This window comes from Arachis hypogaea, chromosome 10, assembly GCF_003086295.3.
Source record: "Arachis hypogaea cultivar Tifrunner chromosome 10, arahy.Tifrunner.gnm2.J5K5, whole genome shotgun sequence".
NCBI lineage: Eukaryota > Viridiplantae > Streptophyta > Magnoliopsida > Fabales > Fabaceae > Arachis > Arachis hypogaea.
In genome coordinates, this window is record NC_092045.1 from 45,769,872 (window position 1) to 45,841,960 (window position 72,089).

General features: G+C 39.0%; 1 non-coding gene across 1 annotated transcript; it reads left to right on the plus strand.

Annotated features, from left to right (window-relative positions):
- Positions 1–19,723: 19,723 nt before the first annotated feature.
- LOC112718954 (small nucleolar RNA R71) lies at positions 19,724–19,831 on the plus strand. The gene has a single exon (XR_003161279.1). It is a non-coding gene; the product is annotated as a small nucleolar RNA R71 (small nucleolar RNA).
- Positions 19,832–72,089: the final 52,258 nt, after the last annotated feature.

Below are 72,089 nucleotides of genomic sequence, written 5' to 3' on the forward strand. Positions count from 1 at the left end.
CAGTAGTACTTTTATTAATTCATAGGACTAAGCAGGGCTGCTCCCGTCAACCTAGGAGGTTTAGATACTCATACTGGAATAAAATGACATTGTAAAACTCGAAAACATCATAAACTCTTAGATGATTTCTACGTGATTATGTAAAAATACACTTTAAGTACTAAACAGATGACTAGTAAGGGTAAAATAGTCTTTTTAGTGCTAAAATCCACTTTGGGGCCCACTTAGTGAGTGTTTGGGCTGAGCTTTGATGAGATCCACATGCTATGAGGTCTCTTGGGCGTAGAACGCCAGCTAAGGGGTCCTCATTGGGCGTTTGGATGCTGGTATCTGCTTTTGAGCACTGGACGCCAGGAAGAGGGCAGGAAGCTGGCATTAGATGCTAGTTTTGGGCCTTTTAATCCAAAGCAAAGTATAGAGTACTATATATTGCTGGAAATCTCTAGATGTCAGCTTTCCATAGCCATTGAGAGTGCTCCATTTGGACTTTTGTAGCTCCATAAAAGCTCTATCGAGTGCAAGGAGGTCAGATTCGGACAACATCTATAGTGCTTTCAATGTCTCTGAATCAGACTTCTCCTCCAGCTCCTCAATTTCAGCCCGAAATTACCTGAAATTGTACGAAAACATAAAAACTCATAGTAGAATCCAAAAATGTGAATTTAACACTAAAACCTATAAAAACTTAAAAAAACTAAACAAAAACTACTAAAAACTATATGAAAATGATGCCAAAAAGCGTATAAAATATCCGCTCATCACCCATCTTCTTGTTGACTACCATAGTTCACTCCAGGTGACAAGACTTGTGAATTCTCATTTAGGCACCCAAACACCTTCCTAAACCCATCCAATGTAGCACTACACCAATCCTTGCTCCTAAACTTTGAGCTTCCAACCATAATGAACCATGAATCATGATACCTACCACTAACCAAGCCTTTCTTACTTTTCATTCCACAAAGAGCTCTAAGTTGACCATCCGTTTCAAGCAAACCATATTCAAATGGAATAGGAAATCTAAGGGATATGAATTTTACCCACTTGAATGGTGTAAAGGATGATGGTGACTTAGGAAGAGAGGTGATGCACGGAATTGTGATTCACACTTTTCAGAACTCCAGTGCCACTAACTAGCAAGTGCACTGGGTCGTCCAAGTAATACCTTACGTGAGTAAGGGTCGATCCCACGGAGATTTGTCGGCATGATGCAATCTATGGTTATCTTGTAGACCTTAGTCAGGAGGATAATAATGAAAAGAGTTTTGTTTGCAAAAAGTAAAAGAACATGAAATAAAGAGTACTTGTTATGCAGTAATGCAGAATAGGTTGAGGTTTTGGAGATGCTCTGTCTTCTGGATCTCTGCTTTCCTGCTGTTGTCTTCTTCACGCACGCAAGGCTCCTTCCATGGCAAGCTGTATGTTGGGGGATCAAAGTTGTCAATGGCTACCATTCGTCCTCTTAGTGAAAATGGTCCAACTACAGGTTCCGTAGGGCTAATCATCTGTCGGTTCTCACTCGTGCTGGAATAGGATCCATTGATCCTTTTGCACACTGTCATTGCGCCCAACATTTGTGAGTTTGAAGCTCGTCACAGTCACCCCTTCCCAGATCCTTCTCGGAATACCACAGACAAGGTTTAGACTTTCCAGATCTCATAAGTGCCGCCAATTGATTCTAGCTTATACCACGAAGGCTCTGGTTGCACAGATTTGAACACTCTGTAGTCAGGAGAGGCAATCAAACTAGTGAACCAGGAATCCAAGAGATACAAACTCTATCTAAGGTAGAACGGGAGTGGTTGTTAGGCACGCGTTCATAAGTTGAGAATGGTGATGAGTGTCACGAATCATCACATTCATCATGTTAAGGTGCGAATGAATATCTTAGAATAGAAACAAGCATGATTGAATAGAAAATAGAAATAATTGCATTAATCCATCGAGACACAGCAGAGCTCCTCACCCCCAACCATGGGGTTTAGAGACTCATGCCGTAGAGGATACAAATTCAGATGTAAAATGTCATGAGCTACAAAATAAATCTCTAAAGGTAGTTTATATACTAAACTAGTAACCTAGGTTTACAGAGAATGAGTAAACTAAGATAGATAGTGCAGAAATCTACTTTCGGGGCCCACTTGGTATGTGTTTGGGCTGAGCATTGAAGCTTTCACGTGCATGGGCTATTCCTTGAGTTAAACGCCATCTTTGGTGCCAGTTTGGGCATTTAACTCCAACTTTTATGCCAGTTCTGGCGTTTAACGCCAGAAAATGGTAAAGAGCTGGAATTTAAATATTCGTTCATCACACACCAAACTTAAATTGTTGCTTGTCCCCAAGCAACTAGATAAATAAAATAGGATAGAAAGAAAATCAAGAGGTAATACATCTCAGAGTTTTAAGTGAAGCTCAAATTCTAATTAAATGAGCGGGGCTAGTAGCTTTTTGCTCTTGAATATTTTTGGCATCTCAATTTATCCTTTGAAGCTCAGAATGATTGGCATCCATAGAAACTCAGAATTTAGATAGTGTTATTGATTCTCATAGTTTAATATGCTGATTCTTGAGCACAAGTACTTTATGAGTCTTGGCTATGACCCTAAGCATCTTGTTTTCCAGTAATATTACAGGATATATAAATGCCACAGGCACATAACTGGGTGAATCTTTCATATTGTGACTCAGCTTTGCTAGAGTCCCCAGTTAGAGGTGCCCAGATTTCTTAGGCACACTCTTTTGCTTTGGATCACGACTTTAACCACTCAGTCTCAAGCGTTTCACTTGGACCTTGATGACACAAGCACATGATTAGGGACAGCTTAATTTAGCTGCTTAGGCCAGGATTTTATTCCTTTGCACCCTCCTATCCATTAATGCTCAAAGCCTTGGATCCTTTTTACCCTTGCCTTTTGGTTTAAAGGGTTATTGGCTTTTCTGCTTGCTTTTTCTTTATTTTCATTTTTTTATTTTTTTTAATATTGTGTACTTTTCACTGCTTTTTCTTGCTTCAAGAATCAATTTTATGATTTTTCAAATTATCAATAACACTTCTCTTTCTTTTCATCATTCTTTCAAGAGCCAACAATTTTAACATTCATAAACTTCACTATAAAAGATATGCACTGTTCAAGCATTCATTCTGAAGACAAAAAGTGTTGCCACCACATAAAAATAATTAGAATTTTTCTTATTGAAAACATGAAACAATTGCCTCCTTATTCTAAAAAAAACTACTATTTTATTTATATTTAGTGATGATGAGAAGAATAAATTATAGCTAACTTGGAGATAAAAATAAAAATAAAGACCCTAATTACTAATACTCATGTAATTCTTAAGATAGGTTTCTAATAATAAATGTTATCACAGGTTTAAGATTAGGACTCAACAACCTCTATCTTGGGAGGTGGATGCTCCTTCAATCTGTGGGATGTCTTGTCCCTCAAGGGAGAGCTTTTGGTGCTTCAGCTCCTGTAGCTCACGCCCTTGCTTTTCTTGTTCCTTAAGCAGTTTGTAAAGCATGCTATTTTGATTTTGCTATTCTTCTTTAAGTTGATCCATAGCTTCTTGCAGCTTGGTTACGGATGCTTCTAGGCGGGTCCAGTAGTCAATTTGAGGGATTTCTGAGAGGAATTCCTGTGCCCTCCTCTTGATGGAGTTGGCATGCACTTGTTGTCCCTCCATTGACTTTTTGGTGATTGGTTGCTCGACTGAGATAAACTTATCCACTCTCATCTTTACCCCAGCATCTTTACATAGCAGAGAGATTAAGCTTGGGTAAGCCAATTTGGCTTCAGTGGAGTTCTTATTTGCAATTGTGTAAATCTCACAAGAAATCAAATGATGAATTTCCACTTCGTTTCCCAGCATAATGCAATGAATCATCACTGCTCTTTTGACAGTAACCTCAGAGCGGTTGCTAGTGGGCAGTATAAAATGCCCAATGAAGTCCAATCAGCCCCTAGCGACTGGTTTAAGATCTCCACTCTTGAGTTGGTTTGGGACACCTTTTGAGTTGGTTATCCACTTAGTTCCAAGGAGGCATATGTTCTCTAAAACTTGGTCCAAATGCTTATCTACTCTCACCATTCTCATATTAAAAGATTCTAGATCATCTTGTAGTTGAGGCAGTTTGAAGACCTCTCTTATTTTGTCAATGTGGAAGTAAATAGTCTTCCTTCTGACCATAGTTTGAAAGGTATGGAATGCATTTTCCATCATTCTCTGTTTATCTGTTAGCCACAGATTTGAGTAGAATTCCTGGACCATGTTTCTTCCAACCTTTGTCTCAGAATTAGCTAGGATTTCCAAACCTCTATTTCGAATCTATTCTTTGATCTCTGGATATTCGTCTTCTTTCAGATGGAACTTAACTTCTGGATCACTGACCTCAAACCCATAATTTTATGGTAATGGTTTGCATGTTCATTGGTTAAGAACCTCTCTTGATTCCAAAGTGGTTTTGGATTATTCTCTTTTTTTTCCTCTTAAAGTGGTTTCTTTTTCTTTAGGGGCATGATCTTGGTGAGGTTTTGCTCAGCGATCACGGAAAAACACACCAAACTTAGAGGTTTGCTTGTCCTCAAGCAAAAGAAAGGAAAAGAGAGGAAAAAAAGGCGGAGACGAATTCGAATGGTGGAGGTATAGGGATGGCTGAACTTGTATTTAAAAGGGAGGGGATGGTTTTTCGAAAATTTTGAAAAAGATATGATAGAAATATATGATTTAGAAAAGATGAATCATGATATGAAAAATATGAGATTTTAAAATTCAAAAGATATGGAAAAGATATAAAGAAGTTAAATTTGAATTTTTGTTGATGTATCTAAGAATTAAAAGATGATACGATGAGTTGGAAAAGATTCGGAAAGAAATTGAAAAGATAAATGAGTTTTTGAAAAAGATTTGAAAGAGATTTTGAAAGAAAATTAAGAAGAATTTAGAAGATTATTAAATTTTTGAAAATTGAAATTGAGAGATGAAAATTTGTAACATGTTTATGCAGAAAATTATGAATTAAAACATGAAAATTTGAAAAAAATTAAAGTGGAAACAAAATCACCTCCCCCTGTCTTTTCTGGCGTTAAACGCCCAGAATGGTATCCATTTTGGCGTTTAACGCCCATATGTTGGCCATTTTGGGCGTTTAACACCTAGCCAGGTACCCTGGCTGGCGTTAAACGCCAGAAATCTTTTATCACTGGGCATTTTTCTAAACACCCAAGATGCTGCAACTCTGGCGTTAAACGCCCAGAATGGTGCCCATTCTGGCGTTTACCACCCAAAAAGGTATCTTTACTAGCGTTAAACGCCCAGAATGATACCCATTCTGGCGTTTAACGCCCAAAATACCTCTTACTTGTATTTTCGAACTAGTAAGCTCTTTTTCTCTGCTTTGTGCTCTGAATCCTTCTGTAACTCTGTGAACTTCTACATTTGGACAATTAACCTTAAAGATAATTTATATCAAACTCCTATAATTATTATTTAAATAACGAGAACCCTTGCTAATGACTGGGTTGCCTCCCAGCAAGCGCTTCTTTATTGTCTTTAGCTGGACCTTTACTGAGCTTTAGTCTAGTCTCAGTTTTGAGCATTCTTGCTCAACATTGCTTTCAAGATAATGTTTGACTCTCTGTCTATTAACAATGAACTTTTTGTCATAGTCAACATCCTGAAGCTCTACATATCCATATGGTGACACACTTGTGATCACATATGGTCTCCTCCACCGGGATTTTAATTTCCCAGGGAACAATCTGAGCCTAGAGTTAAACAGCAGAACCTTCTGTCCTGGCTCAAAGACTATGGATGACAGTTTCTTGTCATGCCACATTTTTGCTTTCTCTGTGTAAATTTTTGCATTTTCGAAAGCATTGAGTCTGAATTCCTCTAGCTAATTCAACTGGAGCAATTTTTTATCTCTAGCTAACTTGGCATCAAGGTTTAGGAATCTGGTTGCCCAGTATGCCTTGTGGTCCAGTTCCACTGGCAGGTGACAGGCTTTTCCATACAAAAGCTGGTATGGATAGGCCCCTATAGGAGTTTTGAATGTAGTTCTATTTGCCCATAGAACATCATCCAGACTCCTTGCCCAATCCTTTCTACGAGTATTCACAGTCCGTTCTAGAATTCGTTTTAGTTCTCTATTTGAGACTTTAGCCTGCCCATTTATCTGTGGATGATATGGAGTTGCCACTTTATGGTTAATTCCATATCGGATTAGAGCAGAGTCAAGCTGTTTATTGCTAAAATGAGTTCCACCATCACCGATTAGTATTATGGGGACACCAAATCTGCTAAAGATATGCTTCTGAATGAACTTCAGCACTGTCTTAGTATCATTAGCGGGTGTTGCAATTGCCTCTACCCATTTAGATACAAAGTCTATTGCCACTATAACATAAGTGTTTGAGTATGATGGTGGGAAAGGCCCTATGAAGTCAATACCCCGCACATCAAACAACTCAATCTCTAAGATCCCTTGCTGAGGCATGGCATAACCGTGAGGCAGATTACCAGCTCTTTGGCAACTGTCACAGCTACGTACAAACTCTCGAGAGTCTCTATAGAGAGTAGGCCAGTAGAAACCACATTGGATGACTCTTGTGGCTGTCCGCTCACTTCCGAAATGTCCTCCATATTGTTATCCATGGCAATGCCATAGGATCTTTTGTGCCTCTTCTCTGGGCACACACCTACGGATTATTCCGTCTGCACATCTCTTAAAGAGATATGGTTCATCCCACAAGTAGTACTTTGCATCAGTAACTAATATTTTTGTTTGTTGGCTGCTGTACTCTTTGGGCAACGGCGCAAAAAACTTGATACACGGAATTGTGATTCACACTTTTCACAAATTCGGTGCCACTAACCAGCAAGTGCACTGGGTCGTCCAAGTAATACCTTACGTGAGTAAGGGTCGATCCCACGGAGATTGTCAGCTTGAAGCAATCTATGGTTATCTTGTAGACCTTAGTAAGGATGATAATAATGAAAAGCGTTTTGTTTGAAAAAAGTAAAAGAACATGAAATAAAGAATACTTGTTATGCAGTAATGGAGAACAGGTTAAGGTTTTGGAAATGCTTTGTCTTCTGGATCTCTGCTTTTCTGCTGTTGTCTTCTTTACACACGCAAGGCTCCTTCCATGGCAAGCTGTATGTTGGTGGATCACCGTTGTCAATGGCTACCATCCGTCCTCTCAGTGAAAATGGTCTAACTACGGGTTCCGTAGGGCTAATCATCTGTCGGTTCTCACTCGTGCTGGAATAGGATCCATTGATACTTTTGCACACTGTCACTGTGCCCAACATTTGTGACTTTGAAGCTCGTCATAGTCACCCCTTCCCAGATCCTACTCAAAATACCACAGACAAGGTTTAGACTTTTCGGATCTCAGAAGTGATGCCAATTGATTCTAGCTTATACCACGAAGACTCTGGTTGCACATATTTGAACACACTGTTGTCAGGAGAGGCAATCAAACTCGTGAACCAGGAATCCAAGAGATACACACTCTATCTAAGGTAGAACGAGATTTTTTGTCAGACACACGTTCATAAGGTGAGAATGGTGATGAGTGTCATGGATCATCACATTTATCATGTTAAAGTGCGAATGAATATCTTAGAATAGAAACAAGCATGATTGAATAGAAAACAAAAATAATTGCATTAATCCATCGAGACACAGCAGAGGTCCTCACCCCCAACCATGGGGTTTAGAGACTCATGCCGTAGAAAATGAATCTCTAAAGGTATTGTTTATACTAAACTAGTAACGTGGGTTTATAGAGAATGAGTAAACTAAGATAGATAGTGCAGAAATCCACTTCCGAGGCCCACTTGGTAGGTGTTTGGGCTGAGCATTGATGCTTTCACGTGCATAGGTGGTGGACGAAATTGTGATCCTCAAAGGTGGTCCCTTTGTACTTGTATGAAATTTAAATATTGGCTCTATCAAAAATACCCCAAAGAGATCATGGTATGATGAATTGGGATCTTAATAATCCCTGGTAATGGCACGCGTGATCACAACTCCGTTCAACTTAACCAGCAAGTGTACTGGGTCATCCAAGTAATACCTTACGTGAGTAAGGATCGATCCCACAGAGATTGTTGGTATGAAGCAAGCTATGGTCATCTTGTAAATCTCAGTCAGGCGGATTAAGTTGATTTATGATAAGTTCAAAAATTAATAATAAACAGAAAATAAAATAGGATAGAAATACTTATTTAAATCAATAGTGGGAATTTCAGATAGGCGTATGGAGATGCTGTGCTCCTCTTGAATCTCTACTTTCTTATTACATTCATCCAATCCTTCTTACTCCTTTCCATGGCAAGCTGTATGTAGGGCATCACCGTTGTCAATGGCTACATCCCATCCTCTCAGTGAAAGTGGTCCTATGCTCTGTCACAGCACGGCTAATCATCTGTCGGTTCTCAATCAGGTTGGAGTAGAATCCTTTGATTCTTTTGCGTCTGTCACTAACGCCTACACTTTAGGAGTTTGAAGCTCGTCACAGTCATTCAATCCCGGAATCCTACTCGGAATACCACAGATAAGGTTAGACTTTCCGGATTCCCATGAATGCCGCCATCTATCTAGCTTATACCACGAAGATTCTGTTGGGGAATCTAAGAGATATCCGCCCGGCCTAAGGTAGAACGGAAGTGGTTGTCAGTCACGCGCGTTCATAGGTGAGAATGATGATGAGTGTCACGGATCATCACATTCATCAAGTTGAAGTGCAACGAATATCTTAGAATAGGAATAAAAGAGAATTGAATAGAAAATAATAGTAATTGTATCGAAACTTGAGGTACAGCAGAGCTCCACACCCTTAATCTATGGTGTGTAGAAACTCCACCGTTGAAAATACATAAGTGAAAGGTTCAGGCATGGCCGAATGGCCAGCCCCCAAAACTTGATCAATGGCCTCCCAAGATGAAGAATAAAATGAAACTAAGACCAAGATGAAACGTGGTCAAAAGACGACTAATACACTAGTAAAAAGTCTTATTTATACTAAACTAGCTACTAGGGTTTATAGAGGTAAGTAATTGATGCATAAATTCACTTCCGGGGCCCACTTGGTGTGTGTTTGGGCTGAGCCTAATCTATCCACAAGCTGAGGCTTCGTTTGGAGTTGAATGCCGAGTTATAGCGTGTTTCTGGAATTAAAATCCGGGTCGTGACGTGTTTCTGGCGTTTTACGCTAGACAGCAACATGTACTTGGCGTTGAGCGCCACATTACGTCATCAATTCCCGAATAAAGTATGAACTATTATATAATGCTGGAAAGCGCTGGATGTCTACTTTCCAACGTCGTTAAGAGCGCACCATTTGGAGTTTTGTAGCTCCAGAAAATCCCTTTCGAGTGCAGGGAGGTCAGATTCCAACAGCATCAGCAGTCCTTTGTCAGCCTCCTATCAGAGTTTTGCTCAAGTCCCTCAATTTCAGCCAGAAATTACCTGAAATCACAGAAAAACACACAAACTCATAGTAAAGTCCAGAAATGTGAATTTAACATAAAAACTAATGAAAACATCCCTAAAAGTAGCTTGAACTTACTAAAAACTACCTAAAAACAATGCCAAAAAGCGTATAAATTATCCGCTCATCACAACACCAAACTTAAATTGTTACTTGTCCCCAAGCAACTGAAAATCAAATAGGATAAAAAGAAGATAATATACTATAAATTCCAAAATATCAATGAATATTAGTTCTAATTAGATGAGCGGGACTTGTAACTTTTTGCTTATGAACAGTTTTGGCATCTCACTTTTTCCCTTGAAGTTTAGAATGATTGGCTTCTCTAGGAACTTAGAATTTCGGATAGTGTTATTGATTCTCCTAGTTAAGTATGTTGATTCTTGAACACAGCTACTTTTATGAGTCTTGGCCGTGGCCCTAAGCACTTTGTTTTCCAGTATTACCACCGGATACATAAATGCCACAGACACATAACTGGGTGAACCTTTTCAGATTGTGACTCAGCTTTGCTAGAGTCTCCAGTTAGTGGTGTCCAGAGCTCTTAAGCACACTCTTTTGCTTTGGATCACGACTTTAACCACTCAGTCTCAAGCTTTTCACTTGGACCTTCATGACACAAGCACATGGTTAGGGATAGGTTGATTTAGCGCTTAGGCCTGGATTTTATTTCCTTGGGCCCTCCTATCCATTGATGCTCAAAGCCTTGGATCCTTTTTACCCTTGCCTTTTGGTTTTAAGGGCTATTGGCTTTTTCTGCTTGCTTTTTCTTTTTCTTTCTCTTTTTTTTTTCGCCACCTTTTTTTTCACAAGCTTTTGCTTTTTCACTGCTTTTTCTTGCTTCAAGAATCAATTTCATGACTTTTCAGATTGTCAATAACATTTCTCTTTGTTCATCATTCTTTCAAGAGCCAACAGTTTTAACATTCATAAACAACAAGATAAAAAATATGCACTGTTCAAGCATTCATTCAGAAAAAAAAAAGTATTATCACCACATCAATATAATTTAACTAAATTCAAGGATAAATTCGAAGTTCATGTACTTCTTGTTCTGTTGAATTAAAACATTTTTCATTTAAGAAAGGTGAAGGATTAATGGACTTATTCATAGGTTTAAGACATAGTTACTAAACACTAATGATCATGAAGTAAAGACACAAAACATAGATGAACATATAACATAAATAAAAACGAAAAACAGAAAAATAAGAATAAGGAATGAGTCCACCTTAGTGAGGGTGGCGCCTTCTTGAAGAACCAATGGTGCTCTTTGAGCTCCTTTATGTCTCTTCCTTGCTTCTGTTGGATGATCTCTAGTAATTTTGGTGCTCCTATCCTTAGTTGCTCCCAATAATTGTGTGGAGGACAATTTATCCCCTGAGGTATCTTAGGGATGTCTTGATTTGCAGTCAAATATTCTACCACTGAGCTATAAACCCTTTAGATGAGTCTTTCCATCTCCCATGACTCAGAGGTGGAAGCTTTTGTCTTCCCTTTTCTCTCTTTTTTTTTCTTGAGGTTTCTCTGGCCTTAGGTGCCATCAATGGTTATGGAAAAACAAAAATCTATGCTTTTACCACACCAAACTTAGAAAATTGCTCGCCCTCGAGCAAGAGAAGAAAGAAAAGATGAAGAATAAGAAGAAGATATGGAGGAGATAGAGGGATGTGTGTATTCGGCTATATGGGTGGGATTGGGTGGGAAAGAGATTTTGAATTTTGAAGGTAGGTGGGGTGTATAGGGAAGAGTGGATGGATGTGAGTGGTGAATGGAAAACAGAAGGGACGACCATGAATGAAGAGAGAGAGGGCGAGGTAGGTGGGGATCCTGTGAGGTCCACAGATCATAAGGTGTCAAGGATTTACATCCCTGCACCAATTAGGCATGTGAAATGCCTTTGCATACCATTCTGGCATTTAAACGCCGAGGTGATGCACGTTCTGGGCGTTCAACGCCCAGATGCAGCATGTTTCTGGCGTTGAACACCAGTTCCATGCTTGTTTCTGGCATTCAGTGCCAGATTCATGCTCTGTTCTGGCGTTGAACACCAGCCAGATGCTCCTTACTGGCGTTGAACGCCAGTATGTCTTCCCTCTAGGGTGTGATTTTTCTTCTGCTGTTTTTGATTCTGTTTTTAATTTTTATATTTTTTTCGTGACTCCACATGATCATGTACCTAATAAAACACAAAATAACAATAAAATAAAATAAAAATTAGATAAATAAAATTGGGTTGCCTCCCAACAAGCGCTTCTTTAATGTCAATAGCTTGACAGTGGGCTCTCATGGAGCCACAAAGGTGATCAGGTCAATGTTGTAAAACTCCCAACACCAAACTTACAGTTTGGATATGGGGTCTTAATACCAAACTTAGTGTTTGGTTGTGGCCTCCGAACACCAAACTTAGAGTTTGACTGTGGGGGCTCTGTTTGACTCTGTACTGAGAGAAGCTCTTCATGCTTACTCTCCTTTGTCACAGAGGGATGGCCATGTGCTTTAAACACAAGGTAGTCCCCATTCAATTGAAGGACTAATTCACCTCTGTTAACATCTATCACAGCTCCTGCTGTGGCTAGGAAAGGTCTTCCAAGGATGATGCATTCATCTCCTTCCTTCCTAGTGTCTAAGATTATGAAATCAGCAGGGATGTAAAGGCCTTCAACCTTTACTAACACGTCCTCTACTAATCCATAAGCTTGTCTTAATGACTTGTCTACCAATTGTAATGAGAACAAGGCAGGTTGTACCTCAATAATCCCCAGCTTCTCCATTACAGAGAGTGGCATAAGATTTATTCCTGACCCCAGATCACACAGAGCTTTTTCAAAGGTCATGGTGCCTATGGTACAAGGTATTAAGAACTTGCCAGGATCTTGTCTCTTTTGAGGTAAAATTTGCTGAATCCAGGTATCTAGTTCACTAATGAGCAAGGGAGGTTCACTTTCCCAAGTCTCATTACCAAACAACTTGGCATTCAGCTTCATGATAGCTCCTAAATATTGAGCAACTTGCTCTCCAATCACATCTTCATCCTCTTCAGATGAAGAATAGTCTTCAGAGCTCATGAATGGCAGAAGAAGATTTAATAGAATCTCTATGGTCTCTATATGAGCCTCATATTCCTTTGGATCCTTAATAGGAAACTCCCTCTTGCTTGAGAGATGTCCCAGGAGGTCTTCCTCACTAGGATTTTCATCCTCCTCCTCCCTTGTGCATTCAGCCATATTGATTACATCAATGGCCTTGCACTCTCCTTTTGGATTATCTTCTGTATTGCTTGGGAGAATACTGGGAGGAGTTTCAATGACTTTCTTACTCAGCTGGCCCACTTGTGCCTCCAGATTTCTGATGGAGGATCTTGTTTCACACATGAAACTGAAAGTGGCTTTTGACAGATTAGAGACTAAATTTGCTAAATTAGAGGAGCTTTGTTCAGAATTCTCTGTCTGTTGCTAAGAAGATGATGGAAAAGGCTTGTTATTACTGAGCCTATTTCTTCCACCATTATTAAAGCCTTGTTGAGGCTTTTGTTGATCCTTCCATGAGAAATTTGGGTGATTTCTCCATGATGAGTTATAGGTGTTTCCATATGGTTCACCCATGTAATTAACCTCTGCTATTGCAGGGTTCTTAGGATCATAAGCTTCTTCAGAAGCTGCCTCTTTAGTACTGTTGGATGCATTTTGCCATCCATTCAGACTTTGAGAGATCATGTTGACTTGCTGAGTCAACACTTTGTTCTGAGCCAATATGGCATTCAGAGCATCAATTTCAAGAACTCCCTTCCTCTGAGGTGTCCCATTATTCACGAAATTCCTCTCAGAAGTGTACATGAATTGGTTATTTGCAACCATGTCAATGAGTTCTTGAGCTTCTGCAGGTGTTTTCTTTAGGTGAATGGATCCACCTGCAGAATGGTCCAATGACATTTTCGAAAACTCAGATAGACCATAATAGAATATATCTAATATGGTTGGTGCTGCGAAATTGTGAACAATACTTTTTCACAACTCTCATAATCCCCGGTAATGGCTCCAAGAACGTGGTAGCTCAATACCATGGCATTACACAACTTCGCACAACTAACCAGCAAGTGCACTGGGTCGTCCAAGTAATAAACCTTACGTGAGTAAGGGTCGATCCCACGGAGATTGTTAGTATTGAAGCAAGCTATGCTCATCTTGTAAATCTTAGTCAGGCAAACTCAAATGATAATGGTGATGAACGAAAATAACACAAGGATAAAGATAGAGATACTTATGTAATTCATTGGTAGGAACTTCAGATAAGCGCATGAAGATGCCTTCCCTTCCGTCTCTCTGCTTTCCTACTGCCTTCATCCAATCCTTCTTCCTCCTTTCCATGGCAAGCTCGTGTAGGGTTTCACTGTTGTCAGCAGCTACCTCCCATCCTCGCAGTGAAAGCTAATGCACACACTCTGTCACAGTGCTGCCAATCACCGGTGTGGTTCCCTCCCCTACCGGAATAGAATCCAGTGATTCTTTTGCGTCTGTCACTAACGCCCAGTAGGTTACAGGTTTGAAGCACGTCACAATCATTCAGTCATTGAATCCTACTCAGAATACCACAGACAAGGTTTAGACCTTCCGGATTCTCTTGAATGCCGCCATCAGGTCCTGCCTATACCACGAAGATTCCGATTAAAGAATCCAAGAGATATTCACTAGAGCCTTGGTTGCTTGTAGAACAAGAATGGTTGACAGTCACCTTATTCATAGGTGAGAATGATGATGAGTGTCACGGATCATCACATTCATCAAGTTGAAGAACAAGTGATATCTTAGAACAAGAACAAGCGGAATTGAATGGAAGAACAATAGTAATTGCATTAATACTCGAGGTACAGCAGAGCTCCACACCTTAATCTATGGTGTGTAGAAACTCCACCGTTGAAAATACATAAGCATAAGGTCTAGGCATGGCCGAATGGCCAGCCTCCCAATGATCTAAGAACACAATGTCCAAAGATATAAAGATCCCTAGACTTAAAGATCCAAAAACTTCTAATACAATAGCAAAAGGTCCTACTTATAAGAAACTAGTAGCCTAAGGTGTACAGAAATGAGTAAATGACATAAAAATCCTCTTCCGGGCCCACTTGGTGTGTGCTTGGGCTGAGCAATGAAGCAAATTTCGTGTAGAGACTTCTTGGAGTTAAACGCCAGCTTTGGTGCCAGTTTGGGCGTTTAACTCCCATTTGGGTGCCAGTTCCAGCGTTTAACGCTGGGATTTCTTGAGGTGACTTTGAACGCCGGTTTGGGCCATCAAATCTTGGGCAACGTATGGACTATCATATATTGTTGGAAAGCCCAGGACGTCGACTTTCCAACGCCGTTGAGAGCGCGCCAATTGGGCTTCTGTAGCTCCAGAAAATCCACTTCGAGTGTAGGGAGGTCAGAATCCAACAGCATCTGCAGTCCTTTTTGGTCTCTGAATCAGATTTTTGCTCAGGTCCCTCAATTTCAGCCAGAAAATACCTGAAATCACAGAAAAACACACAAACTCATAGTAAAGTCCAGAAAAGTGAATTTTAACTAAAAACTAATAAAAATATACTAAAAACTAACTATATCATACTAAAAACATACTAAAAACAATGCCAAAAAGTATACAAATTACCCGCTCATCACAACACCAAACTTAAATTGTTGCTTGTCCTCAAGCAACTGAAAATCAAATAAGATAAAAAGAAGAGAATATGCAATGAATTCCAAAAACATCTGTGAAGATCAGTATTAATTAGATGAGCGGGGTTTTTAACTTTTTGCCTCTGAACAGTTTTGGCATCTCAATCTATCCCTTGAAATTCAGAATGGTTGGCTTCTTTAGGAACTCAGAGTCCAGATAGTGTTAATGATTCTCTTAGTAAGGTATGATGATTCTTGAACATAGCTATTTATTGAGTCTTGGCTGTGGCCCAAAGCACTCTGTCTTCCAGTATTACCACCGGATACATACATGCCACAGACACATAATTGGGTGAACCTTTTCAGATTGTGACTCAGCTTTGCTAAAGTCCCCAATTAGAGGTGTCCAGGGTTCTTAAGCACACTCTTATTTGCCTTGGATCACAACTCTTATTTCTCTAAAAAAAATTTTTTTCGGTTTTTTTTTTTTTTTTTGAATAGCTTTTTCTTGCTTCAAGAATCATTTTATTGATTTTTCAGATCCTCAGTAACATGTCTCCTTTTTCATCATTCTTTCAAGAGCCAACATTCATGAACCACAAATTCAAGATACATATGCACTGTTTACACATACATTCAGAGAACAACAATATTACCACCACATCAAAATAATTAAACTATTATAAAATTCAAAATTCATGCAATTCTTTCTTTTATCAATTAGGCACGTTTTTATTGAAGAAAGGTGATGGATTCATAGGACATTCATAACTTTAAGGCATAGACACTAAGACACTAATGATCACAAGACACAAACATGGATAAACACAAGCATAAATTTTCGAAAAACAGAAGAACAAATAACAAGGAAATCAAAGAACGGGTCCACCTTAGTGATGGCGGCTCTTTCTTGCTCTTGAAGATCCTATGGAGTGCTTGAGCTCCTCAATGTCTCTTCCTTGTCTTTGTTGCTCCTCCCTCATGATTCTTTGATCTTCTCTAATCTCATGAAGGATGATGGAGTGTTCTTGATGCTCCACCCTTAGTTGTCCCATGTTGGAACTCAACTCTCCTAGGGAGGTGTGTAGTTGCTCCCAATAGTTTTGTGGAGGGAAATTCATCCCTTGAGGAATTTCAGGGATCTCATGATGAGTGGGATCTCTTGTGTACTCCATCCTTTTCTTGGTGATGGGTTTGTCCTCATCAATGGGGATGTCACCCTCTATGTCAACTCCAACTGAATAACAGAGGTGACAAATGAGATGAGGGAAGGCTAACCTTGCCAAGGTGGAGGTCTTGTCCGCCACCTTATAGAGTTCTTGGGCTATAACCTCATGAACCTCTATTTCTTCTCCAATCATGATGCTATGGATCATGATAGCCCGGTCTATGGTAACTTCGGACCGGTTGCTAGTGGGGATGATTGAGCGTTGTATGAACTCTAACCATCCTTTAGCCACGGGCTTGAGGTCATGCCTTCTCAATTGGACCGGCTTTCCTCTTGAATCTTGCTTCCATTGTGCGCCCTCTTCACATATGACTGTGAGGACTTGGTCCAACCTTTGATCAAAGTTGACCCTTCTAGTGTAAGGATGTTCATCTCCTTGCATCATAGGCAAGTTGAACGCCACCCTTACACTCTCCGGACTAAAATCCAAGTATTTCCCCCGAACCATAGTAAGATAATTCTTTGGATTCGGGTTCACACTTTGGTCATGGTTCTTGGTGATCCATGCATTGGCATAGAACTCTTGAACCATCAAGATTCCGACTTGTTGAATGGGGTTGGTAAGAACTTCCCAACCTCTTCTTCGGATCTCATGTCGGATTTCCGGATATTCACCCTTTTTGAGTGAAAAGGGGACCTCGGGGATCACCCTTTTCAAGGCCACAACTTCATAGAAGTGGTCTTGATGCACCTTTGAGAGGAATCTATCCATCTCCCATGACTCGGAGGTGGAAGCCTTTGCCTTCCCTTTCCTCTTTCTAGAGGTTTCTCTGGCCTTGGATGCCATAATGGTTATGGAAAAACGAAAAAGCAACGCTTTTACCACACCAAACTTAAAATGTTTGCTCGTCCTCGAGCAAATGAAGAAAGAAGAGAGTAGAAGAAGAAGAAATGAGGAGGAGGGAGATGGTGGTGAATTCGGCCAAATAGGGGGAGAAGTGGTGTGTAGGTTGTGAAAATGAAGGGTTGAAGAAGGGTATATATAGGAGAGAGGGGGGTAAAGGTTCGGCCATTATGGGTGGGTTTGGGAGGGAAAGTGGTTTGAATTTGAAGGGTGAGGTTGGTGGGGATTTATGGATGGATGTGAGTGGTGAAGAGGAAGGTAGGATTTGATAGGTGAGGGGTTTTTGGGGAAGAGGTGTTGAGGTGATTGGTGAATGGGGGAAGAAGAGAGAGAGTGATGGTAGGGTCCTGTGGGGTCCACAGATCCTGTAGTGTCAAGGAAAAGGCATCCTTGCACCAAATGGCATCAAAATCCACGTTTTGAGCCATTTCTGGCGTTAAACGCCGGGCTGGTGCCCATTCCTGGCGTTTAACGCCAGGTTCTTGCCCTTTACTGGCGTTTAACGCCAGCCTGGTGCCCCTTTCTGGCGTTAAACGCCCAGATGGGTGCCAGACTGGGCGTTAAACGCCCAACTGCTAGGCTGACTGGCGTTTAAACGCCAGCAGCATCTTCCTCCAGGGTGTGCTGTTTTTCTTCCTGTTTTTCATTCTGTTTTTGCTTTTTTCATTGTTTTTGTGACTTCTTATGATCATCAACCTACAAAAAAGATAAAATAACAAAAGAAAATAATTAATTATAAAACATTGGGTTGCCTCCCAACAAGCGCTTCTTTAATGTCATTAGCTTGACAGAGGACTCTCATGGAGCCTCAGAAGTGCTCAGAACCGTGTTGGACCCTCCCAACACCAAACTTAGAGTTTGAATGTGGGGGTTCAACACCAAACTTAGAGTTTGGTTGTGGCCTCCCAACACCAAACTTAGAGTTTGACTGTGGGGGCTCAGTTTGGCTCTGTTTTGAGAGAAGCTCTTCATGCTTCCTCTCCATGAAGACAGAGGGATATCCTTGGGCCTTAAACACCAAGGATTCTTCATTCACTTGAATGATCAACTCTCCTCTATCAACATCAATCACAGCCTTTGCTGTGGCTAGGAAGGGTCTGCCAAGGATGATGGATTCATCCATGCATTTCCCAGTCTCTAGGACTATGAAATCAGTAGGAATGTAATGGTCTTCAACTTTAACCAGAACATCCTCTACAAGTCCATAGGCTTGTTTTCTTGAGTTGTCTGCCATCTCTAGTGAGATTTTTGCAGCTTGCACCTCAAAGATCCCTGATTTCTCCATTATAGAGAGGGGCATGAGGTTCACACTTGACCCTAAGTCACACAAGGCCTTCTTGAAGGTCATGGTGCCTATGGTACAAGGTATAGAAAACTTCCCAGGATCCTGCCTCTTTTGAGGCAATTGCTGCCTAGACAAGTTATCCAGTCCCTTGGTGAGCAGAGGGGGTTCATCCTCCCAAGTCTCATTTCCAAATAACTTGTCATTCAGCTTCATGATTGCTCCAAGGTATTTAGCAACTTGCTCTTCAGAGACATACTCATCCTCTTCAGAGGAAGAATACTCATCAGAGCTCATGAATGGCAGAAGTAAGTCCAATAGGATCTCTATGGTCTCAGTTTGAGCCTCAGATTCCCAAGATTCCTCATTGGGGAACTCAGTGGAGGTCAGTGGACGTCCATTGAGGTCTTCCTTAGTGGCGTTCACTGCCTCTTCTTCCTCCCAGAATTCGGCCATATTGATGGCCTTGCATTCCCCTTTTCGATTTTCTTCAGTATTACTTGGGAGAGTGCTTGGAGGAAGTTCAGTAATTTTCTTGCTCAGCTGACCCACTTGTCCTTCCAAATTCCTAATGGAGGATCTAGTTTCAGTCATGAAACTTTGAGTGGTCTTAATTAGATCAGAGACCATAGTTGCTAAGTCAGAGGTATTCTGCTTAGAACTCTCTGTCTGTTGCTGAGAAGATGATGGGAAAGGCTTGCTATTGCTAAACCTGTTTCTCCCACCATTATTGTTATTGAAACCTTGTTGAGGTCTCTGTTGATCCTTCCATGAAAGATTTGGATGATTCCTCCCTGAAGGGTTGTAGGTGTTTCCATAGGGTTCTCCCATGTAATTCACCTCTTCCATTGAAGGGTTCTCAGGATCATAAGCTTCTTCCTCAGATGAAGCTTCCTTAGTACTGCTTGGTGCATTTTGCATTCCAGACAGACTTTGAGAAATCATATTGACTTGTTGGGTCAATATTTTATTCTGAGCCAAAATGGCATTCAGAGTGTCAATCTCAAGAACTCCTTTCTTCTGACTAGTCCCATTGTTCACAGGATTTCTTTCAGAAGTGTACATGAATTGGTTATTTGCAACCATTTCAATCAGTTCTTGAGCCTCAGTAGGCGTCTTCTTCAGATGAAGAGATCCTCCAGAAGAGCTATCCAAGGACATCTTGGACAGTTCAGAGAGACCATCATAGAAAATGCCTATGATGCTCCAGTCAGAAAGCATATCAGTGGGACACTTTCTGATCAATTGTTTGTATCTTTCCCAAGCTTCATAGAGGGATTCTCCTTCCTTCTGTCTGAAGGTTTGGACTTCCACTCTAAGCTTACTCAATTTTTGAGGTGGAAAGAACTTTGCCAATAAGGCATTGACTAGCTTTTCCCAAGCGTCCAGGCTTTCTTTAGGTTGAGAGTCCAACCATGTTCTAGCTCTGTCTCTTACAGCAAAAGGGAATAGCATCAGTCTGTAGACCTCAGGGTTAACCCCATTAGTCTTGACTGTGTCACAGATTTGCAAGAACTCAGCTAAAAACTGATGAGGATCTTCCATTGGAAGTCCATGGAACTTGCAATTCTGTTGCATTAGAGAAACTAATTGAGGCTTAAGCTCAAAGTTGTTTGCTCCAATGGCAGGGATAGAGATGCTTCTCCCATAGAAGTCGGGAGTAGGTGCAGTAAAGTCACCCAGCACCTTCCTTGCATTGTTGGCATTGTTGTTGTTTTCGGCTGCCATGTGTTCTTCTTCCTTGAAGAATTCGGTCAGGTGCTCTAAATAGAGTTGTGCTTTGGCTTCTCTTAGCTTTCTCTTCAAGGTCCTTTCAGGTTCAGGATCAGCCTCAACAAGAATGCCTTTGTCTTTGCTCCTGCTCATAAGAAAGAGAAGGGAGCAAGAAGATGTGGAATCCTCTATGTCACAGTATAGAGATTCCTTTAGGTGTCAGAGGAAAAGAAGAGTAGAAGACAGAAGTGGAAAATTCGAACTTATCAGAGAGAATGGAGTTCGAATTTTGCATTAAAGGATAGTGTTAGTCCATAAATAGAAGGATGTGAGAAGGAGGGAATTGATTTTTCGAAAATTAAGTGGGAAATTTGAAAACATTTTTGAAAAACATTACTTAATTTTCGAAAATGAAAATGGAAAAAGAAATCAAGTGATTTTTGAAAAAGACTTTGAAATTAGAAATCAAAAAGATTTGATTGAAAGCTTAATTAAAAAAAAGATGTGATTTGAAAACATTTTAAAAAGATTTGATTTGAAAATTAAAAACTTGACTAACAAGAAAAGATATGATTCAATCATTAAACCTTTCTCAACAGAAAAGGCAACATACTTGAAATGTTGAATCAAATCATTAATTGATAGTAAGTATCTTTGAAAAAGGAAAGGAGTTAATTTTGAAAAAGATTTGATTGGAAAATTGATTTGAAAAAGATTTGATTTTGAAAAGATTTTGAAAACTTAGAAAAAAATCTGATTTGAAAACAAAATCTTCCTCCCTTAGCCATCCTGGCGTTAAACGCCCAGAATGGTATACATTCTGGCGTTTAACGCCCAAAATGCTACCTTTTTGGGCGTTAAACGCCCAACCAGGTACCCTGGCTGGCGTTTAAACGCCAGTCTGTCCTTCTTCACTGGGCGTTTTGAACGCCCAGCTTTTTCTGTGCAATTCCTCTGCTGTATGTTCTGAATCTTCAATTCTCTGTATTATTGACTTGAAAAGACACAAATTAAAAATATTTTTGGATTTTTAGTAATAAGGACAAACCAAAATGCAACAAGAATCAAATAACAATGCATGCAAGACACCAAACTTAGCAGTTTGTAAACTACTGACACTAACAAAATGAAAATGCATATGAGACAGACAAAACAATCAAGTCAAATTGAATTCAAAGATCAGAGTAAGTAAATCATCAAGAACATCTTGAAGATCACCAAGATACATGAATGCATGCAATTGACACCAAACTTATGATGAGACTCTAGACTCAAGCAAGAAATATTTTTGGATTTTATGATTTTGTAAAATTTTTTTTTTGTTTTTTTTTTTGTGTTTTTCGAAAATGAAATGGAAAAGGTATCAAAATTCTTAATGAGAATTCCAGGAATCAGTGCAATGTTAGTCTAAGACTCCGGTCCAGGAATTAGACATGGCTTTACAGCCAGCCAAGCTTTCAAAGAATGCTTCGGTCCAAAACACTAGACATGGCCAGAGGCCAGCCAAGCCTTAGCAAATCACTGCTCCAAAAGCAAGATTGATACAAAATCAACAAGCTCTTGTGGTGATGAGTTGAAACCTCGGTCCAATGAAATTAGACATGACTTCTCAGCCAGCCAGATTTCAACAAATCATCATGAAACTCTAGAATTCATCTTCAAGAATTTCGAAAAAATAAATACCTAATCTAAGCAACAAGATGAACCGTCAGTTGTCCAGCCTAAACAATCCCGGGCAATAACACCAAAAACTTGATGTTGTTGCCGGATCTTGGCACTGATGTTACCAAAGCTTGCTCAAAACTTGAACAATCCCCGGCAACGGCGCCAAAAACTTGGTGCGGCGAAATTGTGAACAATACTTTTTCACAACTCTCATAATCCCCGGTAATGGCTCCAAGAACGTGGTAGCTCAATACCATGGCATTACACAACTTCGCACAACTAACCAGCAAGTGCACTGGGTCGTCCAAGTAATAAACCTTACGTGAGTAAGGGTCGATCCCACGGAGATTGTTAGTATTGAAGCAAGCTATGCTCATCTTGTAAATCTTAGTCAGGCAAACTCAAATGATAATGGTGATGAACGAAAATAACACAAGGATAAAGATAGAGATACTTATGTAATTCATTGGTAGGAACTTCAGATAAGCGCATGAAGATGCCTTCCCTTCCGTCTCTCTGCTTTCCTACTGCCTTCATCCAATCCTTCTTCCTCCTTTCCATGGCAAGCTCGTGTAGGGTTTCACTGTTGTCAGCAGCTACCTCCCATCCTCGCAGTGAAAGCTAATGCACACACTCTGTCACAGTGCTGCCAATCACCGGTGTGGTTCCCTCCCCTACCGGAATAGAATCCAGTGATTCTTTTGCGTCTGTCACTAACGCCCAGTAGGTTACAGGTTTGAAGCACGTCACAATCATTCAGTCATTGAATCCTACTCAGAATACCACAGACAAGGTTTAGACCTTCCGGATTCTCTTGAATGCCGCCATCAGGTCCTGCCTATACCACGAAGATTCCGATTAAAGAATCCAAGAGATATTCACTAGAGCCTTGGTTGCTTGTAGAACAAGAATGGTTGACAGTCACCTTATTCATAGGTGAGAATGATGATGAGTGTCACGGATCATCACATTCATCAAGTTGAAGAACAAGTGATATCTTAGAACAAGAACAAGCGGAATTGAATGGAAGAACAATAGTAATTGCATTAATACTCGAGGTACAGCAGAGCTCCACACCTTAATCTATGGTGTGTAGAAACTCCACCGTTGAAAATACATAAGCATAAGGTCTAGGCATGGCCGAATGGCCAGCCTCCCAATGATCTAAGAACACAATGTCCAAAGATCCTACTTATAAGAAACTAGTAGCCTACCTTCCTCTTCACCAATCTGACCTCACCTATCAAATTGGGCTTCTGTACCTCCAGAAAATCCACTTCGAGTGCAGGGAGGTCAGAATCCAACAGCATCTGCAGTCCTTTTTGGTCTCTGAATCAGATTTTTGCTCAGGTCCCTCAATTTCAGCCAGAAAATACCTGAAATCACAGAAAAACACACAAACTCATAGTAAAGTCCAGAAAAGTGAATTTTAACTAAAAACTAATAAAAATATACTAAAAACTAACTATATCATACTAAAAACATACTAAAAACAATGCCAAAAAGTATACAAATTATCCGCTCATCAATGGTTCATTCTGAAAACATGTCAGATGGACACCTTTTGGTCAACTGCTTGTATCTTTCCCAAGCTTCATAGAGGGATTCACCATCTTTTTGTTTGAAGGTCTGAACATCCACTATAAGCTTGCTCAGCTTTTGAGGAGGAAAGAATTTATCCAAGAAGGCCGTGACCAGCTTATCCCAGGAGTCCAGGCTATCTTTAGGTTGTGAGTCTAACCATGTTCTAGCTCTGTCTCTTACAGCAAAAGGAAAAAGCATGAGCCTGTAGACTTCAGGATCTACTCTATTTGTCTTAACAGTCTCACAAATCTGCAGAAACTCAGTTAAAAACTGGTAAGGATCTTCAGATGGAAGTCCATAAAACTTGCAGTTCTGTTGCATTAAAGCAACTAGTTGAGGTTTAAGCTCAAAATCGTTGGCTCCAATGGCAGGAATGGAGATGCTTCTTCCGTCAAATTTGGACATTGGTTTTGTGAAGTCACCAAGCATCCTCCTTGCATTATTATTATTTTCGGCTGCCATCTCCTTCTCTTGCTTTAATATTTCTGAAAGGTTACCTTTAGATTGTTGTAATATAGCTTCTCTTATTTTTCTCTTCAGAGTTTTTTCAGGTTCAGGATCAATTTCAACAAGAGTGCCTTTTTCCTTGTTCCTGCTCATATGAAAGGGAAGAAAACAAGAAAAGAAGAGGAATCCTCTATGTCACAGTAAAGAGGTTCCTTATTGTTAGTAGAAGAAGAAAGGGGAGAAGAGTGAAGAAGAATGGGTTTGGATTTTTTTAGATGAAGATAGGTGAAGACAAGTGTTAGTAAATAAATAAATAGAAGAGAAGAGAGGGAGAATTCGAAAATTAATTTTTGAAAAGGGGTTAGTAATTTCGAAAATTAAAGATAAGATATAATTAAAATTAAAAATTAAAACAAAAATAATTTTTGAAAAAGAGATGAGATATTTTCTAAAATTAGAGAAGGAAAAGTAGTTAGGTGGTTTTGAAAAAGATAAGAAACAAACACAAAGTCAAAAAGTTAGTTGAAAAAGATATTAAAATCAAATTTGAAAAGATAAGAAGATAAGAAGTTAGATAAGATATTTTAAAATCAAATTTGTGAAAAAGATAAAATTTTGGAAAAGATATGATAAAAAGATAAGGTAAGAAGATGTGATAAAAAGATATGTTTGAAAAAGATTTAATTTTTAAAATTAAAATTAATTACTTAACTAACAAGTAACTACAAGATATGATTCTAGAATTTAAAGATTGAATCTTTCTTAACAAGAAAGTAACAAACTTCAAATTTTTGAATCAATCACAATAATTGTTAGCTAATTTTTGAAAATTTGATATAAAGATAAGAAAAAGATTTTGAAAATATTTTGAAAAAGATTTTTGAAATTTTCGAAAAAGAGGAAGAATTGGAAAAGATATGATTTTTGAAAAAGATTTTGAAAAGATAAGTTTTTTAAATTTTGAAAATTTGAATTGACTTGTAAGAAATAACTAATTTTAAAAATTTTTGACTAAGTCAACTCAAATTTTCGAAAATTATGAGAAAAATAAGGAAAAGATATTTTTTTGATTTTTTGAATTTTTAATGATGAGAGAGAAAAACACAATTATGACCCAAAACATAAAAATTTTGGATCAAAACACATGATGCATGCAAGAACACTATGAATGTCAAGATGAATACCAAGAATACCTTGAAGATCATCATGAACATCAAGAACATATTTTTGAAAAATTTTTGATGCAAAGAAAACATGCAAGACACTACACTTAGAAATCTTTAATGCATGGACTCTAACAAACAAAAAATGCATATGAAAAACAACAAACAACACAAAACAAGAAATCATCAAGATCAAACAATAGGATTTACCAAGAACATCTTGAAGATCATGAAGAACACTATGAATGCATGAAATTCTCAAAAAATGCAAGAAAAAATTTTTAAAGCATGCAATTGACACCAAACTTAAAAATTGACTCATGACTCAAACAAGAAACACAAAATATTTTTGGTTTTAATGATTTTTTAATTTTTTTGGATTTTTATTAATTTTTTTCGAAAATATTTTTGAAAAAAACGAAAAAGAAAAGAAAAATTTTGAAAAAGATTTTTGAAAAGAAAATTACCTAATCTGAGCAACAAGATGATCCGTCAGTTGTCCAAACTCAAACAATCCCCGGCAACGGCGCCAAAAACTTGGTGGACGAAATTGTGATCCTCAAAGTTGGTCCCTTTGTACTTGTATGAAATTTAAATATTGGCTCTATCAAAAATACCCCAAAGAGATCATGGTATGATGAATTGGGATCTTAATAATCCCTGGTAATGGCACGCGTGATCACAACTCCGTTCAACTTAACCAGCAAGTGTACCGGGTCACAGTAAGGATCGATCCCACAGAGATTGTTGGTATGAAGCAAGCTATGGTCATCTTGTAAATCTCAGTCAGGTGGATTAAGTTGATTTATGATAAGTTCGAAAATTAATAGTAAAGAGAAAATAAAATAGGATAGAAATACTTATGTAAATCAATAGTGGGAATTTCAGATAGGCGTATGGAGATGCTGTGCTCCTCTTGAATCTCTACTTTCTTATTACATTCATCCAATCCTTCTTACTCCTTTCCATGGCAAGCTGCATGTAGGGCATCACCGTTGTCAATGGCTACATCCCATCCTCTCAGTGAAAATGGTCCTATGCTCTGTCACAGCACGGCTAATCATCTGTCGGTTCTCAATCAAGTTGGAATAGAATCCCTTGATTCTTTTGCATCTGTCACTAATGCCCAGCCTTCAGGAGTTTCAAGCTCGTCACAGTCATTCAATCCCGGAATCCTACTCGGAATACCACAGACAAGGTTAGACTTTCCGGATTCTCAGAATCCTACTCGGAATACCACAGACAAGGTTAGACTTTTCGGATTCCCATGAATGCCGCCATCTATCTAGCTTATACCATGAAGATTCTGTTGGGGAATCTAAGAGATATGCGTCCGGCCTAAGGTAGAACGGAAGTGGTTGTCAGTCACGCGCGTTCATAGGTGAGAATGATGATGAGTGTCACGTATCATCACATTCATCAAGTTGAAGTGCAACGAATATCTTAGAATAGGAATAAAAGATAATTGAATAGAAAATAATAGTAATTGTATCGAAACTTGAGGTACAGTAGAGCTCCACACCCTTAATCTATAGTGTGTAAAAACTCCTCCATTGAAAATACATAAGTGAAAGGTTCAGGCATGGCCGAATGGCCAGCCCCCAAAACTTGATCAATGGCCTCCTAAGATGAAGAATAAAACAAAACTGAGACCAAAGATGAAATGTGGTCAAAAGACGACTAATACACTAGTAAAAAGTCTTATTTATACTAAACTAGCTACTAGGGTTTACAGAGGTAAGTAATTGATGCATAAATTCACTTCCGGGGCCCACTTGGTTTGTGTTTGGGCTGAGCTTGATCTATCCACGAGCTGAGGCTTCTTTTGGAGTTGAACGCCGAGTTATAGCGTGTTTCTGGCGTTCAACTCCGGGTCGTGACGTGTTTCTGGCGTTTTACGCCAGACAGCAACATGTACTTGGCGTTCAGCGCCACTTTACGTCATTAATTCCCGAATAAAGTATGGACTATTATATATTTCTGGAAATTTCTGGATGTCTACTTTCCAACGCCGTTGAGAGTGCACCATTTGGAGTTCTATAGCTCCTGAAAATTCATTTCGAGTGCAGGGAGGTCAGATTCCAACAGCATCAGCAGTCCTTTGTCAGCCTCCTATCAGAGTTTTGCTCAAGTCCCTCAATTTCAGCCAGAAATTACCTGAAATTACAAAAAAATACACAAACTCATAGTAAAGTCCAGAAATGTGAATTTAACATAAAAACTAACGAAAACATTCCTAAAAGTAGCTTGAACTTACTAAAAACTACCTAAAAACAATGCCAAAAAGCGTATAAATTATCCGCTCATCAATAGGCTATTCCTGGAGTTAAACGCCAGCTTTGGTGCCAGTTTGGGTGTTTAACTCCAACTTTTATGCTAGTTCTAGCGTTTAACGCCAGAAAATGGTAAAGAGCTGGCGTTTAAACGCCAGTTTGTGCTATCAAATCTCGGGAAAAGTATAGACGATTATACATTTATGGAAAGCCCAAGATGTCTACTTTCCAACGCAATTTAGAAAGTGCCAATTGGGCTTCTGTAGCTCCAGAAAATCCATTTCGCGTGCAGGAGGGTCAGAATCCAACAGCATATGTAGTCCTTTTTCAGCCTCTGAATCAGATTTTTGCTCAGGTCCCTCAATTTTAGCCAGAAAATACCTGAAATCACAGAAAAACACCCAAACTCATAGTAAAGTCCAGAAATGTGATTTTTGCATAAAAAATAATAAAAATATACTAAAAAGTAACTAAAGCATACTAAAAACTACACGAAAATACCACCAAAAGCATATAAAATATCCACTCATCAAGAGGCCTCCCCACAATTTGACAATGTGAGGTCCACTCCCTCATGCTCTTCTTTGGTTACCTTTACCTCTTGACAAGCATCTTCCATATTCACCCCTTGACAAGGCTCTTCATATTCAATCACTTCCTTACCAACCTCTTCTAGCTCTTCTCCATCCTTTATTTCACAACTTAGAGATAATGTGGAACTTGTCATAACATCAACCTCAATTTTAATGGAAGAAGATTCCTCAAACTCAAGAGGATCATGTGTTGGTGTGGAATCATCATTAAGATGCACATTTGTTGCTTGCTTCACTTCTTCCAATTCTTCATCATTCACCGTATACTTTGGAGGTTGTGCACCCTCCTTGACGTTACTTTCAAGATCAATGGAAGAAGAGTCAATAGGATCATCGAGGTGATTTGCTAGTGAGGACAAGAACTCAGCAATAATTGAGTCCAATTCTTGATCACCATCTCTTAATTCTTCAACCACTCCTTCCGGCTTAATTATCTCAACTTCCTCCCTTGGTTGCGATTCTTGCTTCAACTCCTCTTCACCTTGAAGCTCCAAATTCACTCCCTCATTATGGTCCTTGGTTGATCCTCCATATTCATCAATGGGAGTGTCTTGAATATATGAGCTTAGGTAAGAGGCCATGTGGTTAGCGGCTTCGGTCATGGTAGCCAACATGGTTTCTAACCCCTTATGCTCTTCTTTTCGCTTTTGAAGACGTGAGTAAAGATCTCTTTGTTCTTGCATGAAGGGTTGGAAAACTTCATCCATTAAAGGAGGTGGTGGAAGAATGGGTTCATTGTTTGGAGGAAAGGGTTCATAATCAGAAGGTGGTTCATCTTGGTAAGGGTATGGAGGTGACGTGTATAGAGTTGATGGTTCTTGATAATATCGATGTTGGAATGGTGGTGGCTCTAAGTATGGCTCATATAGTTGTTGGTATGGTGGATATGGGTTAGGATCATATGGAGGTGAATGAGGGTATGGGGCTTGTGAGTAAGGTTGTTGGGGACTATGTTGAGGGAAGGGGTCATATGTATGTGGTGATTGTAGTTGACAGCCACAATGAGGGTTACCATATCTATTAGATTATAAGCATTAGGAGTTGGATTATACCTATAAGAAACCAAAGGAGGTTGTTGCCAAGAAGATTGTCCATATACTTGAGGTTCCTCCTATCTTTGATTCATAAATCCTTGATGCAAACCTCCATTGAAGTTCTCATTTCCATTTCCTACAACATAGTTTGAACCAAACTCATAGCTGAAGTGATGAAAATTCATAGTAGCAAGAGAAAATGAAAACAAAAAATAACAAGAAACAAAGAAAACCAAATTCTAAAACTAGCAAAAGCTAGCAAACAGACCAAAAAATCAAGCTATTCATAATATCAACATATATACAATAACCAATAACAAGCACACATTACAACTCCCCGGCAATGGCACCAAAAACATAAAAGAGTAATACCGTCGATTAGGAATTTCTTCTCGGTAAGAGGAAATAACTTCGTTGCTAGTATGCTTTCGAACCAACAAGTAATGCTCAATCAGAGTTTAGATTTTGGTTATCACGAGTGCAAACCAATAAAAATATCAAGAGTATTAGTCTCAGGTTGTCTCTCGAAGGAATTACGGTGAGGTATGCATATTATTGGTCACAGTATCCAAGGTGTGGTTTGCATATAAGAAGACAAGAATTTAAATGGCAAGAAATTAAATCAAATAACTAAAGATAACAAATAATAAAGAGAGACATTCATGTAAAAGATTGAGAATATAGACTTTCTGTCCTAGTCATTAATGATCATACAATAGGTAACAAGAGCTAATCATATTTCATCATCTCCAGCATCTTAAGAAGGTACAATGTTATCTTCAACATAGGGGGAAAGTCAAATAAGACTAGTTAATCTCAATCCAAAAGTCCCAATCAACCCACTAATTGAATTAGCAAGAGATTAGAGTCAATGGAAGCAATATTAACTAACAACTCTAGATCACCAACATAAGTTAGGTATCAATGACTCAAGATTGCCTACTTTCACTTTTCAAGCCAAGAATGCTCAAAAAGCTACTTGACGGAGGCAGAAATTGACCGATTAAGAATTTAATGGAATAAATATGTTGCAAGTACAGTTCTTAACTAGTGAAAATCCGCTTATCAATTTAAAAGGGTTGTCACAAAATTAGAATAAAAATACTGGGAGTATAAATCCCAGGTCATCTCCCAACGAGTTGACAAAAGAGTGCAGCTTATTGGTCAGAGGTTTTTGAAGAAATTTTGAGTTTGAGAAATAGAAAAATAAATAAGAGAATTTATATAATTTAAATAAAGATCTTAATCAGAAGAAGATTAATTGGAAGTTCTATCATTGTTGGATTTCTCTCAAGATCAACTGATAATTGGTAGTTGTTTCCACTTAGTTATCCTTTACTAAATAAAGGAAGGTCAAGTAAGTTGGAAGTCAACTTCTATTCACAAGTTCTAATCCTCTCCCTTGGGAAGGATTAGTGTCAGTGGCTAGAGATTCAACCAACAATAAACCCAATTATAATTTGACTCTTGAGTATTCCAACTCAAGGTTCCCCTTTTAATCAACTCCCAATCAAGTTGGGAAACTACTCCATTATCATAAATGTAGACTTCATAAAATTAAAAGGGAAAATAAATAAAGACATGATAAACAATAATAAAAAAGATCAATTAAAAATAAAAATAGTTCTTGTATTAATAAACTCTAAAAAGAATCCGATTGTAACTCTGGACAAATTAAGGATATGAAAAACTAAGTGAAAAGTAAGAAAACAAACTAGAATGACGAAGTCTTGGCAAAGGTAAAAACTCTTCTCAATATCCAAATCCAAAAACAAATAAAAATTCTAAGAATTATGAATGTGTACTGTGAAAACCTAGAGGATGAGTAAAATCAGATCTAAAAACTAAAAACTATCCTAATGAGAATCTCTCCCTGAGTCTCTGTATGTTCCCCGGCTTTAGCCTGTGTTTCTGGGCCGAAAACTGGGTTAAAATGCGGCCCAAAATCGCTCCCAACGTATTCTGTAAATTTTGCAGATCGCGCATGTCACGTATATGCGTCATCTGGCATTTTTTCTTGATGCGTATGCGTCATCCACGCATTCGCATCATCCGTGCAGCTTTCAATCCACGCGTTCGCGTCAGGCATGCGAACGCGTCACTGCAATTTTCTCTATTTCGTGCGGTCGCATGAGCCATGCGTCCACGTCGGTGTTCACTGGTCATCTGCTTGATTTCTTGTGTTACTTCCATTTTTGCAAGCTTCCTTTCCATTCTCTAAGCCATTCCTGCCCTATGAAACCTTAAACACTTAACACACGGATCATGACATCGAATGGTATAAAAGAGAATTAAAATACACAATAAAAAGATCTCTGTGAAGCAAGTTTTTCAACTATAGAACAACTTTGGGAAGGAATTGTAATATCATGCTAATCATATGGAAAAGTGGGTAAAGACTTGATAAAACCACTCAATTAAACACAATATAAATCATAAAATAATAGTTTATCAACCTCCCCACACTTAAACATTAGCATGTCCTCATGCTTAGTTCAAGGGGATAAAATAAATGAGTAGGAAAAATGTAAGACTCATACAATGCAATGCAACCTATTTATGTGAATGCAATTATATGATTTTGTCTATTTTGTTAAAAGGAAATAAGTTCTTTAAGACAAACATAAATCAAATTCAACTATTTCAAGTCATACAGTAAGAACAGGTAAATTTGTAAGAAGACAGCTCATAAAAGCAGGGAACATAGGATCAAGCATTGAATCCTCACTGATGGTGTATATGCACTCTAATCTCTATAATTTAAATTTTGTTCTTCTCCTAACCAATCAACAATATTCAATGTACCAATGCAAACATCATGATGTCTTTTCAAGGTTGTAATGGGGCTAAGGTAAGGGTAAGGGTATATATATAAGGCTAAGTGAGCTAAAATATGAATCTTTGAGTAACCTAAGCTCTCATCTAGTATACATACAGTCTATATAATTCTAAAAATCACACCTAGCTACCCATAATTTCTCACTTTGCATTACATACTCATGTATCAAATTTTCTTTTAATTTTTATCAATATGCCTTGATCTTTAATTAAACTTAGCATTGGGGTAATTTTATCCTCTTATTTATTTATATATTATTGAATATTTTTGGATTTTTTTAGGAAAGATAAAATAACATATCAATGCATATGGATTTTTTTTATTTTCTGTTTTACATGAGTAGGTACCCAAATTTCTATTATTTTATCATGACACATTTCCTTATTAACCCTTGTTCCCACAGTTTTCCCATACTTAATTAACACACAATTTCTATCTTAAGCTAACCAAATATTCTATTTAGGATAATTAATTTGTTTTTCTGCTTAAGGCTAGTGATGTAGTAAAATATATAACAAATGGGATTAAAAGGCTCAAAGTGGCTAACAAAGGTAATTTAAAGCTTAGGCTTATTTGGGATAAGTGAGCTAAACAAATAATGGCCTAAATCATATGCATGCATATAACACATTAAACATTGAACATATAGGTTGAAACAAAATATAAATTACAATCATAGAGAAGTAAACACACAAGAATAAAATGTTTATGGTTAAATAGTGTAACTGTATAAATAAGCTCAAAATCTCACGGGTTGTGTGTTCTTTAGCTCAAAAACCATGTTCCAATTATAACTTCAAACAAATTTAACACAAAAAGTTTTGATTTAAATTAGTAAAAATTTTCAAGAATGGGATCTTGAAAAGAAACTCATTATATTTCAACCAAATAGAACAGGCATGCAAATAACCTATTATTAAACAATCTATCCTATCCTAATCAAAGGAAAAATAACTAAATATCCTACTTTATTGATGTTAGGGAAGAGAAGTTACCTCCGGAAGTCGGGTATTGACCGACCTCCCCACACTTAAGGCTTTCCACCGTCCTCGGTGCCATCTGTCAGGAACAAAAGGGGGCTGGTAGTAGTATCTCCACAGTCGGGACCATCATGGCTCCCTTTGCTGGTAAATGAAGTGGAGTTTGGAGTGTCTGGGTCTTTGTCAGGTCTGTGGTTTCCCATAAGCAGCTCCTTGAGGTATGTGAATCGGCGCTGGTTATGCTGCTCTCATAGCTTCACTTTCTATTCTTGCCGGTCTAACCTCTCCAGTATCTGATGGAGTAGCTGACTTGTTGATGGTGCTTGTGGTGTGGAAGAAGGAATATCTTTAGCCTGTTCTGCAGGTTGGCTGGTAGTGGCTGTTGGAGGTCTGATATATTTCTCATTAGGGACATACTGATCACTCCGTGGAAGCATGGCTCTAGTGTCTCCAGTCCTGTAGGAGACTCCGGCTACTGAGACGAGATCTGAGACCAAGGCGGGAAAAGGTAAGTTACCCGCAATTTGTACGTGTCCCATGGCATTTCGGATGTGACTTGGTAGGTTTAGAGGCTGGTCTGTAATGATACAACAGAGTAGAACAGCAATGTCAGCAATGAAGGAGGACTCGTGAGTGCTTGGAAAGACGTAAATCTGTGCCCATACTCGAGCCTCCAAGGTAAGTGTTGAAGCCGATATCCCTTTTGGTCGGGATCGACGGTATCCATAAATCCATCTGCTGCCAGGTTGTGCGATAACTCTGAGAACGGTGTCCCAGTCAAACTGGTATGTCTGGTGCCTGAGTGAGGCTTCTTCAAAGGCATCCAATCCTTCTGGAGCATGGGGAAGATCTAAAGATTTTAAAGGGCCTCTTCTATGATGGGGACTTGGTTCTGACGGACATAGACAGACTGCAGGGTTGGCAAGTGAAAGTTGGAGTAGAATTCAACTACCCATGATAGGTTAACATGTCACGGCTGTCTCTGTAGGAATCCCCATTGTCTTCGCTCAATACGGGGCTCAACAAAATTCAGCAATTTGGGTTGGGAGGATGAGAAGCTGCTCATTGTTATAGTTCCTTTCTGCCAGAATGGGGAACATCTGCTCATAGTAGTGGTTAGTGAACCGCGCAGCGTCCTTTGCCAGATAGGCCTTCTCTTTTTTATCGACCTTGATGATCCTCTTGATTCGTTTTGTTGAGGGTTTAACTGCTGTTGAAGATGGCTCTGCCACTAAGGCTCGTTTTGTTCCTCTCCTTGCCGGTGGTGTGAGAGTAGCTTTCTCTACTTTACCTTTCTTGGTGGCCATCCTAAAAAGGAAAAAAGAAAGTAACTTGTAAAGCTAAGGGTTAGAGCAAGAGAGCGAATGGTAGCAGTGGTAATCAATGCACGGTAAAGAAGAATGTCATTAACACATGGTCATGACTACATGTGAAAAGTCCATCAATGAAAATATAGCAAGTGCATGTAATGACAATTAAATGCAAGATGTTTATTGGCATGCTGGCAAAGGCATGAGTAGTATAGATCAAGCATTCAATGTCCAAGTTAGATTACCAAGTCTTTCAAACTAACAATATGTTTGTAATGACAATTATATTTAATTAATAAAATATAAAAGGGGTTTCGTGAAAAGCAAGCATTTAGAATAGTAGAATAAAAGAATTCCAATAATAGTGCATAATGCCATACGGGCTTTTTCACAAACACATAGCGTGCATGGTAAATATGTTATCGAAAGTATTAAATTGAACATGCAAGCAACCCTATAAAAAGTAATATAATTGTCAAACAATTTCTTAATAATCCACAAGCAAAATATAGAGAATAATGACCCAAATAAATTTCCAACACCAAGAAAGAAGGTTTAAAAAGAAAAAGAGAAAGAAAAAGAAACATAGATAAGGAAAGAGAAAAAAAGAAGAAGAAAACAAAAATAATAAATGGAAAAGTAAAGAGAGAAAAAGAAAAGAAAAGAACATTGATGATGAGTGGGAAAAAGAAAGAGGGGAGAAAAACAAGTAAGAAGTGGAAAAAAATGAAGATGGAAGGAAGGAAGAAGAAGGGAAGAAGAAGGGAAAAAGAAAAATTTGGATTTGGGGAAGGAAAGATATGATATTTGGCTTATCTAGATAAGTTGTGTAGCGTAGGCGACGCGGACGCATAGGGCACGCGATCGCGCAGTTGGCACGATTTTGAAGTGACGCGTATGCGTCGGTCATGCGAACGCGTGACGTGAATTTCACTAATGGCGTCATAGCAGCCTCGCGTACGCACAACTCTCTGTTTAATTCGCATATTTGCCAAAATTTAGGGTGACGCGTTCGCGTGGTTGATGAGCGGATAATTTATACGCTTTTTGGCATTGTTTTTAGGTAGTTTTTAGTAAGTTCAAGCTACTTTTAGGGATGTTTTCATTGGTTTTTATGTTAAATTCACATTTCTGGACTTTACTATGAGTTTGTGTGTTTTTCTGTGATTTCAGGTAAATTCTGGCTGAAATTGAGGGACTTGAGCAAAACTCTGAAAAAGGCTGACAAAAGGACTGCTGATGCTGTTGGAATCTGACCTCCCTACACTCGAAATGGATTTTCTGGAGCTGCAGAACTCCATATGGTGCGCTCTCAACGGCGTTGGAAAGTAGACATCCAGCGCTTTCCAGCAATATATAATAGTCCATACTTTATTCGGAAATTGACGACTTAACTTGGCGTTGAACGCCAAGTACATGCTGCTGTCTGGAGTTAAACGCCAGAAAAACGTCATGATCCGGAGTTGAACGCCCAAAACACGTCATAACTTGGAGTTCAACTCCAAGAAAAGCCTCAGCTCGTGGATAGATCAAGCTCAGCCCAATCATTCACCAAGTGGGCCCCGGAAGTGGATTTATGCATCAATTACTTACTCATGTAAACCCTAGTAGCTAGTCTAGTATAAATAGGATAAGTTACTATTGTATTAGACATCTTTTGACAGTTTAATCTCTTGACTGTTTAGCCTTTGATTATTCGGTCTCTTGATCACTCAAGGGGGCTGGCCATTCGGCCATGCCTGAACCTTTTACTTATGTATTTTCAACAGTGGAGTTTCTGCACACCATAGATTAAGGGTGTGGAGCTCTGCTGTACCTCAAGTTTCAATACAATCACTATTACTTTTTATTCAATTCTCTTTTATTCTTATTCCAAGATATACGTTATACTTAACTTGATGAATGTGATGATCCGTGACACTCATCATCATTCTCACCTATGAACGCACGTGACTGACAAACACTTCCGTTCTACCTTAGGCCGGGCGCATATCTCTTAGATTCCCCAACAGAATCTTCGTGGTATAAGCTAGATAGATGGCGGCATTCATGAGGATCCGGAATGTCTAACCTTGTCTGTGGTATTCCGAGTAGGATCCTGGGAATCCGGAAAGTCTAACCTTGTCTGTGGTATTCCGAGTAGGATTCCGGTATTGAATGACTGTGACGAGCTTCAAACTCCTGAAGGCTAGGCATTAGTGACAAACGCAAAAGAATCAATGGATTCTATTCCAACCTGATTGAGAACCGACAGATGATTAGCCGTGCTGTGACAGAGCATTTGGACCATTTTCACTGAGAGGATGGGATGTAGCCATCAACCAAGGGTGATGCCTCCAGACGATTAGCCGTGCAGTGACAGCGCATAGGACCATTTTCCCGAGAGGATTGAAAGTAGCCACCGATGATGGTGATGCCCTACATACAGCTTGCCATGGAAAGGAGTAAGAAGGATTGAAGGAAGAGTGAGTAGTGAAGTAGAGTTTCAAGAGGAGCACAGCATCTCCATACACCTATCTGAAATTCTCACTATTGAGTTACATAAGTATTTCTATCCCTTTTTATTTTCCAATTATTATTAATTTTCGAAAACCCATAAACCAATTTAATCTGCCTAACTGAGATTTACAAGGTGACCATAGCTTGCTTCATATCAACAATCTCTGTGGGATCGACCCTTACTCAAGTAAGGTTTATTACTTGGACGACCCAGTACACTTACTGGTTAGTTGAACGGAGTTGTGAATTCAACTGGTGCCATAATAATGATTTCATACAAGTACAAAAGAATATGGATCACAATTTCGTCCACCAAGTTTTTGGCGCCGTTGCCGGGGGATTGTTCGAGTATGGACAACTGACGGTTCATCTTGTTGCTCAGATTAGGTAATTTTCTTTTCAAAAATCTTTTTCAAAATTTTTCTTCTCTTTTTCGTTTTTCTAACCATGTTTTTCGAAAAAATTAATAAAAATACAAAAAAATTAGAAAATCATAAAAATAAAAAATATTTTGTGTTTCTTGTTTGAGTCTTATGTTAATTTTTAAGTTTGGTGTCAATTGCATGCTTTTAAAATTTTTCTTGCATTTTTTTCGAAAATCTTATCCATTCATAGTGTTCTTCATGATCTTCAAGTTGTTCTTGACATGTCTTCTTGTTTGATCTCGATGATTTCTTCTTTTGTGTTGTTTGTTGTTTTTCATGTGCACTTTTGCATTCATATTTTCCATGCATTAAAGATTTCTAAGTTTGGTGTCTTGCATGTTTTCTTTGCATCAAAAAATTTTTCAAAATTATGTTCTTGATGTTCATCATGATCTTCAAAGTGTTCTTGGTGTTCATCTTGACATTCATAGCATTCATGCATACATTCATTGTTTTGATCTAAAAATTTCATGCATTGAGTATTTTTGTTGTTTTTCTCTCTCATAATAAAAAACGCAAAAATCAAAAAATTATCTTTTCCTTATTTCCCTCCAAATTTTCGAAATTTTGGGTTGACTTGGTCAAAAATTTTTAAAATTTAGTTGTTTCTCACAAGTCAAGTCAAAATTTCAATTTTAAAAATCTTATCTTTTCAAAATCTTTTTCAAAAAAATTATATCTTTTTCATTTTTTTCTATTTTTCGAAAATTCCAAAACTCTTTTTCAAAATATTTTCAAAATCTTTTTCCTATCTTTACATCTAATTTTCGAAAATTAGCTAACAATTAATGTGATTGGTTCAAAAATTTAAAGTTTGTTACTTTCTTGTTAAGAAAGGTTCAATCTTTAAGTTCTAAAATCTTATCTTGTAGTTTCTTGTTAGTTAAGTAATTGTTAAGTAATTTTAAAAATTAAATCTTTTTTTTTAAAATATCTTTTCTTAAAAATCTTTTTATCTTTTATCTTATCTTTTTCAAAAATTTTATCTTTTTCAAAATTTGATTTCAAAATATCTTATCTAACTTCTTATCTTCTTATCTTTTTCAAATTTTGATTTCAAATCCTTTTCAATCAACTAACTAACTTTTTGTTTGTTTCTTATCTTTTTCAAAACCACCTAACTACTTTTCCCTCTCTACTTTTCGAAAATACCTCTCTCCTTTTCAAAAATTCTTTTTAATTGATTAAGTGTTTCATGTTTTAATTTTAATACCTTTTAATTTTCAAAAAATACTAACCCCTTTTTCAAATTATTTTTGAAATTTCCCCTCTCTTTTCTTCTTCTATTTAATTAATTAATTACTAACACTTCTCTCACCTCTCTTCATCTAAAAATCCGAACTTATTATATCTCTTGTGTTTGGATTCTTCTACCCCCTTCTTCTTCTACTAACATAAAGGAATCTCTATACTGTGACATAGAGGATTCCTCTTCCTTTTCTTGTTTTCTTCTCTTTCATATGAGCAGGAACAGGGAAAAAGGTACTCTTGTTGAAATTGATCCAGAACCTGAAAGGACTCTGAAGAGAAAATTAAGAGAAGCTAAATTAAATTATTCTAAAGGTAACCTTTCAGAAATTTTCGAACAAGAGAAGGAGATGGTAGCCGAAAATAATAATAATGCAAGGAGAATGCTTGGTGACTTCACAAAGCCAACGTCCAAGTTTGATGGAAGAAGCATCTCCATTCCTGCCATTGGAGCCAATAATTTTGAGCTTAAGCCTCAACTAGTTGCCTTAATGCAACAAAACTGCAAGTTTTATGGACTTCCATCTGAAGATCCTTATCAGTTTTTAACTAAGTTCTTGCAGATCTGTGAGACTGTAAAGACGAATGGAGTTGATCCTGAAGTCTACAGACTCATGCTTTTCCCTTTTGCTGTAAGAGACAGAGCTAGAATACGGTTGGATTCACAACCTAAGGATAGCCTGGACTCCTGGGATAAGCTGGTCACAGCCTTCTTGGATAAATTCTTTCCTCCTCAAAAGCTGAGCAAGCTGAGAGTGGATGTTCAAACCTTCAAACAAAAAGATGGTGAATCCCTCTATGAAGCTTGGAAAAGATACAAGCAGCTGACCAAAAGATGTCCATCTGACATGTTTTCAGAATGGACCATATTAGATATATTCTATTATGGTCTCTCTGAATTTTCGAAAATGTCATTGGAGCATTCTGCAGGTGGATCTATTTACCTAAAGAAAATGCCTGAAGAGGCTCAAGAACTCATTGACATGGTTGCAAACAACCAATTCATGTACACTTCTGAGAGGAATTTCGTGAATAATGGGGTACCTCAGAAAAAAGGAGTTCTTGAAATTGATGCTCTGAATGCCATATTGGCTCAGAACAAAGTGTTGACTCAACAGGTCAACATGATCTCTCAAAATCTGAATGGATGGCAACATGCATCCAACAGTACTAGAGATGCAGCTTTTGAAGAAGCTTATGATCCTGAGAACCCTGCCATGGCAGAGGTTAATTACATGGGTGAACCTTATGGAAACACCTATAACTCATCATGGAGAAATCATCCAAATTTCTCATGGAAGGATCAACAAAAGCCTCAACAAGGCTTTAACAATGGTGGACGCAATAGGCTGAGCAATAGCAAGCCATATCCATCATCTTCTCAGCAACAGACAGAGAATTCTGAACAAAACACTTCTAATTTAGCCAATATAGTCTCTGATCTGTCAAAGGCCACTTTCAGTTTCATGAATGAAACAAGATCCTCCATTAGAAATTTGGAGGCACAAGTGGGCCAGCTGAGTAAGAAAGTCACTGAAACTCCTCCCAGTATTCTCCCAAGTAATACAGAAGAGAATCCAAAAGGAGAGTGCAAGGCCATTGATGTGATCAATGTGGCCGAATGCAAAAGGGAGGAAGAGGACGAAAATCCTAGTGAGGAAGACCTCCTGGGACGTCCCTCAAGCAAGAAGGAGTTTCCTATTAAGGATCTAAAGGAATCTGAGGCTCATATAGAGACCATAGAGATTCCATTAAATCTCCTTCTGCCATTCATGAGCTCTGAAGACTATTCTTCCTCTGAAGAGGATGAAGATATGACTGGAGAGCGAATTGCTCAATACTTAGGAGCTATCATGAAGCTGAATGCCAAGTTGTTTGGTAATGAGACTTGTGAAAGTGAACCTCCCTTGCTCATTAGTGAACTAGATACTTGGATTCAGAAAACTCTACCTCAAAAGAAACAAGATCCTGGCAAGTTCCTAATACCTTGTACCATAGGCACCATGACCTTTGAAAAGGCTCTATGTAATCTAGGGTCAGGGATAAATCTTATGCCACTCTCTGTAATGGAGAAGCTAGGGATCATTGAGGTACAACCTGCCTTGTTCTCATTACAATTGGCAGATAAGTCATTGAGACAAGCTTATGGAATAGTAGAGGATGTGTTAGTAAAGGTCGAAGGCCTTTACATCCCTGCTGATTTCATAATCTTAGACACTAGGAAGGAAGAGGATGATTGCATCATCCTTGGAAGACCTTTCCTAGCCACAGCAGGAGCTGTGATAGATGTCAACAGAGGTGAGTTAGTCCTTCAATTGAATGGGGACTACCTTGTGTTTAAGGCACATGGCCATCCCTCTGTGACAAAAGAGAGTAAGCATGAAGAGCTTCTCTCAGTTCAGAGTCAAGAAGAGCCCACACAGTCAAACTCTAAGTTTGGTGTTGTGAGGCCACAACCAAACTCTAAGTTTGGTGTTGGGACTACACAAACATTGACCATGGAGCCACAGTCAAGCTATTGACATTAAAGAAGCGCTTGTTGGGAGGCAACCCAATTTTATTTATCTAATTTTTATTTTATTGTTATTTTGTGTTTTATTAGGTACATGATCATGAGGAGTCTCGAAAAAATCATAAAAATTAAAAACAGAATAAAAAACAGCAGAAAAAAATTCGCACCCTGGAGGAAGCACAGGCTGGCGTTCAACGCCAGTAAGATGCATCTGGCCGGCGTTCAACGCCAGAACAGAGCATCATTCTGGCGCTGAACGCCAGAAACAAGCAACATTCTGGCGCTGAACACCAGGAATGTGCCCAGAGAAGAAAAGCTGGCGCTAAACGCCAGCAACAAGCATGAAACTGGCGTTCAACGCCAGAAACATGCTTTACATGGGCGTTGAACGCCCAGAACGTGCACCAATGGGCGTTTAAACGCCAGAATGATGTGCAAAGGCATTTTACATGCCTATTTGGTGCAGGGATGGAATTCCTTGACACCTCAGGATCTGTGGACCCCACATGATCACCTCAGGATCTGTAGACCCCACAGGATCCCCACCTACTATATTCCCACCTTACCTCCTAATCCTATTTTTGTGATTTGTATTCCCCATGTCACAAATCCCAACACTCCTCACCAATCACCTCAATTCCTCTTCCCAATCACCCCCTTCACCATTCACATCCATCCACTCTTCCCCATAAACCCCACCTACCTTCAAAAAATTCAAAATCAATTTCCCACCCATTCCCACCCTAAATGGCCGAATGCACACTACCCCCTCTCCCTATAAATACCCTTCCATTCTCCTTCATTTTCTCACAACACAATCCCCTCTTCTCCCACTTAGCCGAACCTACATCTCTCCCTCTCTACCATATTTTCTTCTTCTTCTTCTTCTCTTCTTTTCTTTCTTGCTCGAGGGCGAGCAATATTTTAAGTTTAGTGTGGTAAAAGCATAAGCTTTTTGTTTTTTCCATTACCATCAATGGCACCTAAGGCCGGAGTATCCTCTAGAAAAGGAAAAGGGAAGACAAAAGCTTCCACCTCCGAGTCATGGGAGATGGAAAGATTCATCTCCAAGAGCCATCAAGACCACTTCTATGATGTTGTGGCAAAGAAGAAGGTGATCCCTGAGGTCCCTTTCAAGCTCAAGAAAAATGAGTATCCGGAGATCCGACATGAGATCTAAAGAAGAGGTTGGGAAGTCCAAACCAACCCCATGCAACAAGTCAGAATTTTAATGGTTCAAGAGTCCTATGCCAATGCATGGATCACTAGGAACCATGATCAAAGTATGAACCCGAATCCAAAGAATTATCTCACAATGGTTCGGGGGAAATACTTAGATTTTAGTCCGGAAAATGTGAGATTGGCGTTTCACTTACCCATGATGCAAGGCGATGAACGCCCCTACACTAGAAGGGTCAACTTTAATCAAAGGTTGGATCAAGTCCTAATGGACATATGTGTGGAAGGAGCCCAATGGAGAATAGACTCCAAAGGCAAGCCAGTTCAACTAAGAAGACTGGATCTCAAGCCTGTGGCTAGAGGATGGTTGGAGTTCATTCAACGCTCTATCATTCCTACTAGCAACTGATCTGAAGTTACTGTGGATCGGGCCATCATGATTCATAGCATCATGATTGAAGAGGAAGTAGAAGTTCATGAGGTCATCTCCAATGAACTCTACAAAATAGCCGATAAGTCCTCCACCATGGCAAGGCTAGCTTTTCCTCACCTTATTTGCCATCTGTGTTACTCAGCTGGAGTTATCATAGAAGGAGATATCCCCATTGAAGAGGATAAGCCCATCACCAAGAAGAGGATGCAGCAAGCAAGAGAGACCATGCACGGTTCTCAAGAGATGCATGAGAAAGCTCATCATCAAGAAATCCCTGAGATGCCTCAAGGGATGCACTTTCCTCCCAACAACTATTGGGAGCAACTCAATACCTCCTTAGAAGATTTGAGCCATAATGTGGAACAATTAAGAGTGGAACATCATGAGCACTCCATCATTCTCCAAGAAATAAGAGAAGACCAAAGAGCAATGAGGGAGGAGCAACAAAGGCAAGGAAGGGACATAGAAGAGCTTAAGGACATTGTTGGTCCTTCAAGAAGAAGACGCCACTAAAGGTGGATTCATTCCTTGTTCTTTATTTCTTTCTATTTTCGGTTTTTAATATTGTGTTTATCTATGTTTTGTGTCTCTACTTCATGATCATTAGTATGTAACCATGCCTTAAAGCTATGAATAAAATCCATTAACCCTTCACCTCTCTTAAATGAAAAATGTTTTAATTCAAAAGAATAAGAAGTACATGAATTTCGAATTCATCCTTGAATTTAATTTAATTATATTGATGTGGTGACAATACTTTTTGTTTTCTGAATGAATGCTTGAACAGTGCATATTTTTGATCTTGTTGTTTATGAGTGTTAAAATTGTTGGCTTTTGAAAGAATGATGAACAAAGAGAAATGTTATTGATGATCTGAAAAAAATCATGAAATTGATTCTTGAAGCAAGAAAAAGTAGTGAAAAAGCAAAAGCTTACAAAAAAATTGGCGAAAAAAAAATATATATATATAGAAAGAAAAAAAAGCAAGAAGAAAAAGCCAATAGCCCTTAAAACCAAAAGGCAAGGGTAAAAAGGATCCAAGGCTTTCAGCATCAATGGATAGGAGGGCCCAAGGAAATTAAATCCAGGCCTAAGCGGCTAAATCAAGCTGTCCCTAACCATGTGCTTGTGTCATGAAGGCCCAAGTGAAAAGCTTGAGACTGAGTGGTTAAAGTCGTGATCCAAAGCAAAAGAGTGTGCTTAAGAGCTCTGGACGCCTCTAACTGGGGACTCTAGCAAAGCTAAGTCACAATCTGAAAAGGTTCACCCAGTTATGTGTCTGTGGCATTTATGTATCCGGTGGTAATACTGGAAAACAAAGTGCTTAGGGCCACGGCCAAGACTCATAAGTAGCTGTGTTCAAGAATCAACATGCTTATCTAATTATAATTAATATTCATTGATATGCTGGAATTTATAGTATATTCTCTTCTTTTATCCTATTTGATTTTCAGTTGCTTGGGGACAAGCAACAATTTAAGTTTGGTGTTGTGATGAGCGGATAATTTATACGCTTTTTGGCATTGTTTTTAGGTAGTTTTTAGTAAGTTCAAGCTACTTTTAGGGATGTTTTCATTGGTTTTTATGTTAAATTCACATTTCTAGACTTTACTATGAGTTTGTGTGTTTTTCTGTGATTTCAGGTAAATTCTGGCTGAAATTGACGGACTTGAGCAAAACTCTGAAAAAGGATGACAAAAGGACTGCTGATGCTGTTGGAATCTGACCTCCCTGCACTCGAAATGGATTTTCTGGAGCTACAGAACTCCAAATGGCGCGCTCTCAACGGCGTTGAAAAGTAGACAGCCAGAGCTTTCCAGAAATATATAATAGTCCATACTTTATTCGGAAATTGATGACGTAACTTGGCGTTGAACGCCATGTACAAGTTGCTGTCTGGAGTTAAACGCCAGAAAAATGTCATGATCCGGAGTTGAACGCCCAAAACACGTCATAACTTGGAGTTCAACTCCAAGAAAAGCCTCAGCTCGTGGATAGATCAAGCTCAGCCCAAGCATACACCAAGTGGGCCCCGGAAGTGGATTTATGCATCAATTACTTAACTCATGTAAACCCTAGTAGCTAGTCTAGTATAAATAGGATAAGTTACTATTGTATTAGACATCTTTTGACAGTTTAATCTCTTGACTGTTTAGCCTTTGATTATTCGGTCTCTTGATCACTCAAGGGGGCTGGCCATTCGGCCATGCCTGAACCTTTTACTTATGTATTTTCAACAGTGGAGTTTCTGCACACCATAGATTAAGGGTGTGGAGCTCTGCTGTACCTCAAGCTTCAATACAATCACTATTACTTTTTATTCAATTCTCTTTTATTCTTATTCCAAGATATACGTTATACTTAACTTGATGAATGTGATGATCCGTGACACTCATCATCATTCTCACCTATGAACGCACGTGACTGACAACCACTTCCGTTCTACCTTAGGCCGGGCGCATATCTCTTAGATTCCCCAACAGAATCTTCGTGGTATAAGCTAGATAGATGGCGGCATTCATGAGGATCTGGAAAGTCTAACCTTGTCTGTGGTATTCCGAGTAGGATCCTGGGAATCCGGAAAGTCTAACCTTGTCTGTGGTATTCCGAGTAGGATTCCGGTATTGAATGACTGTGACGAGCTTCAAACTCCTGAAGGCTGGGCGTTAGTGACAAACGCAAAAGAATCAATGGATTCTATTCCAACCTGATTGAGAACCGACAGATGATTAGCCGTGCTGTGACAGAGCATTTGGACCATTTTCACTGAGAGGATGGGATGTAGCCATCAACCAAGGGTGATGCCTCCAGACGATTAGCCGTGCAGTGACAGTGCATAGGACCATTTTCCCGAGAGGATTGAAAGTAGCCACCGATGATGGTGATGCCCTACATACAGCTTGCCATGGAAAGGAGTAATAAGGATTGAAGGAAGAGTGAGTAGTGAAGTAGAGTTTTAAGAGGAGCACAGCATCTCCATACACCTATCTGAAATTCTCACTATTGAGTTACATAAGTATTTCTATCCCTTTTTATTTTCCAATTATTATTAATTTTCGAAAACCCATAAACCAATTTAATCTGCCTAACTGAGATTTACAAGGTGACCATAGCTTCCTTCATACCAACAATCTCTGTGGGATCGACCCTTACTCACGTAAGGTTTATTACTTGGACGACCCAGTACACTTGCTGGTTAGTTGAACGGAGTTGTGAATTCAACTGGGGCCATAATAATGATTTCATACAAGTACAAAAGAATATGGATCACAATTTCGTCCACCAGTGGTTAATGCGATTGCATGAAAGGCCATATTTTGAAAATGACGCGGACGCGTGGGTCACGCATTCGCGTGGGTCACGCGTTCGCGTGGTGGGGCTTGCGCTTCTAGCATGGTTCCAGCCCCATTCCAGCCTAACATTCTGCGATACACCCTTTTTACGTCAATTTATTTGAGGCACGCATTCGCATGGGTGACATGGACGCGTGGGAGGCTATTTTTCCACGACGCGGACGCGTCAGGGATGCGGTCGCGTGGGTGTATTTGTTCCAAAGGCACGCCTCCAGCCACGCTTTTGCGCGACTTTCTGTAAAATTCTTTTCACTTCCCATTTCACATATGACGCGGACACGTCGGCGACGCTGTCACATCACGTGCTATTTTTTTCTTTTTTTTTGTGTGTGTGTAGAATGCAAATGCAAATGTGAATGTAGACTATATGTAGAGATTAAGAGAAGAGTCATTAACACCATAAAAATAGAATAAAGTAAAATAAAATTAAGACTGAAATGGAACAATCATACCATGGTGGGTTGTCTCCCACCCAGCACTCTGCTTTAACGTCCTTAAGTTGGACGCTCCACTAGCTCAGTCTCCTGCTGTTGGTGGATCCTCCAAGAGGAAGATCTCTAGCTCCTTGTTCTTCTGCATCTTCTCACCATGATATAGCTTTAAACGATGTCCATTGACCTTGATGAATTCAGAGCTTGAAGGATGACTCAAGTGAAAGACTCCGTATGGCTCAGCCTTCTCTACTCGATAGGGACCGTCCCATCTTGATCTCAACTAGCCTGGCATGAGCCTTAATCTGGAGTTGTAAAGGAGGACTAAGTTCCCAAGTTGGAACTCTCTCTTCTTGATGTGCTTATCATGCACAGCCTTCACCTGCGCTTTGTACAGTCTGGAGTTCTCATAAGCTTCTAGGCGAAGGTTTTCTAATTCTTGCAGTTGCAACTTCCTTTCAGCTCCGGCTTTCCCAAATTCCACATCGCATTCTTTTACCGCTCAGAAGGCTTTGTGCTCTACCTCAACTGGGAGATGACAGACCTTTCCATAAACTAAGCGGAAGGGACTCATCCCGATTGGTGTCTTTTATGCTGTCCGATATGCCCAAAGAGCATCTTGGAGCCTGGTGTTCCAGTCCTTTCTATGAGGCTTGACTATCTTCTGTAATATACGCTTTATCTCTCTGTTAGACACCTCGGCTTGCCCATTGGTCTGGGGATGGTAGGCTATTGCTACTTTGTGAATTATCCCATGCTTCTTCAATAATCCTGTTAGCCCCCTGTTACAAAAGTGAGTGCCTTGATCACTCACGATTGCTCGTGGTGATCCAAAGCGACAAATAATATGGTTTCTCACAAAGGAAACAACAGTGTTAACATCATCAGTACGGGTAGGAATTGCTTCCACCCATTTAGAAACGTAATCTACATCTAACAGTATATAAAGGTGACCATTAGAATTTGAAAATGGACCCATGAAGTCGATGCCCCAAACATAAAAAATTTCACAGCAAAGCATAATCTGTTGAGGCATCTCATCCCTCTTGGATATATTACCAAACCTTTGGCAATGGGAACAAGATTTACAAAATTCAGCAGTATCTTTAAAAAGAGTAGGCCACCAGAATCCGTAGTCTATGATTTTTCTAGCTGTTCTTTGAGGGCCAAAATGTCATCCACTCTCAGATGAGTGGCAGGACCCTAAAATGGACTAGAATTCTGATTGAGGCACACACTGTCTAATTACTTGGTCAGCACCACACCTCTAGAAATATGATCATCCCATATATAATATTTGGACTGATTTTTCAGCTTGTCTCTTTGATGCTTAGTAAAATTTGGAGAAAATGTGTGAGTAACTAGATAATTAGCTACAGGCGCATACCAAGGAACTACTTCAGATACTGCCTGTAAGCTATCAAATGGGAAAGTATCATTGATAGGAGTGTGATGTGTGGAAAATGATCCAACACAAAACTCACCGGCAAGTGTACCGGGTCGCATCAAGTAATAAAAACTCACGGGAGTGAGGTCGATCCCACAGGGATTGAAGGATTGAGCAATTTTAGTTTAGTGGTTGATTTAGTCAAGCGAATCAAATATTGGTTGAGTGGTTTAACATTAACAGAAACTAAATTGCTTGGAATGTAAAGGGAGAGGGAAGAATTACAGTAAATTAAAGAGCAGAAAAGTAAAGGATGCTGAATCTTAAAGAATAAGAAATTAAATGACTGAAACTTAAAGTGCAAGAAATGTAAATTGCAGTAACTTAAAGTGCAAGAAATATAAATTGCTTGAATGGAAAAGGGAATCGAGGACTGGGATTTCAGAATTTAAACGAGGGAAATTAAACTGCAACAATTAACTAAACAAGAGATGAATTGAAATAGATTAGCTCTCAAACAGAAATGGAAATTAACTTGCAGCAGAGGTTCACAGAAGAACCAACAAGGAAAATGGAATCTCAGGACTCAAGAGACTAGATAGCAAAGTCTAGATCTCAATTGCCTTCCCAGATCCAAGTTCGCAAAGCAATTAACAAGAAATTGAAGAAGAAGCAATAAAGGAATTGTAATTAAACTCAATTATGCAGAAGAAGAATTAAAGAGATTTTGAATGGAGATTGAGACAGAATTTCCTCAATTCTTCACACTCAAAACTCAAACAAGAAAAGTAAAAATGCTCAAGCAAGAACAAGGAAGAAGAGAGATCAATTCTCCTCCCCAATTCTCTGAAATCTCAGTGAAGTCTCCAAGAGAAAGTTAAAAATAAAAATGAAGATTCAAAGCTCAAAAGAAAGATCAAAATTCAAAAGTAAAGTAAAAGGTCCTAATTACATCAAACTATCTCCTATTTATACACTTTCTATTCTTGGATCTTGGGATTTGGATGGGCTTTTGATTTGGTGAAGAAATGAGTTAAATAGGATTTTTAATCCAATTTTTAAGCCCATGAAAAATTGCTTCCAGGAGGCTGCCCTGCCCTTGTGGAGGGCAGGGCAGAAAATGGTGCATCTGGCCCATGGTGCGTGCGTGTGGTGCGTTGGTGCGTGCAGGACGCTGCCCTGCCCTTGCGGAGGGCAGGGCAGAACTTTTTGGCGCGCCAGAATGGTGCCTGTGCGTGCTGCTGGTGCTGCCGAGTGATGCTTGTGCGCTAGAATGATGCTTCCGAGCCTTCCCTTGGTGCGCCAGAATGGTGTGTGTGTGTGCATCACCAAAATGCTGCCCTGCCCTTGCGGAGGGCAGGGCAATGTTTCCAAACTGAAGCCCCATGTTCGATCCTTGTGTGACGCGCACGCTACCTCTTTTCTTTGATTTTCTTGGCACCAAAGTAAGGCTTAGTTTCTTGTTTCCTCATGGTTCCGTGTTCGATCCTTGTGGCAAGCAATGGTGGGCTTTTTCTTTGAATTTCTCCCTTTGGTGAGCCCGATACTGCCCTTGAGGAGGGCAGGGCAAGGGTTTTACTTTCTTTGATCCAAGGCACAATTTTGTGCTCTGCCCTTGTCGTGGGCAGGGCAGCGTTGCCTCTCTTGGCTTGCTTGCTCATGTTGCCCTCCTAGAGGGCAGTGTGCCCTTGTGGAGGGCAATGCTTGCTCCCTCCTCTTATGCGCCACACTTCTTCTTTCTTGGACCACACTTTCTTAAGCCACGCTTTTTCTTATCTTCTTTTCTTCACCTACAATAAACCAAAACAACTACTCAAAGTATCACTAAATTCACAAGGCTTATAAATCAATTAAAATTCAATTAAAATTAGCTTAAACCTCATGAGTTAGCATCAATTTAATGGTAGTTGCTTGATTTAAAGAAGTTATGTGTTTTCATTCCAAATCACTTAGGATGTAAGAAAGTGCATAAAGACTAATAAAACAAGTGAAATTAGCTTGAAAAATGGGTATATGATGACTTGTCATCACAACACCAAACTTAAATCTTGCTTGTCCCCAAGAAAGCATCAAAATTAAGAGAAATTGAAATGAACAAGAAGAGAACACATATCCTTATTAAGCATATAGCAGAACTTGATTTATGGAGTCTTTATGCAGACAATGATAACTCAATTATTGTTGCTGTTACATAATATATATCTTTCCTCAAAGGCTTGCTAAACTTGCTGTTATAAGACTTACTTTTTAATTACTCCCTTGCTAACTTTTCTTTCTTATAATGCTTAACAAGCTTATTATTCTTTTGGAGGTTTGGTGTCTAATGTTGCAGTAGTAGCCTTTGGCTTTAATTATTTTTTTTTCTTTTACTCAACATCTTTCCACCACAGACACATGGCTCACTGTTTCTTCCTAGGATCATTGATGCCCAGCATCTCTTTGGATAACTAAATGTTCTGTATCTAAGTTGCTCTTTATTGTGGACTTTCAATTGGCCATCCCAAATCAGTTGATCTAAGTGACCGGGTTTTAAAATACCCCTTAGAATTTACTTATCCAAGCATATCTTAGTACAAGAACACCACAGGCATATGTCCTAGGGTCCAAGCTATTGGCGTCCAACCTTTATTCTTTGTTTTTCTTGCCACTTTGGCTTTTTCTTTCTGTTTTTGTTCCCAAGGGCTTTTTCTTTATAGATAAGAATCTTTATAACATCAAGTTAACTCACACTTCAATGAAAATGATATTATGCAACAATTATTTCATGAGTTATGCATTTAATCACACACATATACCACCATTAACTTCAATTCTACTTATGCAACATTGGATATTTTACTTTTCAATTCAAACAATTCTCTTTTATTCAAGCATGTGGGAAACAAAACAAAATTTTAACTAAGTGATAGATAACAAACACCATGCAGATTTAGCATTCTTAACAAACAATTCCACTTGCAACTAGATATGCACTTTAGCAGGACATACAATGGTTTCTAGATTCAAAACATTTCACAGCAGCAAGGATTAAGTTTAGATACAACCTTTGAAGTTGCAGCTCTTTGATTCTTCCTTCTCTTGTGTTCTCTTTGAGTTAAGATGCATACTATCTTCAATTGTTGACTCATGTCCTGCATGATTCTCAAAGTTGCTTGCTTCTCAAGCCCTTAATTGTATGGTTAGTATGCATAAGTTGAGTGTGGCTCTTGGTTTTATTTAGGTGTGAGAACACCAAACTTAATTGTTTGCCACTGCTTCTGATGCAACAGTTAACCATATACGAAACCTTGTGTCCTTGCTAAAGGTTATGAAATTAAAGCTAAGAAATAGTTAAATAGTTGAATAATGTGTTTGGTTGCTTGGAGCTAGCATCATGCAAGAGGTGAGCATGTGTTTTTAAATAATATTTTTGGTGGAACACCAAACTTAGAATCTTTCATTCTCCCTTAAATTGTTTTGGTGTGCAACACCAAACTTAGCTCCTTGCAATCCATACCAATTATTCAACATTTTTATTGAAAAAGTTATGAAAGAAAACTACCTCAGGTTGGGTTGCCTCCCAACAAGCGCTCTTTTATTGTCACTAGCTTGACATTCCTCCATTATGCTGATCGTGAAGATTGAAAATCACAGTGCCTTAGCTTGTCTTTCTTCACGGTGAACTTCCTTCCGGTTTCCTCTTTGATGACCTCTATGAATTCTTGTGGAAGGATCTTGGTCACAATGTAGTGATCAGACAGCTGTGGGGATACCTTCATGGTTTGACTGTTTATCATTACTCTACCCCCTAGTGAAAATTTTCCAGTGGGGATTTTCTGCTTTTCTTTAATTTTATCCTCTGTCTCTCCTCGTAAGAATTCCTTGTTGTGTTTTTCTTGGCTAGTATTTTCTTCGTCCAAGGTTTTCTTACTTTCCTCTATGATCTTTTTCCATCCTTCCTTCCTTGCAGCATCTTCATTGTTAGTCAGTTTGTCTTCAGTGGCTCTGGGGAAAATATTTACCCTCTTCTCACCCATTTCTGCAAAATGCTTCACCAGTTGAGCTAATTGCCCCTCAATTCCTCTGATTGAGATCTCTTGGTTCTTTGTTATCTCCTCTTGGTGTTTCAGCATTCTCTCCATTAAGATCTCCAAGTTAGTGATTCTCTGAGAGTCTTGTGAGATTGGTTGGTTGTGGGATGTTAAAGTTTGGAGGGGTGGGTGTTGTGGTGGCATGTAGTAGTTGTTGTTACTATAATGGTGTTTTTGTTGGTTTGTGAAACTGGGGTTGTTATAATTGAAGTCCCTTGGTTTGTGATTTTGGTACTCGTTCCTTCTCCAGTTAGGATGAGTCTGGGAGTTCTGTGTTGTGAGTATTGGCTTCGAGTGGTATTAGTGGATGAGTGATGTTGATTGTTTGTGGTCATAGAGTTGCCCTGGTTGAAACTTCCTTGTTCTTGATGTTGAGACTCCCTCATTCTCAGATAAGAATGGGGTCTCCATGGTGGAAATTGGGCATTCACTGCAGCAGTTTGTAGGCAATCAACTTTTCTATCTCTCAGCTCCATGTTTTGCTGTGTTTGATGGTGCATTTGTTTGTTTAGGTCCTTGAACGCATTCACCCCTTCAATATTCATCACTTCTTTTTCTGAGATTGCATTCTGTGGTTTCTCAAATGAATGTTGGTTGTTAACTCCTTTGTCATTGAAGTTTGCAATTCCTTAGGTAGTTGTTGTTACTTTGAGTAGGCCATCTGAGAAGTAGTCCACTGCTTTTCTTATTTCTGGGGTTAATCCTTCATAGAAAGCTCGGAAGCCCACTTTATCAGTTGCTTTCTTGTATCTTTCCCATGCCTTGAAGAGTGGTTCTTCTTCTTGTGTGAATGAATATTCCCCCTCTTTCAGCTTGATGACTTGTTGGGATGAGGAGAATTTGGCCAGAAATTTGGTGACCAAATCGTCCCAACTAGTGATACTTCCTTGAGGAAAAGTTTCAAGCCATTGTGCAGCTTCACCCCTTAGTGAGAAAGGGAATAACAAGATCTTATAAGTGTCATGATCCAGACCATCAGTTTTGACAGCACTACAAGTCTTCAGAAAAGTGGATATGTGCTGTTGAGGATCCTCCAATGGATTTCCGTCATAAGAACAATTGTTCTTGATTAGTGTAATGAGTGGTGGCTTCATGTCATGTTATTCTTCATCTGCAGAAACTCCTTTTCTAATGATAGCTTTTCTTCTGACTTCCCTATGTTCCTGTGGCATGCCAACAATCAGGAAGCACAAACAACAGCACTCTTGAGAATTGAGTGCACTTAGTTGAGACAAACTCTCAAACCGTTAGTGAGTTGATAGAGGCAATTCTTCAAACAGTTAGTGTGTTAGTCAAAATTAAAGCAAAAAAAAAAGAAAAAGTGCTTGATCTAGATCTCCACCTCACTTAATCATTGTTAATCTATTTCAATCCCCGGCAACGGCGCCAAAAACTTGATGTGTGGAAAACGATCCAACACAAAACTCACCGGCAAGTGTACCGGGTCGCATCAAGTAATAAAAACTCACGGGAGTGAGGTCGATCCCACAGGGATTGAAGGATTGAGCAATTTTAGTTTAGTGGTTGATTTAGTCAAGCGAATCAAATATTGGTTGAGTGGTTTAACATTAACAGAAACTAAATTGCTTGGAATGTAAAGGGAGAGGGAAGAATTACAGTAAATGAAAGAGCAGGAAAGTAAAGGATGCTGAATCTTAAAGAACAAGAAATTAAAGTGCAAGAAATGTAAATTGCAGTAACTTAAAGTGCAAGAAATATAAATTGCTTGAATGGAAAAGGGAATTGAGGACTGGGATTTCAGAATTTAAACAAGGAAAATTAAACTGCAACAATTAACTAAACAAGAGATGAATTGAAATAGATTAGCTCTCAAACAGAAATGGAAATTAACTTGCAGCAGAGTTTCACAGAAGAACCAACAAGGAAAATGGGATCTCAGGACTCAAGAGACTAGATAGCAAAGTCAAGATCTCAATTGCCTTCCAAGATCCAAGTTCACAAAGCAATTAACAAGAAATTGAAGAAGAAGCAGTAAAGGGATTGTAATTAAACTCAATTATGCAGAAGAGGAATTAAAGAGATTTTGAATGGAGATTGAGACAGAATTTCGTCAATTCTTCACACCCAAAACTCAAACAAGAAAAGTAAAAATGCTCAAGCAAGAACAAGGAAGAAGAGAGATCAATTCTCCTCCCCAATTCTCTGAAATCTCAGTGAAGTCTCCAATAGAAAGTTAAAAATAAAAATAAAGATTCAAAGCTCAAAAGAAAGATCAAAATTCAAAAGTAAAGTAAAAGGTCCTAATTACATCAAACTATCTCCTATTTATACACTTTCTATTCTTTGATCTTCATATTTGGATGGGCTTTTGATTTGGTGAAGAAATGAGTTAAATTGGATTTTTAATCCAATTTTTAAGCCCATGAAAAATTGCTTCCAGGAGGCTGCCCTGCCCTTGTGGAGGGCAGGGCAGAAAATGGTGCATCTGGCCCATGGTGCGTGCGTGTGGTGCGTTGGTGCGTGCAAGACGCTGCCCTGCCCTTGCGGAGGGCAGGGCAGAACTTTTTGGCGCGCCATAATGGTGCCCGTGCGTGCTGCTGGTGCTGCCGAGTGATGCCTGTGCGCCAGAATGATGCTGCCGAGCCCTCCCTTGGTGCGCCAGAATGGTGCGTGTGTGTGCATCACCAAAATGCTGCCCTGCCCTTGCGAAGGGCAGGGCAATGTTTCCAAACTGAAGCCCCGTGTTCGATCCTTGTGTGACGCGCACGCTACCTCTTTTCTTTGATTTTCTTGGCACTAAAGTAAGGCTTAGTTTCTTGTTTCCTTATGGTTCCGTGTTCGATCCTTGTGGCAAGCAATGGTGGGCTTTTTGTTTGAATTTCTCCCTTCGGTGAGCCCGATACTGCCCTTGAGGAGGGCAGGGCAAGGTTTTTACTTTCTTTGATCCAAGGCACAATTTTGTGCTCTGCCCTTGTCGTGGGCAGGGCAGCGTTGCCTCTCTTGGCTTGCTTGCTCATGTTGCCCTCCTAGAGGGCAGTGTGCCCTTGTGGAGGGCAATGCTTGCTCCCTCCTCTTATGCGCCACACTTCTTCTTTCTTGGACCACGCTTTCTTAAGCCACGCTTTTTCTTTTCTTCTTTTCTTCACCTACAATAAACCAAAACAACTACTCAAAGTATCACTAAATTCACAAGGCTTATAAATCAATTAAAATTCAATTAAAATTAGCTTAAACCTCATGAGTTAGCATCAATTTAATGGTAGTTGCTTGATTTAAAGAAGTTATGTGTTTTCATTCCAAATCACTTACTTAGGATGTAAGAAAGTGCATAAAGACTAATAAAACAAGTGAAATTAGCTTGAAAAATGGGTATATGATGACTTGTCATCAGAGTGTAGTCATCCTTAATGTGCTCAAGGCGACTCAAGTGGTTTGCCACTAAATTCTGGTTACCACTTCTATCCTTAATTTCTAAATCAAATTCTTGCAGCAGCAGTATCCAACGTATTAGCCTTGGTTTGGACTCCTTTTTAGCCTTGGTTACCACTAGATTTCATTTTTTTTTTGCAATTTCCTATGTTTTGGTTTTATGCCCACCAAGTGTTTGTGAAAATTCCACTTGGTAATTTTGAGTAGATTTTCACACATTGGCTTGGGAAATGAGTTCTTAGGATACTAGAGTCATAATATCCGACATTTAGTGGTATTTCTTTGATAGTTAGCTAGGACGTATGGATTAAGGTCAATTATGCTTGCTTGACTTACTCCTCGATGTTGCGGGTTGACGATGCGAGATTGACTGATCATAGTCCTTAATTCTCATTCCCAGGTCAAGGCTCTTTGTGCATTTATAGCATTTTCACTAAGTTTTGATCTTGTTCCTTTTTACTTGCATTAATTTCCTTCTTGATCGTTTCTTAGTTCTTTTATTTTTTAGTTCTTTTAATCTTTTCGTTCTATACTTTAAAACCCCCCTTTTCATCACAAGCAAGAGTGTGACATCTTAATTGCATTGTCCGAGGGAGACGATCCAAGGTTTAATTACTCTCGGTTATTTTTATTTGAAATTAAACTTTGATGGTGTGAGTTGGTTTCTGGTTTGGTCTATACTTGCAACGAAAGTTATTTTAAGTGGAAAAATCCAACCCGGTGCAATTCTTCACTCTTCAATGTGAACATGGTACACATAACAAATTCTATATGCATGATGGTTTCCTTTTTAGGGGTAATAGGATTTGTGTGTGGTGCACGAAATTGCAATCACACTTTTGCAACCCCGCACAACTAACCAGCAAGTGCACTGGGTCGTCCAAGTAATACCTTATGTGAGTAAGGGTCGATCCCACGGAGATTGTCGGCTTGAAGCAAGCTATGGTTATCTTGTAAATCTTAGTCAGGATATCAGAATTATCAGGATTGATTGTGAAAAGTAAAAGAACATGAAATAAGTACTTGTTTTGCAGTAATGGGGAACAGGTTGAGGTTTTGGAGATGCTACATCTTCTGAATCTCTGCTTTCCTACTGTCTTCTTCTTCAAACACGCAAGGCTCCTTCCATGGCAAGCTGTATATAGGGTTTCACCGTTGTCAATGGCTACCTCCCATCCTCTTAGTGGAAATGTTCAACGCACCCTGTCACGGCACGGCTATCCATCTGTCGGTTCTCAATCAGGCCGGAATAGAATCCAGTGATTCTTTTGCGTCTGTCACTAACGCCCTGCCTTCAGGAGTTTGAAGCTCGTCACAGTCACTCAATCATTGAATCCTACTCAGAATACCACAGACAATGTTTAGACCTTCCGGATTCTCTTGAATGCCGCCATCAGTTCTAGCTTATACCACGAAGATTCTGATTAAAAAATCCAAGAGATATCTACTTAATCTAAGGTAGAACGGAGGTGGTTGTCAGGCACACGTTCATAGTTGAGAATGATGATGATTGTCACGGATCATCACATTCATCCGGTTTAAGAACAAGTAATATCTTAGAATGGAAGCAAGCATGATTGAATAAGAAACAGTAGTAATTGCATTAATCCATCAGGACACAGCAGAGCTCCTCACCACCAACCATGGGGTTTAGAGACTCATGCTGTAGAAGATACAATGAGAATCGTGTAAAGTGTCATGAGGTGCAGATACAATGTCAAAAGATCCTATTAATAGTAAGCTAGTAACCTAGGGTATACAGAAATGAGTAAATGACGTAAAAATCCACTTCTGGGTCCACTTAGTGTGTGCTTGGGCTGAGCATTGAAGCTTTTATGTGTAGAGACGTTTTCTGGAGTTAAACGCCAGTTCTCATGCCAGTTTGGGCGTTTAACTCCAAGTTTTATGCCAGTTCCAGCGTTAAACGCTGGAAATTCTGAGGCTGATTTGCCATGCCGGTTTGGGCCATCAAATCTCGGGCAAAGTATGGACTATTATACATTGCTGGAAAGCCCAGGATGTCTACTTTCCAATGCCGTTGAGAGCGCGCCAATTGGGCTTCTGTAGCTCCAGAAAATCCACTTTGAGTGCAGGGAGGTCAGAATCCAACAGCATCTGCAGTCCTTTCCAGTCTCTGAATCAGATTTTTGCTCAGGACTCTCAATTTCAGCCAGAAAATACCTGAAATCACAAAAAAACACACAAACTCATAGTAAAGTCCAGAAAAGTGAATTTTAACTAAAAACTAATAAAAATATACTAAAAACTAACTAGATTATACTAAAAACATACTAAAAACAATGCCAAAAAGCGTATAAATTATCCGCTCATCACAACACCAAACTTAAATTGTTGCTTGTCCCCAAGCAACTGAAAGTCAAGATAGGATAAAAAGAAGAGAATATACTATAGACTCTATCCTTTGAAGTTCCGAATGATTAGCATCTATAGGAACTCAGAATTCAGATAGTGTTATTGATTCTCCTTGTTAAGTATAATGATTCTTGAACATAGCTAGTGTATGAGTCTTGGCTGTGACCTAAAGCACTCTGTTTTCCAGTATTACCACCGGATACATACATGCCACAGACACATAATTGGGTGAACCTTTTCAGATTGTGACCCAGCTTTGCTAGAGTCCCCAATCAGAGGTGTCCAGGGTTCTTAAGCACACTCTTTTTGCCTTGGATCACAACTTTATTTCTTTCTTCTCTCTTTTTTTTTTCGAATTTTTTTTTGTATCCACTGCTTTTTCTTGCTTCAAGAATCAATTAAATGATTTTTTAGATCCTCAATAACAGTTCTCTTTTTCCTCATCCTTTCAAGAGCCAACACTTTTTTAACATTCTCAAAACAACAAATTCAAGAGACATATGCACTGTTCTGGCATTCATTCAGAAAACAAAAAGTATTGTCACCACATCAAACTAACTCAACTAGTTTCAAGGATAAATTTCGAAATCCTGTACTTCTTGTTCTTTTGTGATTAAAGCATTTTTCATTTAAGAGAGGTGATGGATTCATAGGACATTCATAGCTTTAGGACATGAATTTTAAATTTTATTAATTATGAAATAAGAACAAGACTCAAAAATAGATAGAAGATTAGACTAGAAAAATAAAAATAGAAAACAAAAATTATTAAATAGGCTCCTAATGATAGAGGTTTTCACAGAGTTAGGACTCAACAACCTTTGATTTTGAGAAGTGGATGCTCCCTCAACTTGAGATGAGAGCTTTTGGCGTTTCAACTCTTGGAGTTCACGCCCCTGCTTCTCTTGTTCCTTCAGCAATTTGCAGAGCATGCAGTTCTGATTCTGCTGTTCTTCCTTCAGTTGCTCCATAGTTTCTTGTAACTTGGTGATAGATGCTTCTAGGCTGGTCCAGTAGTCAATTTTTGGAAATTCAGGGAGGAACTCCTGCGCCCTCCTTTTGATAGAGTTGTCTTGCATTTGTCCTTCCATTGACTTCTTGGTGATTGGATGTTCAATGGGTATGAATTCATCTACTCCCATCTTTACCCCAGCCTCTTTACAGAGCAAGGAGATCAAGCTTGGGTAAGCCAATTTGGCTTCAGTGGAATTTTTATTTGCAATTGTGTAGATCTCACAAGCAATCACATGATGAACCTCCACTTCTTTTCCAAGCATAATGCAATGAATCATCACTGCTCTCTTGATAGTGACCTCAGAACGGTTGCTAGTGGGCAATATGGAACGCCCAATAAAGTCTAGCCAACCTCTTGCAATTGGTTTGAGGTCTCCCCTCTTGAGTTGGTTTGGGACACCCTTAGAATTGGTTATCCACTTAGTTCCAGGGAGGCATATGTCCTCTAGAACTTGATCCAACCCTTTATCTGCTCTCACCATTCTCCTATTAAAGGATTCAGGATCATCTTGCAGTTGAGGCAATTTGAAGATTTCTCTTATTTTTTCCAGATAGAAGTACATAACTTTCCCTCTGACCATGGTTATGTAGGTATGGTAAGCAGTTCCAGTCATTCTCTGCTTATCTGTTAGCCACAGATTTGAGTAGAATTCCTGAACTATATTCCTTCCAACCTTTATCTCAGGATTGGTTAGAACTTCCCATCTTCTGTTTCGAATTTGCTCTTGGATCCCCGGATATTCATCTTCCTTCAGATCAAATTTAACTTCCGGGATCACTGACCTCAGACCCATTATTTTGTGATAATGGTCTTCATGTTCTTTGGTTAAGAACTTCTCTTGATTCCAAAGATTCTTTGGATTGTTCTCTTTCTTTCCTCTTAAATTGGTTTGTTTTCCCTTAGGAGCCATGATCTTGATGAATCTTGGCTTAGTGATCACGGAAAAGCACACCAAACTTAAAGGTTTGCTTGTCCTCAAGCAAAAGAAAGGAAAGAAGAGAGAGAAGAGAAGAGCAAATTCGAATGGTGTGGGGGAATTAGGGGGCCAAACGTGTATTTATAAAGTGGGGAGGAGAGATTTCGAAAAAAAGAAAAATTTGAAAGAAGATTTGAGAAGATATGTAAAGAATTTGAGAGAAGGGTGATTTTTTTGAACAAGATTTTGGATTGATTTGAGAGATTTGAAGAATGATTTTAGATTTTTGAAAATTTGAAAGTGAATGATGAAAGGTTGAGATGCATTTATGTAGAAAAGTATAGGTCAGAAAAGGAAAGTTTGAAAAAATTTGATTTGAAAACAAAATCTTGGTCCCCCCACCTTTCTGGCGTTAAACGCCCAGAATGACACCCATTCTGGCATTTAACGCCCATTTGTTGCCCCTTGTGGGCGTTTAACGCCCAGCCAGGTGCCCTGGCTGGCATTAAACGCCAGAATTCCTTTGTCACTGGGTGTTTTTCTAAAACGCCCAGGATGCTGCACACCTGGCGTTAAACGCCCAGAATGGTGCCCATTCTGGCGTTTAACGCCCAAAATGGCACCTTTACTGGCGTTAAACGCCCAGAATGGTGCCCATTCTGGTGTTTAACGCCCAAAATGCCCCTTACTGGCGTTTTTTCGCCAGTAAGCTCTTTTTCTCTGCTTTTTGAGCTGAATCTTTTTGTAACTCTATGAATTCCTTCATTTTTGATACTTGCCTTTGTAAAAACAAAACATATAACCTGCTAATGACTGGGTTGCCTCCCAGCAAGTGCTTCTTTACTCTCTTTAGCTGGACTTTTACTGAGAATCACTCAAGTCTCAGTTTTGAGCATTACTGCTCAAAATTGCCTTCAAGATAATGCTTGATTCTCTGTCCATTAACAATGAACTTTTTGTCAGAATCAGTATCCTGAAGCTCAACATATCCATATGGTGACACTCCTGTAATCACATACGGACCCCTCCACCGGGATTTAAGTTTTCCTAGAAACAATCAGAGCCTAGAGTTGAAGAGCAGAACTTTTTGTCCTGGCTCAAAGACTCTAGTTGACAACTTCTTGTCATGCCACTTCTTTGCCTTTTCCTTATAAATTTTTGCATTTTCAAAGGCATTGAGTCTGAACTCCTCTAGTTCATTTAGCTGGAGCAATCTTTTTTCACCAGCTAACTGAGCGTCCATGTTTAGGAATCTGGTTGCCCAGTAGGCTTTATGTTCCAGTTCCACGGGCAGATGACAGGCCTTCCCATACACCAGTTGGTATGGAGAGGTTCCTATAGGAGTCTTGAATGCTGTTCTGTATGCCCACAGAGCATCATCCAAGCTCTTTGCCCAATCCTTTCTCCGGGCTATTACAGTCCGTTCCAGGATTCTTTTTAGCTCTCTGTTAGAGACGTCAGCTTGCCCATTTGTCTGTGGATGATACGGAGTTGCCACTTTGTGGCTAATTCCATATCTAACCATAGCAGAGTATAGCTGTCTATTGCAGAAATGAGTGCCCCCGTCACTGATTAGTACTCTGGGAACACCAAACCTGCTAAAGATGTGTTTCTGGAGGAATTTCAGCACGGTCTTGGTATCATTAGTGGGTGTAGCAATTGCTTCTACCCACTTAGATACATAGTCCACTGCCACCAGAATGTAAGTGTTTGAGTATGATGGTGGGAATGGCCCCATGAAGTCAATGCCCCATACATCAAACAATTCTATCTCTAATATCCCTTGTTGAGGCATGGCATATCCGTGAGGCAAGTTACCAGCTCTTTGGCAACTGTCACAGTTACGCACAAACTCTCGGGAATCTTTATAGAGAGTAGACCAGTAGAAGCCACATTGGAGGACTTTAGTGGCTGTTCGCTCACTTCCAAAATGTCCTCCATACTGTGATCCATGGCAATGCCATAGGATCCTTTGTGCTTCTTCTCTGGGTACACATCTGCGGATCATTCCGTCTGCACATCTCTTAAAGAGATATGGTTCATCCCATAGGTAGTACTTGGCATCTGAAATTAATTTCTTTCTTTGCATTCTGCTGTACTCCTGGGGTATGAACCTCACAGCTTTATAATTTGCAATATCTGCAAACCATGGAGCTTCCTGAATGGCAAAGAGTTGCTCATCTGGGAAGGTCTCAGAGATCTCAGTAGAAGGGAGGGACGCCCCAGCTACTGGTTCTATTCGGGACAGATGATCAGCTACTTGGTTCTCTGTGCCTTTTCTGTCTCTTATTTCTATATCAAACTCTTGCAGAAGCAACACCCATCTGATAAGCCTGGGTTTTGAATCCTGCTTTGTGAGTAAGTATTTAAGAACAGCATGGTCAGTGTACACAACCACTTTGGACCCCACTAGATAGGATCTAAACTTGTCAATGGCATAGACCACTGCAAGTAACTCTTTTTCTGTGGTTGTGTAATTCTTCTGTGCGTCATTTAGAACACGGCTGGCATAATAAATGACGTGCAGAAGCTTGTTATGCCTCTGTCCCAACACTGCACCAATGGCATGGTTGATGTGTGGAAAACGATCCAACAAAAAACTCACCGGCAAGTGTACCGGGTCGCATAAAGTAATAATAACTCACATGAGTGAGGTCGATCCCACAGGGATTGAAGGATTGAGCAATTTTAGTTTAGTGGGTGATTTAGTCAAGCGAATCAAGTTTTGGTTGAGTGATTTGTGTTTAACATGAAGTAAATGACAGTAAATGTAAAGGGGAAAGGGAAAAGTGCAGTAAAATAAAGAACAGGAAAGTAAATTTGCAGAATCTTAAAGAACAAGAAAGTAAATGACTGAAACTTAAAGTGCAAGAAATGTAAATTGCAGTAACTTAAATGACAGGAAAGATAAATCGCTTGAATGTAAAAGGGAATTGAGGACTGGGATTGCAGAATCTAAATAAAGAGAAAGTAACTTGCAACAATTGATTGAGCAGAAATTGAATCAGAAGTAGATAGCATTCAAACAGAAAGGAAATAAAGTGCAGAAGAGGTTCACAGAAGAACCAAAAGTAAAATTGGGTCTCAGGGTTCAAGAGACTAGGTAGCAGAGCCTAGATCTCTATTTGCCTTCCTAGATCCAAGTTCACAAAGCAATTGATAAGAAATTGAAGAAGAAGCAATAGAAGAACAGAAATAAAATTGAATTATGCAGAAAACAAATTGAAAAGAGTTTGAATGGGAATTGAGACAGAATTTCCTCAATTTCACACACCCAAAACTCAGAAACAGAAGAGTAGAATTGCCCAAGTAAGAATGAGGAAGGAGATCAGTCAATTCTCCCTTGATCCTCTTAGTGCTCGGTCAAGTCTCTCAAGAAAGCTCAAAGAAAGTGCAAATTCAAAGGCTAAGCCAAAAGTAAGTAAAAAGGTAAAAGTTCCAAGCTCAAAAAAACGTCCTAATTACATCAAACTAGCTTCTATTTATACACTTTCTATTCTTGGATTTTGGGATTTGGATGGGCTTTTGATTTGGTGAAGAAATGAATTCAAATGGATTTTTAATTTGAATTTTTGGCCCATTAAAAGTCACTCCCAGGAGGCTGCCCTGCCCTTGTGGAGGGCAGGGCAGAAAATTGGTGCTTGGTGCATGAGATTGGTGCGGCGTGGTGCGCAGAATTTGCTTCTTGGTGCGCAAGGTGCTGCCCTGCCCGCGCCAAGGGCAGGGCAGGAAAAGTTGGTGCTGCCAGGGACGAGCGTTGCGTGCGCTGAGACTGCCAGGAACGAGACTTGGTGCGCCAGGATCGAGCTTGGTGCATAGGATGCTGCCCTGCCCTCGCGGAGGGCAGGGCAGAGTTCTCTCTTCCACGTCCCGTGTTCGAAACACGGCTAGGGCACAAATTCAATTAATTTCCTTGGCTTCTTGGCACGGCAATCAACCTTAGTTCTTGCCTTCCTCATGGTTCCTTGTTCGAGTCTTGTGGCATGCATGGGTGACATTTTTCTATTGAATTTCTTCCTTGGAGAGCCCGATTCTGCCCTTGTGGAGGGCAGGGCAAGGTTCTCTTCCTCTTGGTTCCAAGGCACATTTTGTGCTCTGCCCTTGTAGTGGGCATGGCAGACTTGCCTTCTCTTCTTGGTTCTCTTATGTTGCCCTCCTAGAGGGCAGTGTGCCCTTGTGGAGGGCAATGTTTGCCTCCCCCTTGCATGCGGCACACTTCTTATTGCTTCGGCCACGCTTTCCTTTCCTTGGCTACACTTTTTAGGCCACGCTTTTCCTTTCCTTTTCTTTTCTTCACCTACAATAAACCAAAACAACCACTCCAAGTATCACTAAATTCAAGAGGCTTATAAATCAATTAAAATTCAATTAAACTTAGCTTAAACCTCATGATTTAACATTAATTCCATGGTGGTTGCTTGATTTAGAGAAGTTATGCATTTTCACTCCAAATCACTTACTTAGGATGCAAGAAAGTGCATAAATGCTAACAAAACAAGTGAAATTAGCTTGAAAAATGGGTATATGATGACTTGTCATCACAACACCAAACTTAAATCTTGCTTGTCTCCAAGCAAGCATCAAAACTAAGAGTAAATGGAATGAATAAGAAAAGGATACTTATCCTTATTATGCAGATAGCAGAACTTGATCTATGGGGCATTTATGCAGACAATGACAACTCAATTATTGTTGTTGTTACATGATATACATTTTGCATCAAAGGTTTGCTAAACTTGCTGTTATAAGACTCACTCTTTGATTCTTCCCTTGCTAACTTTTCTTGGCTTATAATGCTTTAACAAGCTTATTATTCTTTTAGAGGTTGGGTGTCAAATGCTGCAGCATAGCCTTTGGCTTTATTTTCTTTTCTTTTGCTCAACATCTTTCCACCACAGACACATGGCCCACAAATTCTTCCTAGGATCGTTGATGCCCAGCATCTCTTTGGATAACTAAATGTTCTGTATCTAAGTTGCTTTTTATTGTGGATTTTCAATTGGCCATCCCAAATCAGTTGATCTAAGTGACCGGGTTTCAAAATACCCCTTAGAATTTACTCATCCAAGCAGATCTTAGTACAAGAACACCAGAGGCATATGTCCTAAGGTTCAAGCTATTGGTGTCCAACCTTTATTCTTTGTTTTTCTTGCCACTTTGGCTTTTTCTTTCCCTTTTTCTTTCTGTTTTTGTTACCAAGGGCTTTTTCATTATTGATAGGAGTTTTTATAACAGCAAGCTAACTCACACTTGAATGAGAATGATATTATGCAACAATTATTTCATGAGTTATGCATTTAATCAAACACATATACCACCACCAACTTCCATTCATACTTATGCAACATTGGATATTTCACTTTTCAATTCAAACCAAACACTTTTATTTAAGCATATGGGAAACAAAACAATTTTCAAGCTAAATGATGGATACAAGCATTATGCAGACTTATCATTTTTCTAGCTATTTATTAACTAACTAAAATGAAAAGCAAAGGACAGAAAATGCATAAAGTAAAAGAAATAAATGATGGAGGCATATCATGTTTCAGACATGCATCTCCTTATTAGAGACTTGAAAGAGGAAGTATGAAAGAACTTTGCCACCTTCTAATGGTCATGGCTGCTGCTTGATTCTCCCTTCTTCTTCTTTCTCTTCCCTGTCTTGGAGTAATCTCGGATCTCTTCACCAGGACATCTTCTACCCCAAACAGAATCTAAGAGTCCTTTGAGCCCAAAATCTTCCAATCTGTTAAAGGTTGACTCAGTGTATTGATGAGATCTTGCTTGTTGCTTGGCTAAAAATTTAGGGCATTGCTCATATGGCTTGATCTCAGGATTGAGTGTTGGCAGATTGTGGGTTAAGTACTCCAACCTTGTTTGCATGTTTTCATCATATTCCATTCTTTGTACGTGTCTAACTTCTCCCATGGTATGATGAACATTCTTCCATTGATACAGGTTGTGACTATATTCCTCTGCTTTAGCTTGACTAAAATACAACTTGTCATATGATTCCTTGAATTCTTTGTATTGCTCTTTTTGTCCTTCAAGGATCTGTGCTTGAAATTCTTGCTGCTGAGTCATCATTTGTTGCTACCATTTCTCTTGTTTTTCCTCCATTTGATGCTGCCAAGCTTCTCGTTCCTTTTTTTCTTTCAAAAATTGCTCCATGAATTCAGGATGGGGCTCTAGATATTTCTCTCGGCCCTCTTGATTTTGGCCTTGTTCGGCCTGCATGAGTTGATTTTGACCTTGTTCAGCCTGCATGAGTTGCTGAGATAATTCTTCAATTGATCTTTGCAATTGGCTCATATCAATGGCATCATAAGTGATCTTCTCCAGTCAACCCAAGCTTTCTGATAGTGGATGCGGGTATTAGATTGATGCTTGCTCCAAGATCACATAGGGCTGTCTTGGTGCAAGCACCTTCTAATGTGCATGGTATCATAAAGCTTCCTGGATCTTGAAGCTTTTCTGGTATGCTTTTTTAGAATGACTGCACTGCATTCTTCAGTGAGAAACACTTTTTCAGTTTCTCTCCAATCCTTCTTATGACTTAAGATTTCTTTCATGAATTTAGCATAAGAAGGTATTTGCTCAAGTGCCTCTGCAAACGGAATCTTTATTTCAAGAGTCCTTAGATAATCTGCAAAACGGGCAAATTGCTTATCCTGTTCCGCTTGGCAGAGTTTTTTAGGATAAGGCATCTTGGCTTTATATTCTTCAACCTTAGATGCTGCAGGTTTATTCCTTACAGAAGTGGTTGAAGAAGCCTTGTTAGAGGGATTACTGTCAGCACTCTCAGGTGTCTGATCCTCCCTTGGCGTCTGAACGCCAGGATTGGGTGGAAAATGGGCGTTTAACGCCAACTTTTCCCCCTTTTCTGGCGTTTGAACGCCAGAACTGGGCAGGGAATGGGCGTTTAACGCCAGCTTTCCCTCCCTTTCTGGCGTTTGAACGCCAATAACATTCCTCTCTGGGCTCTTACTGTCCTCAGAGGGATTTTGAACAGTGGTTTGGTTATCCCCTGTCAATTGTTCCTTGTTTGGCGTTTTGCTACTTTGAGCAGTGTTATTCAGTGTCTTCCACTCCTCAGTTGAACTGCTTGACATTCCTCTGTTATCTGTTTAGATATTTGCTGTTTTGCTTGATTCAACTGCAGTTCTATGTTCTTGTTAGCAACTTTAGTTTCATGGAGCATTTCTTTAAATTCTGCTAACTGTTCTGTCATCAGGAGCAATTGTTGATTAAGCTCAATCATCTGTTCTTGAGGATTAGGATCAGTGACTACTGTCATGACTTCCTCTTTTGGAGAGAACTCATTGCTAGAGTACAAATATTGGTTTCTAGCAACAGTGTCTATAAGCTCTTGAGCTTCTTCAATTGTCTTCCTCATGTGTATAGATCCACCAGCTGAGTGGTCTAAAGACATCTGAGCTTTTTCTGTAAGCCCATAGTAGAAGATGTCTAACTGTACCCACTCTGAAAACATTTCAGAGGGGCATTTTCTTAGCATACCTCTATACCTCTCCCAGGCATTATAAAGGGATTCATTACCCTCTTGTTTAAAGCCTTGAATGTCCAGCCTTAGCTGTGTCATCCTCTTTGGAGGGTAAAAGTGATTCAGGAATTTGTCTGATAACTGTTTCCATGTCTTTATGCTTGCTGTAGGTTGGTTATTCAACCATCTTTTAGCTTGATCTTTTACAGCAAATGGAAACAGTAATAGTCTGTAGACATCCTGATCCACCTCTTTATCATGTACTGTGTCAGCAATTTGTAAGAACTGTGCCAGAAACTCAGTAGGCTCTTCTTGTGGAAGACCGGAATACTGGCAATTTTGCTGCACTATAATAATGAGTTGAGAATTTAGCTCAAAGCTGCTTGCTTTGATGGGAGGTGTACAGATGCTACTCCCATATGCAGCTGTAATGGGGTTAGCATATGACCCCAGAGTCCTTTTGGACTGATCAATCCCATTTAAGTCCATAATGGATAAAGGGAAATGATATGGATTGCAAATAGATAAATTTTGTTTTTTTTTTAATTAACCGAAAAAATAAAATAAAACAAAAGGAAATTAAAATAAAAAATTCGAAAATCAAAAAGAAAATAAGATCAAAGCAAATTGAGAACTGAATCAATTAGTTAATTAAAAAGATTTTAAGATTAGCAATTAGAAAGATATGATTGAAAAATTTTTATGAAAAAGATTTGATTTTTGAAAAGAGGAAAGAGAAAAACAACAAAATGACACCAAACTTAAAATTTTTAGAAAATCAAACACTAATTTTTTGAAAATTTTTAAGGGAAAAACACAAAGAGCACACCAAACTTAGAATTTTTAAAGATCAAAAAGAGACTAAGGACATGTAAATTCGAAAATTAAAAGAAAAACAAAAGCATGCAATTGACACCAAACTTAAAATATGAAACTAGACTCAACTAAAAGACTCTAAACCAACAAAAATAAACAGTCCTAATCTAAGCAACAAGATAAGCCGTCAGTTGTCCAAACTCGAACAATCCCCGGCAACGGCGCCAAAAACTTGGTGCACGAAATTGCAATCACACTTTTGCAACCCCGCACAACTAACCAGCAAGTGCACTAGGTCGTCCAAGTAATACCTTACGTGTGTAAGGGTCGATCCCACGGAGATTGTCAGCTTGAAGCAAGCTATGGTTATCTTGTAAATCTTAGTCAGGATATCAGAATTATCAGGATTGATTGTGAAAAGTAAAAGAACATGAAATAAGTACTTGTTTTGCAATAATGGGGAACAGGTTGAGGTTTGGAGATGCTACATCTTCTGAATCTCTGCTTTCCTACTGTCTTCTTCTTCAAACACGCAAGGCTCCTTCCATGGCAAGCTGTATGTAGGGTTTCACCATTGTCAATGGCTACCTCCCATCCTCTCAGTGGAAATGTTCAACGCACCCTGTCACGGCACGGCTATCCATCTGTCGGTTCTCAATCAGGCCGGAATAGAATCCAGTGATTCTTTTGCGTCTGTCACTAACGCCCCGCCTTCAGGAGTTTGAAGCTCGTCATAGTCACTCAATCATTGAATCCTACTCAGAATACCATAGACAAGGTTTAGACCTTCCGGATTCTCTTGAATGCCGCCATCAGTTCTAGCTTATACCACGAAGATTCTGATTAAAGAATCCAAGAGATATCTACTTAATCTAAGGTAGAACGGAGGTGGTTGTCAGGCACACGTTCATAGTTGAGAATGATGATGATTGTCACGGATCATCACATTCATCCGGTTTAAGAACAAGTAATATCTTAGAATGGAAGCAAGCATGATTGAATAAGAAACAGTAGTAATTGCATTAATCCATCAGAACACAACAGAGCTCCTCACCCCCAATCATGGGGTTTAGAGACTCATGCTGTAGAAGATACAATGAGAATCGTGTAAAGTGTCATGAGGTGCAGATACAATGTCAAAAGATCCTATTAATAGTAAGCTAGTAACCTAGGGAATACAGAAATGAGTAAATGACGTAAAAATCCACTTCTGGGTCCACTTAGTGTGTGCTTGGGCTGAGCATTGAAGCTTTTATGTGTAGAGACGTTTTCTGGAGTTAAACGCCAGTTCTCATGCCAGTTTGGGCGTTTAACTCCAGGTTTTATGCCAGTTCCAGCGTTAAACGCTGGAAATTCTGAGGCTGATTTGCCACGCCGGTTTGGGCCATCAAATCTCGAGCAAAGTATGGACTATTATACATTGCTGGAAAGCCCAGGATGTCTACTTTCCAATGCCGTTGAGAGCGCGCCAATTGGGTTTCTGTAGCTCTAGAAAATCTACATCGAGTGCATGGAGGTCAGAATCCAACAGCATCTGCAGTCCTTTCCAGTCTCTGAATCAGATTTTTGCTCAGGACCCTCAATTTCAGCCAGAAAATACCTGAAATCACAGAAAAACATTCAAACTCATAGTAAAGTCTAGAAAAGTGAATTTTAACTAAAAACTAATAAAAATATACTAAAAACTAACTAGATTATACTAAAAACATACTAAAAACAATGCCAAAAAGCGTATAAATTATCCGCTCATCAGTGTGCCTACTTGTTCTATTAGGGAGCTACTTGTTCTAGAATCAAATAGTAGGGGTTTAATGGGTCATTTCGGTGTGCATAAGACTTTGAATGTTTTATCTGAGCATTTTTATTGGCCTCACATGTGTAAAGATGTTGAAAAATTTTGTGCTAAATACATTGCATGTAAACAAGCTAAATCTAAGTCATTACCACATGGCTTGTATACTCCTTTACCTGTTCCTGTGCATCCATGGGTTGATATTTCTATGGACTTTGTTCTTCGTTTTCCTAGAACTAGAAGAGGTCGAGATAGCATTTTTGTTATGGTAGATAGATTTAGTAAAATGGCTCATTTTATTGATTGGCATAAAACTGATGATGCCACAAATATTGCTGAACTATTCTTTAGAGACGTTGTGCACTTACATGGTGTTCCCCAAACTATTGTTTCTAATCGTGATGCCAAATTCTTAAGTCACTTTTGGAAAATTTTATGGAGTAAGTTGAGAACAAAATTTTTGTTTCTTGTCACCCTCAGACTGATGGTCAAACTAAAGTAGTAAATAGGACATTGGTTACCTTATTGCGTGCTATTGTTGGTAAGAATTTGAAAACCTAGCATGATTGTTTACCTTTTATTGAGTTTACTTATAATAGGACAATCCTTTCTTCCACTAGCTTTTTGTCCTTTGAACTTGTCTATGATTTTAATGCTCTAATTGTCATGGATTTAATGCCTTTACCTTTGAGTGATATTGTTAGCTTAGATGGAGCAAGCAAGGTTGAGAAGGTTAAAGTAATACATGCAAAGGCTCGTGACGTAATTGAGAGAAAGAACAAAGCCACGACTGAAAGGATTAACAAGAGCCCAAAGCATATAGTCTTTGAACCAGGAGATTGGGTTTGGGTACATTTAAGGAAGGAGAGATTTCCTACTCAAAGGAAGTCTAAATTTGGTGCTAGGAGGGATAGCCCATTTCAAGTGCTTGAGAAGACCAATGATATCGCCTACAAGATTGACCTACCAGGTGAGTATAATGTCTCTATTACTCTCAATATTTTTTATCTCTTTCTTTTTGATATGGACACAGATTCGAGGAAGAATCTTTTTGAGGAAGGAGGGAATGATACATGCTCGGAAAGACAACTGGGCATTTTAAGGCAAAAGGAAAGAATGGGAACTTCACACTTCCAAAGAGCCCCATCACTAGAGAACGTGCAAAGAAGCTCAAGGAGAGCTTTGGGAACTTGACAACACATATGCATGAGGACTTACATCAAGTTCTAATCAAGGAAGAATCGACAAGGCCCATTGGGCTAAGTCAACACAGCAAGAAACCCAATAATGCTTTCCAATAATTTATCATTAATTTTTGAGTTTTTAGGCCTTTATTTTAGCTTGTTTTGTGGATAGAGTTTGTTAAAAGATTTGTTTAGTTCTGATTTGCTTAGTAGTATTTTTAGGAATTTTAAATTTAAATCAAATCTGATCTGATCCATTAAGATCAAATCTGATTTAAATTAGTTATCTTATCTTATCTTTTAGGTCATTTGTTTGGGGCCTTTTTAAACACCTTTGGTGAGACCATTTAGAGAACTTTTGATGAATATAATTTTCTTAGTGCTTTATGCTCATTTTTTTATTGTGTGATTAAGTGAGATGAGTGATTTACTTTACTTGTTGGATAAAGAAGATTCAAGGATCCAACAATATGGTGATTCTACATGGTGGTTTCTTTCAATTTTCATCCCTCTGATCTAGGTTGTCAAGGACAGGTTCTTTGAAGGTCTTGTAGAGAATCCCTTCTGGTGACTTAGATTGCTAAGAACAGGTTTCTTAGAGGTCTAGTAGAAAAACCCTTATATATTCTTTTATGTTTCCACTGTATCTTTTGGGGTGTGTCTTTTTACGCCAATAACTCTTTTTTGTGTCATTCTTTTTCATATTTCCTTTTCAACCCTCCCGTTGGAATTTTAATGCTTCAAATTTACTAAACCCCCAACTAATTTCTTATCACCTCGTATCAGTTATAGACGTAGGTAAATTCTTATTTATCTACACATTCTATGGGTCTTGTTTAGTCTCTTTGTTTTTTCTCTTTAATTTTTGCAAGTTCATTTTAGAGTCCACAAAAATAAAACAAAAAATTAAAAAATCTTATGTAATTTTTTTCTGCAATTATTCTATCTTAAAGCCAGTGTCTGCAAAAAAAAAAGAGTCGCAAAAAAATGATTGAGTATTATGATATTGATGATGAAGGAATCTCATGTGTGAAAAAGGGTTTTCAGTTGCAAACCCCTCATTTAAATGGAGGAAAGATCCTGAAGCTTATTTCAGATGGGAAAGAAAGGTAGATTCAATTTTTGCGAATTGCATCCTTTTAGAAGAAAAGAATGTTCGACTGGTACAAGCCAGTTTTTCCAATGATGCCCGTATACGGTTGACTAAATTAGGAAGATCTAGAAGACAGTACAATAAAAGCCTAATTTGTAGCTAAGAGAAGATGAAGAAATCATGAGGAACCAGTTTGTGTTGGATCATCATACCACATAAGGAATCAAGTTGTACCATCATCATACCATAATGAATTTTTTGGAAAATTTTGTAAGTTACAACAAGGTTCACAATTGAGGACATCACATAACAAGGAATGCAAGGTTGTTCTTTCAAAACAAAGCTAAGAACATAAAAAAA